Genomic DNA, 69,707 nt, shown 5'->3' on the forward strand with positions numbered 1-69,707 from the left:
ACATATGTAAATAGATTACCCATGGCAAGAAGAACTGTGACACAATCAGGAATTATATAGATGTTATATTCTTAGTGTTCTGGCTATTTGTATTTGGCAGCCTTGAAGAAGACATCTTTCCTATCTTGGTGCATCTAAATTTCTGAATGTAAGTCAATCTCCATCACATATTGTCATTATCAACTTAGAACACCTATCTAGACATAAAAACATCTTAACCCCTAAACAATTAAGCTTCGTTGTAAAACTAAACTACCTGGTCTTCAACCCCCTCAGAGACTCGAGAAGGAGTAAATTTGATTATCTGAGTACACTGGGAGTGCAGGTTAATAGCTTTCCAAATGAGAAGATGACAGAGACAGTTTCCTACCTGAATAGTCACCCAAAACTCTCCATAAGTTGCAGCAGCTTCTTCAGCCTTCTGGTACAATATATCTGATAGACATATTTGTGAGGCAGAAACTATTGAGGACTTGCTTACCCTGTTTTGGCAGAGTTTGGCCATCGACTCTGCCTCCATCCAAGCTTGCCTTTTTTTTTTTTTTTAAGCAGAATTCTGTCTGTGGTAGAAATGAGGACTTTTGCCCAGTGGCTACTTTGCCATATTTGAAGCCATCTCCATAAGAAGGTTCTTTGATGCTCATTATCTTCTTTGAGGTAGGCTGGGTGTTGCCAGGAGTTAACCTGTCTCATTGTCAATGAATCTTCCTCAATTGTCACTCACAAGATATTTTTAATTCACTGATATAGAATTTTGTATATAGATGCAAATTAAGTTCTAGATACACTGGCATAGAATCAAATGTAAGGTTATTCTTCACACACATTAGATATATTTCTACTCTAATATGAGGTATTGGACCCATACAGCTCAATTATAATACAAGGTTTACTTCCAATGCTTTGAAAGTGCTATCAAGCTGCTTAGGAGAAACAAGTTATACAAATTAAATGTTAGTAGATTAAATCATGGTCATCTCAATTGCTAATCTACTTTACCACAAGAATATACATCTTAGGTACAGCAGATAGAGATGACTCTATAGAAAGACAAGGTCTTCAAAAACCCCGGAGACATGCAGATTATGACTAAGATGTTTTTAAAGAAACCAAAACTTCCACTACAAGATTTTGCTCTGGGGGCCTAGGAATACAGCTCAGTGGTAGAGTGTTTGCTTAGCATATGCTAGGCCCTGCTATTAAACCAGACAACATGGGGGCTGGAGAGATGGCTCAGTGGTCAAGAGCAGTGACTGCTCTTCCAAAGGTCCTGAGTTCAATTCCCAGCAACCACATGGTGGCTCACAACCATCTATAATGAGATCCGGTTCCCACATCCCGCTTGCAGACCTACATACCGGCAGAATACTGTATAAATAATAAATAAATCTTAAAAAAAAAAACAAAAAAACCCCAGACAACATGATTTTAACCCCGCCCTGCCCCACCCATGTCCCTGCATCCACATGGTAGAAGGGAATTAATCCCTCACACTGTCCTCTGACCTCTGTAAGCATGCACATACTCATGCAAACAACACACTTTAAAAAGATACCTTCAGGTGTGGAGAGGTGGCTCAGAGGTTAAGAACAATTGCTCTTTGCAGAGGACCTGGGTTTGGGATTCCCAGAACACACATGCTGCCTCCCAACATCAGTAACCCCACTTTCAGGGGATCGGATGTTTACTTCCGACCGCTGCAGGGACAAGACAGTCATGTGCTGCACAGACATGCATGCGGGGAGGAAAATACCCATACAAACAAAATACATAAGTCATGTATATAGAGGCTTTTGTGACGGCTCAGTTGGTAAAGGGATCGCTCTGAAGCCTGAAGCCTTGAGTTCTACCCACATGGTGGAAGGGAAGAAGGAACTCCTGAAATTGTCCTCAGACCTCTATGTGTATCCCATGCACATGCCCTTCCCAATACGTAAATGAAAGAAAACGTAAAAGTATTAATACAGAGTCTTTGGCTGTCCTGGAACTCACTCTGTAGACCAGGCCGGCCTCGAACTCACAGAGATCTGCCTGACTCTACCACGTAAATGCTGGGATTAAAGGCACATGCCATTATGCTGGGCCAATACAGAGTCTTATAACCAGTCAACGTGGGAAGAATAAGAGATGGCAGAGTGTTCAGCACTAAATGGGTCACACACCGTCCTCCTGGGGCTCAGGGATCTTGGCAAAAGAGGGGGTGGGAAGATTGCAAGAAGCAGAGGTCGTGGATAAGTGCCATAAAGCTGTCTTTCTGGACACAGCAGAGGGTCATCCGACACACATGAACTCATGGTGGCTGGAATACACGCTCAAGAGAGCCAAATAAAAATCCCGGCAAGAAGTGATGGCCAGGAAGTCCCACTCTAGCTGCAAAGCTATTTGCCAATACCTAATTGATGGCTGTTGGGAGGTGGTGAGTCAGTTTTCTTTAGGGTTGTGGCATCTGAGAGGCTTCCCACTCTCCAGTAAATAGCCCTACATCCATGCAGGTACGGGGAGCATTTAGTGTTAACTCACTGGGTTAAAAAGAAATTGGGCCAGGCAAATCTCAGCACTCAGGAGGCAGAGGTAGGAGGATTGCTGTGAGTTCGAGGCCAGTGTGGTCTACAAAGTGAGTCCAGGGAAGCCAAGACTACACAGAGAAACCCTGTCTTGAAACAACAACAACACACACACACACACACACACAAAAAAAAAAAAAAAAACCGAAAAAAACAAAACAAACAAGACAAAAGAAATTGGGAGAATTTGAAATTAACATGAAATTGAGAGAGAACGGAGTACGGGGATAAGGAAGGGATTGGAGGCAATAGAATGAGAGATTTGACCAAAATACATTGTATGCATGTATGAAATTCCCAAACAGGTTAAAAAATTTTTTAACAAATTCTTGGTCAGCGTCTAATTCTCGTAAGTGGTTTCATGCCTTGCCCTCATTCCGTCCACCTTGAGAATGGAAGGAGAGAGGACAGTCACAGTGAAGGTGAAATCAGGATACAGGGGTCAAACCCTGTGTGGCATGTAACTGAGGAGCAGAGCTCCGGGAGAGTGTGGGCAAGGATCTGTGTCCTACACACCTGTCTCGAAGGCCCCATTACAGCAGAGTTTAGCTAATGGGAGTAATTAATTTAATTACCGGATGTCTCCCACATCCCAGGCAAATCCAGGCTCAGACGTCCATTATTTCCACATCTGGAGCACCCCCAGATTCCTGTGGGCTGCCGGGCCTTGGGGCTGGGACTAGAGCCCATCTACAGCAGCTGCCAAGCCATCTAAGCTGGTTTAGGCCCAGCCCAGGAATTAGAGGAGCCCAGGGTGCCAAAGGGAAAACAGCTGTTTGCTCTGAGCTGCTGCCACTCTGTCTCCAGCAGCCACCAGCAAGGACTAGGTGGCATGAGAGGAGTTTCTAGAGGGGAGAGGAGAGATGTAATATCCAGGCGCCTCCTCCTGGAGTTGGTAAGAAGTTTTGTCCTTGAAGATGTGGCCCATTGTGCAGATGTGTTGAGCTCAGCCCTTGATGGAGTGATAGGGGCCCGGGTTGGGTGAGGTGAGTGGGCCTGGATGGTGATGCTCCCTGGGCAAATAGCGCCCCATGACCACAGGCTAGAGCCATCACTACCAGACAGGTGGAGCCACAGGGATTAGAAGTTCAAGGCAGGCTTCAGTTACAAATAGAGTTCATCGCCATGCTGGTTTGTGTGAGGCCACACCCTTGAAAAAAGCTCCACTTCCTCTCCCTTAGAGCCATCAGCTGCAGTATAGACCCTCCTCCTTTCATCATGGAGTTCCTAACTGGCTTGATCTTGTGCAGGAAACCATGGCTGTGAGTGCATGGGTGTAGCGGACATGTCACATCCAGAGGACAACTCCCCTCCCATCCTCTAGCTTTTACATTTTTCTTGCCTCCCCCCTTCCAAGAGGTTCCCTGAGCCTTGGTGGGAGGGGTTTGTGCAGATGCCTCATTTAGAGTTGGACAGTCACAATCACTTATTCTCTGCCTTCTGGTGGGCTGAGTCTCTGCTTTAACTGCTGCCCACTGCAGAAAGAATCTTCTCTGGCCAACGCTGGGAGGAACTTTAATGTTGTCTCTTGCCAAGAAGATGCTTATTACGTGCTCTCTTCAGTGTTTTACAGAGTTTAAGTGGCAAGGCATCTAGTCTGCCACCTTACCCAGAACTCTTGAATTCTGTTTTTTGAGACAGAGTCTCACAGTAGCAGATCTGGCCTGATACTCACTGCATAGCCCAGACTGGCCTTTGGCACTCAATGCTCCCACCAATATATATAATATAAAAAATAAATGAAAAAGTAAAATGTGTGTTTTTGCATGCGAATCATTGGCATAAATTCTCTTTTTGTTTCGGGTTTTGTTTGTTTGTTTGTTACTTGTTTTGAGGCAGGATCTTCTGGGTAGTTCTGGGTAGCTTAGACTTATTTCATTACCCAGGCCACCGGTGAATTTGTGGGTGATTCTCTTGCTTCTCCTCAGTGAGTCCAAGGAATTGCAGATGTGAAATTATTTATTTAGGTTAGGTATGGTGGCACACACTTTCAGTCTCAACACTTGGAAGGCAGAGGCAGGAGGATCTCTATATGTTGGAGACCAGCTTAGTCTACATAGCAAGTTCTAAACCAGACAGGGTTATATAATTGGACCTTGTCTTAAATTTTTTTTATTTGTGTGTGTGTGTGTGTGTTTGTGTGTATGTGTGTGTGTGAGCGTGCATATGCTATAGCATACATGTGAGATCAGAGGATAACTTTGTGGAGTTCGTGCCACAAATTAAATCAGGCCATCAGCCTTGAGCAACAAGTACTTGTAGCTGTTGAGCCATCTTACTGACCTAGCATATATTCTTATTTATTTATTTATTTATTTATTTTTGCTACTTAAAGTGGAACTCTACAGGAATAAAGTATGATTATGATAGACTGCTTATATCTTTATAAAGTCGATAAGTGAATGAATTGTGCCAGATAATACCAATTTCCTTTTCTCACAGCTTTTATAACTTTACACGCCAACTAATAAAATGAGTGTGTAAAATTATCTCCACTCCCCATCGTATGCCAGTCAGAATGGCAATCATCAACAAAACAGAGGCAGGCAAGATTGTTCAGTGGGTAAACATGCTTGCTGCCAAGCCTGGTGCAGCCACTTTCAGAAATTTGAAAAATCTCTCTCTTAACAAACCGAAAGAGGAATTTCCATAGGATTCACCTCCTGGGCATGTATCAGAGGAAGCCTAAGTCGACATAGCAGAGAGACACTTTCTCATCCATGTTCACCGCAGCTGTATTCACAGCACCTAGGGATGGAGCTCATCTAGTTGTACATCAATAGATGAATAGACAATGAAAGTGTGTGTGTGTGTGTGTGTGTGTGTGTGTGTGTGTGTGTGTGTGTGTGTGAGATGTGATATAACCTGAAAGTAGAAGGGTTATTTGGGAAGAAGAAGGAGGATGGATAGAAGGCAGCAATGGTGGTGAATAAAGTCAAAGAATCTGACTGACTTGAGTGATTGACACGGCACATCCCATAATGCTTCCAATATGCTGAATGAAAATATATGCTAAGAAAAGTTCAAAACATACCCACAAGCTTTTTTTTTTAAACTTGACCATGTGGGCTTCTATATTATATATTCTTCAAAGTCTTTTGACAATATCCCCTTTTCCAGAAAGCCTTCCTTTCTTCTTTGTCTTCCCAGTTCGTCTGTTCCCTGAGACTCCGAGAAAGGCTCTTATCCTCAACCCTGAGAACCTGAGATCTTCTGACTTTGTCACCTTCATCAGTTCCAGACCCTGAGATTCTTGAGATGCAGCCTGGGCCCGATGCTGAGAGTGCTCTGGACAGGGGTGGCATGGAGTGGGAAACACTGTAGAATGTTACTTCCAGGACCAAGGGCCAGCCTCTGTCCGAGCTGTGGGCTTCCCTGACTGGGCTCCTCTGGACAAAGAACAAGTTCTAGGCCAAGATGGCTGGCCTCCTGAATGCTGCTCTCTGTCCTTCTTCTGAGTCATTGTGTTGGACGGTGGCATCACCGTGGGTGTATGTTACCTGTGCGGTTCATTGGCCAGAAGAAATGTGTGTGTGAGGTTCAAGGAGACCCCAGTTACAATAAAGGCTTCCCAGCTGCCTTGGTGGAGCCCTTCCTTTTTGTGTGCCTCATTTTCTTCATCTGTACAGTGGGTACAGTAGTGTGCTTATCTCTTGGATGTGGCAAAGGAACTGATGGAGTGTAAATCTATCAACTCATTTCCCATCATTTACCTGCTACTCACTGAGAAAACTTCACAGGACAATTATTAGTTAATTAATTAATTATCAATTATTGTTAATCAATCATTAATTAATTATGTTTTGAGACAGGAGCTCATAAAATCCAGGTTGACCTTTGGCTTAATATATCCTGAGACTGATCTTGCTTTTGCCTCCCAAGTGCTTTGATGATTGGGCATGAACCATCATAATCTGTCTATTTTATTTAAAGACCTTACATTTTGGCTGGTACCGTGGTTGGGGAGGGGAGGGGAGGGGAGGGGAGGAAGTAGGGAGGAGGGAAATAAAGGCTCTGCTGCCAAACCTCACAACCTGATTTCACCCTCCACACCCTAGATCCACATGATAGAGGCAGAGAATTGACTCCCGAACGTTGTCCTCTGCATACTCACACCAAATAAGTGAATAACATAGAAATGATATTTTATTTAGTGTGTGTGCATGTGGAAGCCTGCCATGTGTCTCAGAGATCAAAGTCCAGTTGTTACACTCAGAGGCACACACTCTTACCAACTGAGGGATTTTGCTGCCTTATTTTGTTTCCTTGAGACAGAGAGAGCTTCATGGAGCCCAGCCTGGACTTGAACTTTCGAAGGAACCTTCTGATCTACTTAACTGCTGGGATGGCAAGTGTGTGCCACCATGCTCAACAAAATTAGTCAGTGTGAAGCAAACAATTTGAAAATGTAAACTGAGCAATCAGTGACATTTAGCACACCAGTCAAGTTGGGCAAGCAACATGTCTCTGTCCAGAGCCAAAAGCAGTTTCTCCACCCCAGCAGAAACCCCAGCCATACTGCTCCCTGTCTCCATCGCCCCAGCCTCAGGCAGCCTCTGCTCTGTGCTCGGTGCTCTGCCTGTGCTGACAGGTCATACAGATGACACTGTACATGGTCCAGCTTCCTGGGTCTGGCTTCTTCCAGCATCATTGTGCTTTCAAGGTTCAGTCACGTTACGGGACGTGTTGGCGCGTTGTTCCTTTATACGGCAGAGTGATGCTCCTTTGCACAGCCACACTGCACGGCTAGATGGCTGTTTTTACCCATTACTGGGTGCTCACTTGAGTTCTTGCTCATTTGAACTGTGCATCGATGAACATTGCTATGTGCACAGGTTCTCACAACACCTGGGGGGGGGGGCGGTTTGGAAGGGGATGCAGGAGCAGTGTGTGTGTGTGTGTGTGTGTGTGTGTGTGTGTGTGTGTGTGTGTAAGAACGCTTGTGTGTGCACCTGTGTGTGGAGTCAGAGGACAACTACTTTTGGAGTTGGTCTTCTCCTTCTAGGAAGAGTTCTGGCGATCAAACTCAGATTCTAAGGGTTGGCAGAGGTGTCTCATTTTGCTGGTCCTTTTTTTTTTTTTTTTCTTTGCTTTGTTTTGTTTTGTTTTTAAATACAGGAACTCACTAGGTAGCCTAGACTGGCTTGAAACTCTCAATCCTCCTGCCTTACCCTCCTAAGTGCTTGTTTAACCAAATAAAAGTGTGCCACCAGGCCCTAGTTTTATTCTTTTTGTTTGTTTGTTTGTTTTTATTCCTCCTCCCCCACCTCTTTTTTTTTCTTTCTACTGTTTATTGAGCCCAAGTCTCATGGAGCCCAGGCTGGCTTTGAATTTGCCAAGTAGCCTAATGTGACTTCAGATACTGACCCCTCAGCTTCATTCTTCTCAAGTGCTAGAATTATATGCACGTGCTGCTGCTTGCCAAGTTTGTCTTTGTCTTTAAACTATTATTATTATTATTATTATTATTATTATTCTGGGTATATTTGTGTGTGCTCGTGTATGTATCTTGGTATATCTTTGGAGGTCAGAGGACAGCTTTTTGGAGTTGGTTCACTTTCCATTGTGGGTTCCAGGTATTGAATTCAAGTTGTCAAGCTTATGCAGCAAGTGCTTTTTTTTTTACCCACTCAACCACATTATTATTATTATTATTATTATTATTATTATTATTATTATTATTATTATTATTATTATTATTATTATTATTATTATTATTATTATCACTGTCTCTTGTAGTTCAGGCCAGCCTTGAACTCACTATGTGCCCGAGCATGACCTTGAACTCTTGATCACTCAACTGCTTCTTCCCAGTGTTGGGATTACAGGTGTGTACTAACGGGTTTAGCTTTCAGTTCTTTTGGGCATGCATGGAAGAGAGGCTCTGCTGGGATGTGTAGTCCCCATGGGTAACATACATTCTGAGGAACTAGTGAGGCCTACCATCTAGTTTTTACACAATTTGTATCCCTGCCGTCTCCCAAGCAAAGTGGGAGAGCACTAGGTAGAGACTGTTTTACAACTGTATTTTGCAGATTGAGGCTGAGAGAGGTGACCCCGACGCCAGCCTGAGACTGTGTGTCAGCCTCTTGCTGGGAAGGATCTTAGGGCCAGTCCCCAGAAAGTGTCCTGGTCCCTGGAGACAACAAAGCTGAGTTTCACTGCTAACCTGGGTAAACCACTTCGATTTCTGAGATTCTTTGCGATTCCTTCTGGGGTCTGGTACTCTCTAGTAGAGTTGGGCAAGCGCCATTTCTATCCAGAGCCAAAGCAGTTACTCTACCTCAACAGAAACCCCAGCCAGGGCAGGGGATTAAAGATGGAGGTGGAGGGTGTATTTGATCAGCAAAAAGTGGTGAGCAAAGTGATGAGCAAAAACTGAGACCCAGTGTGGTGAAGTAACATGATAAAAGCTACCTAGCAGGGGCTGGAGTGATGGCTCAGTGGTTAAGAGCACTGGCTGCTCTTTCGGAGGTCCTGAGTTCAATTCCCAGCACCCATATGGTGGCTCACAACCATCTATAGTGTGATCCAATGCCCTCTTCTGGCATATAGGTGTACATGCAAAAAGAGCACACATATACATAAAATAAATAAATAAATCTTTTTTTTTTTTTTAAGCTACTTAGCAACTGACAAAATCTGTATTCACCCTGCAAGTATTTTCAGATATCTAGAATCCTCTCAACCTTCTGGAAGCCAGGTCCTCTATCCAGCAAGGGGACTTGCTACTGTCCTGGTATAATATTTTTTGGGAGCTGACCTTTGACATCATACCCTGGCAGATTTGCCTAGAGTAGCTTTTGACTGTGAAGAGCAGAGGCTGTGTCCCTGGCAAGGGTGCTGGGCGGCTTGAGCCACAGCCTCCTCCCTCCCCCTCTCTGTCCATATCTGCCCAGCCACAGCCCAGCAACCTCAGGCACTCCAGATGGGGCAATAGCTCAGGTGCTTCTGTTCCTGCAAGTCCCAGCTCTGCTCTGGCTCCCTCCATTTCTCTCCTCTTTCTGTCATTCCATTTTATCTGTCTGTTCTGCACTGGGTCTGTATGCCGTGTTTGTGTGGAGCTCACAGGACAATTTACGAGAGTTGGTTCTCTCCTTCCTTTATGTGGGTCCCAGGGATCGAACTCAGATCCTCAGGCTGGGCAGCAAGTGCCCTTTCCTGCTACCCGCTTCCCTCCTGTTTCTTCCTGGCATCATGTAAGAACCTTGGCAATGCGGCTTCCACTGTCTCCTCCTCCAGGCTTTGCTCACTCCAGTCTTTTTGAGGATGCTGTTCTCTCACTGGCCTGGACTGGCTACATTAGCAATATTCCACATTAGATTTCTGGGTCTTCCTGGGGGACCTCATCCTATTTACATAGATCCTTATCTGACCTTTTAAAAATCAATCAATTAATTAATGAATAAGTAAGGTCTCGTGCAGGACAACTTTGAATTTAGTTTTTAATTTTAAAAGAGGTTTCGTGTGTGTGTGTGTTTGTGTGTGTTTGTGTGTGTGTGTGTGTGTGTGTGTGTGTGTGTGTGTGTGTGTGTGTGTTGTGTACTGGTGCTTTTGGAGACCAAAAGAGTCATGGGATCCTGTGGAACTGGAGTTACAGACTGTTGTGAGTCACCTGATGTGGGTGCTGGGAGCCGAACGTGGACCACCTGCCATCTCTCCAGCAGTCTATTATCCTTCGACTGACTGACCGTCTGTACTTATTATATTCTGTGTTGGGGGATTGAGCCCAGGGCCTCTCATGCACTCCAAGCAGATGTTCCTCCATCTGAGCAATACCCACAGTTCCCTCAGGTTAGTTTGTTACTAAATATGGATCTTCCTTCCTCCTAAATGAGTTTATTAAAGATGAGGGCTTTCCCCGGCTCAGCAGCACAGGGCAGTAAGACTTCTCAGATGGGCGATGGGGTGGGGATGCTGCCCCTCTCTAGCCACCATCATCCTGAAGCTTCTTTCTGCAGTTTCTGAGGACAAGGACTGCCATCCCAAGGCATTACTGCACCTCCCTGCTCTTTCCCCTAACATAGGCTTTCACTAAACCGTCGGATCCCACCCACAATAGCACTTCCTCCAGGAACACTTAGAGGTCCCTTCCAGATCTCACTGTGTAGTCCAGGCTGGCCTAGAATGCTCATCCGTTTGCCCCAGCTCACCAAGTCCCACATGCTCAGCTCTCACCTGGGTTTTTGCTGCTGCTGTGATTCTCACCCAGAAACATTTCCACCCTCTCCTCGCTCTGCCCTTTCTCTCTGTTCCTCTTTCTTAACCTTTTCTCTTTTAGTCTCCTCTCAAAAGCTTCAGCCTATATATTCTTAAGGTCAAAAGCTTATTTTTTAAAAAATATAAAAATTTTTTATCACTATGAGTTCTTTTCTGATCCTTGCATCCTATTTGTCAGCAAATCTCATTTGTTTCACCTTTGTGCAAATTCAGTGGTGGAGTGGTTGCCTGACACGTGCAAGGCCCTGGGTTCCACCTTCAACATTGGGGAAAAAAACCAAACCAAACCAAGAGAGCCGGGCAGTGGTGGCACCCAGCTGTAACCCCAAAACTCAGGAGGCAGAGGCAGGCAGATCTCTGAGTTTGAAGCCAGCCTGGTGTACAGAGTGAGTTCTAGGACAGCCAGAGCTGCACAGAGGAACCCTGTCTTGAAAACCAACCAACCAACCAACCAACCAACCAACCAACCAACCAACCAACCAACCAACCAACCAGCCAACCAACCACAACAATCCCCCAAACTAAACTTCCACTCACTCCTTTCCCAGCGCTTAAGCCAGCCCAGGGTTAAGCCTGTTCCTCTTTCAGCCTATTCATAATGTTGCAGCCAGAGGGCGCCTATCACAACCTTTGCATAGAGCTTTCTCCACTGAGAACCCTGTGTAGCGCTTGCATTCCCCAGAGTTAGCATCTCAGTCCTGGGCAGGTGAGATGGCTTAGGAGGTGTCTTAGTTAGGGTTACTATTTCTGTGATGAAACACCAAGACCAAAAGCAACTTTGGGAGGAAAGGATCCTTTTCACTCACAGCTGTAAAACAGTTCATCTTCAAAAGCAGTGAGGGCAGGATCCTGGAGGCAGTGGCTAATGCAGAGGCCATGGAGGAGTGCTACTTATTGGCTTCTCCTTATGGATTGCTCAGTCTGCTTTCTTATAGAACCCAGGCAACCACCCCAGGGATGGAACCACCCACAATGGGCTGGGCCTTCCTCTCCATCCATCACCAAATAAGAAAATATCCTACAGGCTTACCTATACCCTGAATCTTATAGAGGCATAAACTATCCTCTTTCTCTCTCCCCCCCCCCCTCTCCTTGATACCACTGAAATTAACTCTATAGACCAGGCTGGCCTGGAACTCACAGACTTCTTCCTGCCTCTGCCTCCTGAGTGCTGGGATTAAAGGTGTGTGACACCCAGCTTGGAGACATTTTTTCAATTGAGGGTCCCTTCTTTCAGATAATTATAGCTTGTGTCTTGTGTCAAGTTGACATAAAAGTAGCCAGCACCACTGACCCCTTGTCAACCTGACACACAAGCACATCACTTTTCAATTAAAACCTTTCCTTCTTCAAGGATGCCATGTTAATATTAATATCACACTGTAAAACATATCCCTTTAAAAGTCCCACATTCTTTACAAATCTAAGCACAAATTTAAAGAAATGCTCAGTTTCTTTAAAAGATCCAGTCTCTTTAAAAGTCCAAAATCTCTTTTAAAAGTTCAAAGCCTTTCAACTGTGGGCTCCCGTAAAAACCAAAATTAAGCTAAATATTTTCTTACTTCAAGATGGAAGAACCATGGCTCAGTCACAGTTTGAACAAAGTAAAACCAGACTCCAAGAGTGTTAAGTAACTCAGTGTCCAACTATCTGGGGTTCACTTAGGATTTTTGGGGCTCCTCCTAAGGGCTTGGGTCACCTCTCTGGCTCCAGCTTTTGCTGCACACACAGCTGGCTCCTAGGTTCCAGCTGGCTCCACTCCACTCCTGCTGCTATTCCTGGTGGTCACCCCGTGGCACTACCATCTCCAAAACTGCTGGGGTCCCTTGCTGCAACTGGGCTGCACTTTCACCAGTAGCTTCTCTTGGGTTCTTCTGGATTCTAGCCCTGCCACCCAGTGGCAAACCTTAGCTGCTTGCTCTCCATGACCCCTTCATGCCTTCAAAGCCGGTATCACATGGGTGACTCTTAGCCTACCAAGTTTGGCTGCCAGCGGATCATACAATGTTGGCCTCTGTGTTCTGACTCTGAGGAAACACTTCCCAGATTTCACTCCAATGATCCTGGTCTTACTTTAATCATAGCTGATTCTTCCGTTCCACATGCCAGCATCCATTGACCCAGCAAAGCAAAGGTTTTACTTTAGTGGTTCTGGTCTCTTGTTAGTCATAGCTCCACCTGACCAGATACCACAGAAGGTGGTGAGAGAGGCCTGGGAAAGTTTTTTTTTTTTCTCCCCTATGAAACTTCACTAGGTAGGCCTCTGTTGTCTGCATTTGGTTGGTTTTGATTTTTTTTTTTTTTTTTTTTTTTGAGATAGGGTTTCTCTGTGTAGCCCTGGCTGTTCTGGAGCGTGCACATTCTCTCTTGAGACCAGACTGGCCTTGAACACTCAGCGATCTGAACTCCTCTGCCTCCTGAGCACAGGGAACAAAGGTGTACAACCCCCCATCCCCCTGCCCCCCCCCCACCCCCCCCCCGGTCTCCCAGTCTTGCCCTCAACAGTCTTATCTTCCAAGCTTCTACAGAACAGGTCACTGAGTTCTCAACACTCAATGGCTTTTCTAGCCAAAAGTTTCAAAGTCTTCCACAGTCCTTCCCTGACCAAAACGGTCAGGGTTGTCACCGCAATACCCCGCTCTCCAGGTTCCTTCCATCTTGTCTTGGTTAAGGTTATGATCGCTGCAATAAAGTATCATGGCCAAAGGCAACACAGGGAGGAAAGGGTTTACTTCACTCACAGTTCCATATAACTCCATCTTCAAAAGCCGGGGCCGGAACTCAAGCAGGACAGAACCTGGAGGCAGGAGCTGATGTAGAGGCCATAGAGGGGTGCTGCTTACTAGTTTGCTCCTGATGGCTTGCTTGTTCAGCCTGCTTTCTTATAGAACCAGGACCACCAGCCCAGGGGTGGTACCAACTGTAATGGACTGAGACCTCTCCCATCAATCTCTAAATAAGAAAGTGCCCTCCAGGGAGATCTTGGGGAGGCATTTTCTCAATGTACAAAATAGATAAAATCTCAAAAAAAATGAATTAAATCAGATATGATGTTGCATACATCTAATGCCTGAACTCAGGAAGCTTAGGCAGGGAGATCAGTTCAGGGCCAGTATGGGATATAAAGTGAGATACTGTCTTTTTTTGGGAGTGGGGTGGGGGGAGGCAGGTGGGAGATTTGTTGTTGTTTTGTTTTTTGTTTTTTTGAGACAGGATTTCTCTGTGTAGCCTTGGCTGTCCTGAACTCACTTTGTAGACCAGGCTGTCCTCGAACTCACAGAGATCCGCCTGCCTCTGCCTCCCTGAAGAGCTGGGATCACAGGTGTGCACCACTACACCCGGCTGAGATATTGTCTTAAAAGAAAAGAATGAGAGCTGAAGAGTTGGTTCAGTGATTACAAGCATCTGTTGCTGTCACAGAGAACTCGGTTCAGCCCCCAGCACTCACATGGTGCTTGCAAGTCCAGTTCCAGGGACACCTGACACTGTTTTTTGACCTCCTTGGGCACTAGGCATTCACATAGTGCACAAGTATGCATGTAAGCATAGCATTCACACACATTTTTAAAAAAAAAGGCTGGAGAGATGGCTTAGCAGATAAAGGCACTTGGAGTTTGGTCCCTGGAACTCATGTAGAAGGAGAGAACCAAATTCCATAGGTTGTCCTGTGACTTCCATGCACACCTACTCCCTCCTCAACATATATGTATATACACACATAGAAATAAATAAATAGATGTAAGAATAGACAAAAAACCCAACCAAACAAGTGAAAGAGTTTGGAGCTAGCTGTAGTAGCACAGGCCTGTAATTCCAGGACATGAGAGGTGGAGGCAGAGTTCAAGATTGTTCTCAGAGACAGTAAATTTGAGGTCAGCCTGGAGTACATGAGGCACTGTCTCAAAAACAGAAAGACATATGATTAATTTTTATGACTGACTGGTGACTATTCCATCACATGGACGAGCTGCTTTCCTTTTTCCTTTGATAGGCAGATTAGTTGCTTCCTTCTTTTTATTAATCATGAAAGTGCTATTGTAAGTTCAAAAGGGAACACGTGTTTGTGTTTTCAATTCTTTGGGATCTGTATTTAGGAGTGTCTCTGAGTAGCATGATAATTCTGGGCTGAACTTCTGGAATTTCTGCTGCTCCACTTTCACATTCCTACCAGCAGTGTCAGAGAAGGGCAAACCCTTGCTCTCATTTTCATCTGATGTCAGCTTTGGGAGCCCTGGGGGGGGGGGAAACGTTTAAATTCCATTTTTAAAGTTACATTTATTTATTGAGAGAGGTGTATTGGAGGTCAGAGAATAGTTTGCAAGAATTGGTTCTAACTTTTAATCATGTGTGTCCTAGTTAGGGTCACGATGGCTGTGATCAAACAGTGTGAACAAAAGCAAGTCGGGGAGGGAAGGGCTTATTTGGCTTATGTTTTTACATCACTGTTTACCACTGAAGGAGGTCAGGACAGGAACTTGAACAGGCCAGGAATCTGGAGGCAGGAGTTGATGCAGAGGCCATGGGGGGTGCTTACTGGTTTTTTTTCAGCCCTCTTCCTCCTCCTCCTCCTCCTCCTCCTCCTCCTCCTCCTCCTTCTTCTTCTTCTTCTTCTTCTTCTTCTTCTTCTTCTTCTTCTTCTATCTTTTCTTCTTTCTTTCTTCGTTCTTTCTTTCTTCTTCTTCTTCTTCTTCTTCTTCTTCTTCTTCTTCTTCTTCTTCATAACCCAGGACTACCAGCCCAGGGGTGGTACCATTCACAATTGGCTGGGACCTTCCTCCATGAGTCACTATTATAGAAAACAACCTGCAGGCTTGCCTACAGCCTGATCTTGTAGGGGGATTTTCTTAATAGAGGATTCCTCTTCTCCAATGACTCAAGTTTTTGTCAAATTGACATAAAACTAGCCAGCACAATGTGGGCCCTGGGGATCGAACTCAGGCCATCAGCCTTGTCAGCAAGTGCTTTTACCCACTGAGTCTTCTTTCTGACCTAAAAAATACTTTTAAAAGATTTTTTTTGACATAGCCTTTTTATATAGCCTAACTGGCCCAGAATTCACAGAGATCAGTTTGTCTCCATCTCTTACTTTTTTTTAAGATTAAAAAAATTCTTTAATTATGTTTATTTATGTGGTGGAGTATGTGTATGCACATGAGTGCAGTGCCTATGGAGGCCATAAGAGGGAGCTGGAGTTACAGATGGCTGTGATTTGCTTAGCAGGAGGATAGTGAACTGATCCTGGGTCCTCCTTCAGAACAGCACTGCTCTTAATCATTAAGTTATCTCTCTAGATCCTGGAAAGGGTTTTTAAAAAAAATAATAGAGCAGCTGGGCATGGTGGCGCATGCCTTTAGTCCCAGCATTTGGGAGGCAGAGACAGCAAGATCTCTGTGAGTTTGAGGCTAGCCAGATCTACAAAACAAGTCCAAGACACCCAGGGTTTTGAAACCCTGTCTCAACAAAACAAAACAACAACAAAGTGATGCTACGTATTGTAGCACATGCTTTTTATTCCATGGAAGATAGAGACAGGTGAATCTCTGGAAGTCTGAGGACAGCCTGGTCTACATAGTAAGACCCTGCCTCAAAAATTATTTTTAAACTAATTCTTTGAATTTCATAGATGTGTATGGTATATTTTGAGCATATTTATCCCTTTATCTTATTCTCACCAACAATCTTCCTACTTTCTTGTCTTTCTATGATTTAATAAGGGTTTCTTGTATAAGCATGTGCTGGGGAGATGCTGTTTTCTGGAGCACTGAAAGACCCTGTTATGTTCTGCTTCTGTGGCCCACACAGTTGTCCCGAACCATCTCCTGAGTCTGGTCATTGCGTCTGCCTCATCCAATTCTCTGGTCTCTCTTCCATCCCGTCTCCTCTCTTTTGCCCACCCTGATTCTGTGAACTGGGAGGTGACAATGTGAACTCCTCCGTGTGGGCCTTGTGACTCTCCCATTGCGTCCGAGCACTAGGGAGCCACAGCAGGCTTTTGAGAGAAGAAGGAAAGTGAGGGGCTCAGCATAGGGAGCCTTTTGTGACCTGGTAACCTCATAGCTTTACACTTTCTGAAGGCCCAGGTCCTGTGATGGACCATTCATGTGATGTTACTGGTCACTACCCTTCCTTAATCTCCACCTCCAGGTCTGCCTCTGCCTGTCCTCACTGTAATTGTGCCGTCGCCCACACTTGTCTCCATCACCCGCTCTGTCCTCTTATTTCAACCAAGTGATCCATCCACCCACTGCCAGGTTGTCTACTTTCTTTCCAGTGCAAGTGACTCATACTTTCACATGCGTCCTGCGGCCTACATCAACCTCCCACGGCCTTTGTGGGCTGATGGTGACCCACACCATTTTCCTCAGCACTACTGACATTGTGACCCATTATTCTCTGTTGCTGGAGTGTGCTGTGTGTGGTAGGACATCAAACAGCACCTCTGATTTCCACCGATGACATGCCAGTGGCATCCTTTACCCCAATGGGATGACCCAAAGTATCAAGAGATACTTACTGTCCGTGCCTGCTCTGGCAACTGTTAATCTAGCACAAATGGTCCCAAAGCTCAAAGAGTCAATATTTGCTCCAGATGTAGGGGCTAAACATCCTGAAAACAGCACCTCATCTCATCATCATTTCATCTGTAGAAGGATGGGTGGTTCAGAGAAGCTGTGTGACTTTCCCAACCTTACACAGCCAGGAAGCTGTGCCTCTACACCCCAGACTCTTTCTTGCTGTTCATCTCTCTGTTTCTCCCAGTCCCATATCTAGCCTGTGACTGAAGTGGCAAAGGATCTTGAGCCTAACTCCATCAAATTGCCACCCCCCCCAACCCTTGCCAGGTCTCCACTACCCACCTTCAGCCACTAGATAGAGCCTTCCCAAGCCTTTGAGAATTTTGTTTTTTGAGACATGTTTTCTCTTGTGTAGCCTTGGCTGTCCTGGACTCCCTTTGTAGACCAGGCTGGTCTGGAATTCATAGAGATCTGCCTGTCTCTGCCTCCTGAGTGGTGGGATGACAGGCATGAGCCACCATGCTTGGCTTCCAACAAGGTCTTTGTTATCATCATCAGCAAAACTAAATTCACGAAGCTAAAAGATAAGCAGATTCTAAGACACTTTTAAAAACTATGGGGCTCTTCCCCTGCTCAGACAGCTCCATGACTCCTCATTGTCAGTCAGATCAACCCCTCCCCAGCCTCTGAAATTAACCCTCACAGCCCTCCCCAGGCCAGGAAAAGCTACCTGCCAGGCTATACCTTCTGAGCCCCCCCCCCCCCCCCGCTCTGATGGACCTGGTGAAATTCAACCTCTCCCCACGGGCCTAGCTCGAATGTCACAAGCTTCAGGGCATCTGGTCTGCACTCCCTTCTGAGGCTTCCATGAAGGAACGCTTCACTTAGTTTCATCTCGGGTTCTTCACTTCAAAGCCCTACCCTCCCAGGGCAGAGTGCCTAGTGAGAGGTTACTGAAGACCGAAATCTTTGGAGCAGAGGCCAAGTGGAGATTCCTAACTTGTCCCTTCCCTCTCTCTGCTCACTGATCCAAGTCAGTTGCCTGCCCAGCCCAGCCATAAGGTCTGTTTCACCTTCAAGGGTAGGTCTGACTGGACACTTCTGGAGCAGATGGGCTGGCCAAGGACAACATCCTGGTGCAAGATCGATGTGCCTGTGAGTGGGTGGATTGGGTTGAAATGGGAACTGAATGGTCTAATGCTTCTGAGTCCTCCCTGTATCTTTTTTTTTTTTTTGCGCATGTACTCATTTAAATATTCATCTATTTTTATATTTATTATTTTTATTTTAATTTGGGTACATGAGTGTTCTTGCCTGCATGTGTATATGAGCATCACATGCATGCCTGATGCTCTCAAGGTCAGAAGATGGTGTTGCATCACTTGGAGCTGGAGTTAGAGATGGTCGTGAGCTGTTATGTAGGTACCGGGAGCTGAGCTTGAGTCCTCAGCAAGAGCAACATGTGCTCTTAGCCTCCGAGTCATCTCTACATTTCCATATTATTTATGTAGGATGTGGGTCACAGTGGTCTGTGGTGAGCCTGTAGAGGGCAGAGGACAACTTGTGGGAGTTGGTTCTCTCCTTCTATCATGTGAGTCCTGGAAATTGAACTCAAGAAAGTCATGCTTGGTAGCAAATGACTTTAACCAGATGAGGCATCTGGCCAACCTCCTTTCTCCTTTTGAAGATTTTTTTTTATTCTTATTTAAAGATTTGCTTTTATCATTTTCTTACTATGAATATATGTATACACGTGAGTACAGAGCCTCTGGCCCCTCCAACCCCCTGGAACTGGAATGACAACAGGCAGCTGTGAACAGTGCTTTAAATCTCTGACCCATCTCTCCAGCACCCAATTTCTCCCTCTCCCTCCCCTCCCCTCCCCCTCCCCTCTCCCTGTCCTCTTCCCTCCCCTCCCCCTCCCTCTCCCTCTCCCTCTCTCCAGAGTTTCCTTAAGTAGCCCAGGCTGGCCTGGAATTTGTGATTCTTTTGCTTCCAAGTACTGGGAAAATGGATAGGGCGGGATTGGAGGATTGAGAGGTTGGGGACACTGGACGAACAGCTTCAGAATGCTACCTAGGAAGGCAGGTAGGGCAGGGTCCAGGAAGGGCAGGAAGTCCTCCACCTTGCCCTAGTGGAGTAGGAGAAACTCTCAAGAGTCCCCAAAGAACACTTCTGTGGCACAGTGAGAGTCTCAGAGGTATGCAAGGTTGGTGACCTGTTCTGCCTTGGGGTCTCAGGGGCTGGTGTGAGAGATGAGTGACCCGGAGTGGAAATGAGGCTCCAATAGCAGTTAAGACTTGGGAGTCTGAAGGTTCGGCTGTCTGAATTTTCATGTCTGCATCTCTGTCTGTAAAGCTCTTTCTTTCTGTGCCTGTCCCAGTAAGCAACACTGGGTCTTGGGGGCCAAGCTGGGGGCAGGGACATTGCAAGTATGGGTGTGGCCCTGCGTTGTGAGGCGGGGTTTAAGGCTCAGCCTGGAGCTTATAAAAGGTTGGGCTCAGCCAGGCAGGTTTAAAGGGCTGGAGCTGTCAGACTGCACTGTCAAAGCACCTGCAGATCTGGATTGAGCGAGGCAGGCTGAAACCTGGGTGAGTGTGTGGGTCCAGTGGCTGTGGCCTGAGTGGGGCGGGGCAAACATATGAGGGCACAGCCAATTCCAGGACCCCACTGACACAACCAATGATGAGGTTGAATGACCAGGACAGTAGGTATAGGGAGATGCCGGTGTATCCCCGAAGGTTGCTGGGGTTATGATCATTTTAATTTTCTGAATGAGCCCTGATGTCCTGGGAGTGACTTATTTTTGAGTGCTGGTGGTGGAGGTGGGACGCTTCTTGGATCAAAGATTCCTGCTCTGGGACGCCTCCCTATAGGGACTGCCTGAGTCTCCGAAATATTGTCTTGAAGGGGAGGCCCGAACTGGGGCTGTAGTTATGTGGTACAAGTTTTTTTTTTCAGCAAAGTTGAAGTTTTCTATCTTGCTGATGGTTCTTTGCTTGTGGTCCAGACTCCACTAGGAATGCTGTGTCCATCCATAGAAGTGTCAGCGTTTATTTCCAGGTTCCCTTCTTTGAAAAGAAAATCGTGGCTCAGCCCCTTTGCTTTTGGCTATGAGCTCTAGAAGTCAGATAAAGGTGGGATTTGTTCCATAAGTGTTGTCTGGTGTCTTAGGGTCCTGGCTCACAGCCGTTTAGAACCATTGATGGGCTGGTCAGCTTGGTCCTTGCAAGGGGCTGTGTGGCTTACTACCTGCAGGATCTCTGGCTTGAGTGACAGATAGAGAGGGACAGGCTGCCTTTGGCCTCTGCATGGGCAAGTAGGGGGTCCACTCAGAGCCCCTTTATTGGTTGATCTGCCTCCACAGTTCATTGTGTGTCCCTTGCCCCACAGTTAAGTCCCCTTTCCATGCATTCCCTCCTCTCCCAGTTTCTGTGCCTCGGAGCTGATTCCAGGAAGAGCTTGAAACGCCTAATGTCTCACACACACGTGAGGGTGGGTGGGGCTAAGGACTAGAGAAAGAGACCACATATCTGTGGACACTCAGTGGGCAAGCTGGGATTGGAACGAACAAACCTTGGCTGACCTCAAAATCCTGGGCCACTTTCTGATGGCCCCGGCATCTCTATAGAGGCCAGCTTGGGTTTCTGAGGGTAACATTAGCTGTGGGCTCATGTCTTGGCCGTGACCAGAGTTGGTAACCACAGAGTGGCTTGGATGACCTGGGAGACATTCAGAGAATGAGACTTCATCTCTCCTCCCTAACTAGCCTTGGACTTTGTTCTGTAAATCCCAGGTGTCCAGGTAGCAGGGATAAAGATGTTGACAGTAACAAGTGGTACTTTGCTTGAGAGTGAGTGAGCACTTCAAATATTCAGTGGTTTTTGTTGTTATTGTTGTTTTACTTTGTGTGTGTGTGTGTGTGTGTGTGTGTCGGCACAAGTGTGAAAGTTAGAGAACAACTTTTGGCAGTCTGTTCTCTCCTTCAAGCATGTGGGTGTCAGGGACTGAACCCAGGTTGTCAGGCTTGGCAGCGGGTACTTTTACCCACTGAGCCGTTGTGGTGGCTCATAAATATTCTATATGTCATCATATCTCTGTGAGGTGGAGAAATGTGGTTTCTGTCTGAAGCAACTGGGGCTCAGAGAGGTGTGGACACTTGCCTCAAGTCACACAGCTACAAGGGAGAAAGCTCTATAAAATCCTTTCTATGGCTCATGTCCAAGTGTGGCCATATTAGCAATGGTATGCAGAGGTCATCACATCCCAGGTTGCCACTACCTTAAGACTTCTTTTAAAGGCAGGACCTATTTTGGGACAAAGAATACATATGCTTCAAACTTTTTTTCCCCCCAAGACAGGGTTTCTCTGTGTGGCCTTGGCTGTCTTGGACTCGTTTTGTAGTTCAGGCTCGGCTTGAACTCACAGAGATCTGCCTGCCTCTGCCTCCTGAGTTGCTGGGATTAAAGGCGTGCGCCACCACGCCTGCCTCACAAGCTTCAAACTTTTATGGGACTCTTCTCTACTCAGTTTGACAGCTTGATTCTGTCCTCATTGATCTTGAGCTTTTCCTCAGATTTCCAGAAATTTGGGGGGCCCAGTGTGAAGAAACAAACCTAAACAGTTGTTTTCAACTCAGTCCTGGAGTCTGGTTCTTTGGTGAAGGAGAGGAGACCCTACGGGGCATCAAGGGTAGGCTGGGTGAGACAGGAAGCAGATTGCCTTGACTATTGGCCTGGAGAGGGAGGCTGGTTTGTGGGGTGATGTATCAACTTCAGGATGTTCCTATGTCAAGCCCTGGCCAATGCTTGGCACTCAGGAAGAGACATGTATGCAGTATCTGGCACTGGCTAGGGTCCATGTCCCAAGTTTTCTTGTGAGCCCATACACCTTGTATAACAAGTTTATGGCTGGCAGCTTGCCAGCCCAACCTGACAAACCAGTGCTCCCTGGGTGTGGGCTGGGCTGGGCTGTAAGGCTGGTTGCTGGTGCTACTGATGCCAGATAAGGCAGTGTCGGCAGAATGGGCAGAGCGTTGTGACAAGGCAGGCTGGGCATCTTGATGACACTGGAATGACAGTAGGGGCTGGTTCAGGGAAATAATGGCCCTACCAGCCTTCCTAGGGTGCAGGCTTAGACTTTGTTCCAACTTGTATTTTGTTGAGTGTCTCTTGTAAGCCCAGGCTGGTCTCAAACTGAGTATCTGAGGATGACCTTGAACTTCTGATCCACCTGCCTCTACTTCCCAGGTACTGGGATTACAGGCATACGCCACTACGGCTGGCTTTCTATGATGCTCTAAAATAAACCCAGGGCTTCTCACCTATTAGGCAAGCACCCCACCAACTGAGCTACTAAGCTGTGGGAGGAGAGTCATGCCTGTTATCCCAGCACTTTAGCAGCTGAGGCAGGATACTGAGTTCCAGGCCAGGCCAGCCTGGATTATAAAGTTTGGCCTAGGCTGAGCTATGAGACTCTATTTCTTCTTCTTCTTTCTTCTTCTTCTTCTTCTTCTTCTTCTTCTTCTTCTTCTTCTTCTTCTTCTTCTTCTTCTTCTTCTTCTTCTTCTTCTTCTTCTTCTTCTTCTTCTGTGTAGCCTTGGCTGTCCTGGAACTTGGTTTATAGACCAGGCTGGCCTTGCACTCAGAGATCTGGCTGCCTCTTTCTTCTGAGTGCTAGGATTAAAGGTGTGTACCCCCACTGCCCAGTGAGACACCATCTCAATACCAAACCACTGAACTCCCTCCAACAACTTCAAGAGATAAACCCAGTTGTTGTTAATATTGCTATATTTTCTTCTCTCTTCTCTCTTTTTCTTTCTTTCTTTCTTTCTTTCTTTCTTTCTTTCTTTCTTTCTTTGATACAAGGTCTCACTATGCAGCTTTGGCTGTCCTGGAACTCACTTTGTAGACCAAATTGGCCTTGAACTCACAGAGATCTACCTGCCTCTGCCTTCTGAGTGAACCCAGACCAAAATTCTTAAATTTTATTACATTCATTTATAGGTGTGTGTGTGTGTGTGTGTGTGTGTGTGTGGTGTTGGCAAGCACCTTTACACATGGAGCCTGAGCCTTCTTCCTGTATAGCCCAGACTGGCCTCAGACTCTTGGTCATCCTGCATCCTACCTCAGCCTCCCAAATGCTTTGGTTGCAGCCTGCACCACCACACCTGGCTACTGTGCTGCTGTGTCCTTCCCCCCACCCGCCTCCATTTTGTAATGATGTGTGCGAGTGTGTGTGGTTGTGCACATGAGTACAGGTACCTGTGGAGGCCAGAAAGGAGTGTTGGCTTCCCCTGTAGTGAAGTCATAGGCACTTGTGAGAAACCCAGCGTGGGTGCTGGGAACTGAACTCTGGTCCTCTAGAAGAGCAGTACGTGCTTTTAATCTGGGTCCCAGACATTGCCCTGAGGTCATCAGGCTTGTGTGGCAAACACTTCTACCCACTGAACTATCTTTTCGGCCCCACATGTGTATCTTTTATTGAGGCTTAGTTAATCACTATGAAATGAACTTTTTTGATGTTAAGGACTGAATCCACGGCCTTGCACACACTGTTAGGCCTTTGCACAATCTGTCATGTGTTTTGCACATGCTGTGCTCACACTCTACCACTTATCTGTATCCCTCCCTTGTGGAGAGAAAACCCTTTGTTATAGTGCACAGTTTACAGACATGCGATTCTAATACTTTGAAAAGTGGTGGGCAGCCACTATCTCTTCAGGGTTCCAAAAGGAGACCTCTTGCCCATTAGCAGCCATTTCCCATCCTCCGCCCGCCCCGTAGGTCTGGCATCTTTCACTTAGAATCATGTTTTCAGGCCTGTTCGTGTTCTAGTATTAGAAAAGCGTCATTCTTTTTCATGTCTGAATAGCATTCTATTGTATGATTATGTCATATTCGATCTATCTTTTCATCTCTGGTGTGCACTTAGAGTTTTCCTCTTTTTGACAGTTGTAAATCATACTGGTATGAAAATTCTTTGGGTACTTCCTTACAGTTTTTGGGTATATGCCTAAAAATGGAATTGCTTGGTTACCTGCTAATTTAAGGGTTAACTTTATGAGAACCAATGAAATTTTTCCTGTGGTAGTCATATTTCAAAACAACTTTTTTTTCCCTCTGAGACAGGGTTTCTCTGTGTAGCCTTGGCTGTCCTGGACTCACTTTGTAGACCAGGCTGGCCTTGAACTCACAGCGATCTGCCTGCCTCTGCCTCCTGAGTGCTGGGATTACATGTGTGCACCATCACACTTGGTGATTTTCTTAAATTTAAAGACAGGATAGCTCTGGCTCACCTGGAACTCACTATATAATCCTGGTGGGCCTCAAACTCACAGAGTGAGCCTCAAGTGCTGGGATTAAAGGCCACGGGAAGATTGAAAGATTCAAGCAACTTGACAGAATATTTTTTTTTTCCTACCATGTGGATGCCAGGGATTGACCGCAGGTTGTTCGGCTTGTCAGCAAGCACCTTTACCTGTGAGTCACCTTGCTGACCCTCAAAACTTTGTGTGTGTGTGTACGCTCATGTGTGCACATGTGTGCGAATGCACATGTGAGAATATATTTGTAAGTGTGCATGTGGAGGCCAGAGAAGGAACTCATTCTCCAATTTATTTCCTTGAAACAAGATCTCTCACTAAACCTGGAGCTCACTAATGTTGGGATAGACTGACCACCAACAAGCCTCACCTACCCTCCTGGGGTGCACCCTCCTAGGTTTATGCAGCCATGTCAGCTTTTTCGGTGGGGCTAGACATCTGAACTGAGCGCTCTCATATTTGCTTATAAAGTGCTTTTACCCACTGAGCTATTCCCCAGCCCTTTCTTTCTTTCTTTCTTTCTTTCTTTCTTTCTTTCTTTCTTTCTTTCTTTCTTAATGGGGTCTGAATCTGTAGCCCAGGCTGGGCTGGAGCTCATGATTGTCCTAGAATTACAGATAAATTTCTTATTGTATTTATTAGGCCAGGCATGGTAGCCCTTGCCTTTAATCCCAGCACTTGGGAAGCAGAGGCAGGCAGATCTCTGTGAGTTCAAGGCCAGCCTGGTCTACAGAGTAAGCTCTAGGCCAGGAGGTGCTACATATTTTGACTCTATCTAAAAACAAGCCAACAAGCTGAAAGCAAAGCATTTACTTATATGGCTGTGGTAACACACATGCCTTGGTGTATATGTGAAGTCCAAAGGACAACCTGCAGGAGTTGGTTCTCTACTTCTACATGTGGGGTTGGGAGGGTGAACTTGGATTGCCAGACTCGGTTTTTCTTTTCTTTCTTTTATTATTATTATTATTATTATTATTATTATTATTATTATTATTATTATTATTATTATTATTATATTTATTTTTGGTTTTTCAAGACAGGGTTTCTCTGTGTAGCCTTGACTGTCCTGGACTCTCTTTGTAGACCAGGCTGGCCTTGAACTCACAGCGATCCGCCTGCCTCTGCCTCCCAAGTGCTGGGATTAAAGGTGTGAGCCACCACTGCCCGGCTGGGTTGCCAGACTTGGAAGCAAGCATTTTTATCTGCTGAACCAGGCTCCCCAATGTGTTGTTTATCAAGGCCTTTCCTGGACATCCAATGTCCCCTTTTTGGACTGTCCATAACAATGGTCATCATTCACACTTTTTCAGATGAGGAGCCACTTCACACAAGAGGCTCACTTGGAGAACACAGCGCCTCCTCCTCCCAGGGGTAGAATTGGGAGTGTGACTTCAGGTGGGCTGGAGCCCACACTTGGCACGGCATGAGGTGAGGCAGGCACAGGGCTGCAGAATCCTTCTTATCCTTGTGCAGTGCCCCCTTGTGTACCCAGCCCCGAAAGCCAAAGCCAGGAGTCCTCTAGCCAAGATCCCTTCACATGGCAATCCGGGTTTCCAGTGCCAAGACCTCAGCTTGATGTGGCTTTTGCTGTGCCTGCGCTGAGTTGTCAGCTGGCTTCCTCCTAAGGCTCCTAGCCAGAGGAAATGGATGAGTGTAAAAGCTACAGCCTACGGCTGGTGCTCACTCATTCTGAGAATGATGGGAGGGCGGAGGCTGACTGGGGTGAAAGGAAATAGGCAATGTTGATGGGGCTGGGCTTGGCAGTGAGAAGGAGCTGATGTGGGCAGAGCAGGGGAAAGGCATGTGAGTGAAGGGAACAGCCTATCCAAAAGCTTAGAGGTGAGAACCCAGCTTGGCCTGAGGCTGGAGTGGGCAGGAGTTGTCAGATACCGTGAATAAGGAGGAGGGGGTGGAAGACAGTATTAAGAAAAACAGGGGCCAGGTCATACAGGGTGTCATGGTCCAGGCAAGGTGTCTGAATGTCACTCATGGGAGGATTTTGAGCAGGGGGTGTTTATGATTTGATTTAAAATTTATATTTTAAAAAACACTTGTATTTTTTTTTTTTTGGTGTGTGTGTGTGTGTGTGTGTGTGTGTGCGTGTGTGTGTGTGTGTGTGTGTGTAATGGAGCAGGTGTAGAGATCAGAGGACAACTTTTGGGTGTTGATTGTCTTCCACCATGTGGGTCCCAGGAATAGAACCCAAGGTAATCAGGTTTAGCCCCAAGCCCTTTTATCTGCTGAGCCATCTTGCCGGCTCCTGCATTTATTTCTAGAAGATGCTTTTTAGCTTCTGTGTGTAGCACGGAGCACTGTGGGAGCAAGGGCACACCAGTGGGCGAGCGCCACTGTGGTGGGCAGCTGTGCAGTGGGAAGATGAACATGAAGAAGAGCCGTTCCACGTTACAAGCGTAGATACCACGTATCACACGCCTTTGAGGTGAGGATTGTGAAACCTGTGTTTCTGTTGATCATTGATGCAACTGGAACCGATCAAGACTAGTCACTGAATACATTTGTTGAGTTGACCTACTTGGAAAAAACATAATTTTTTTTGTGGGGGAGGGGCTTTGTAACCTAAAACACCCCCCCCCCCCGCCGTTTCCTTCTGCTTAAAACTATATAAAAGCATTCTATTGTAGTGGTGTTTATTGTGGAAATCATGTTGCTATATATGATATTTTTCTAGCATTTTAAAATATTCATTTTTGTTTGTTTCTTTGTGTGTTTGGTTTTGGTTTTTTGAGACAGGGTTTCTCTGTGTAGCCTTGGCTGTCCTGGACTCTGTAGACCAGGCTGACCTTGAACTCACAGTGATCTGCCTGCCTCTGCCTCCCTCAATGCTGGGATTAAAAGTGTGTGCCACCACCGCATGGCTAAATATTCATTTTTAAAGACACACACGCGCACACACACACACACACACACACACACACACACACACACACACACACACACACATGCAAGCACACACGAATGCGGTGCCTTTAGAAACCAGGGGTGTGGGCTGGAGAGATGGTTAAGAGCACCGGCTATTCTTCCAGAGGTCCTGAGTTCAATTCCCAGCAACCACATGGTGACTCACAACCATCTATGATGAGATCTGGTGTCCCCTTCTGGCTCTGGTGTGCAGGCCAAACACTGTATACATAATAAATAAATACATCTTTAAAAAATAAAATAAAAGAAGCCAGGAGTGTGGGGATCCTCTGGAGCAGGAGTTATATGGGGTTGTGAGCTGGTTATTGTGGGTGCTGGGAACTGAACTCAGGTCCTCTGTAAGAGCAAATGTTTTTTAACTGCAGAGCCATCTCCCCAGCCCCAAGAGATTTATTATTATTTTTAAAATAAAATCATGTTTAGTTTGAATGTAAAAAGGAGGTAATGTGAAATCTGAGAGTTGGGGTTCTCCCAAACACATTAGGAAAAACCTCATTGCTGGGTACCAAGGCATGGGAATCCGCTCTGATATGAGATTGCTAAAGACCTGGAAATGGTGTGGGGTTGGGAGTGGTGTGGGGTTCCCCAGACACGTGCACAGGAAGAAGGGGAGAGTATACAGCTAAGAAGTCCCAACATCTATGACTAGCAAGACAAAGAAGACTGTACCCCGGGTGAGGAAGAGAGTGTTGCACGTGGGAACGCCTAAGAGGCTCTGGAGCCAGGCTGAAGGTGCTGCAGATCCATGGAGGGTGCTAGAGCAAGCATTTAGGAGGATGCTGATATAGGGCTGGAGAGATGGGTTTAGCTGGTCGGCATGCAGATCTGAGCTCAGTTCTCAGCATCCACATGAAAAGCTGGGTACCAAAGTCTGAGTCTTCCCCTCTGGGGAAGCAGAGACAGGAGGATCCATGACACTGGCTGGCCAGCTAGCTAATCGAACCGGTGAGCTGCAGGTTCAGCGAAAGACAGTGGTGGTGGTGGCGGCGGGAGGAAGAGGGAGAACAACTGAGAACGAAGTCTGACGCGCTTTACACAAACACACACAGGAGCTGAAAGAAAGAAAAGAGAAAGCTATCAGTGGTGGTGTATGCTTGTGATGCCTACACTTCAGAGAAGCAGAAGCTGTAGTTGAAGGCCAGCTTGGGCTACACAAAGTAAACAAACAAGCCGATAAATGAACACTCGAGAAATGGATCTTGGGAGACGGCTCAGTGGGTAAAGGCGCCTGCTGCCAAGCCTGACCACTTGAGTTCACTGCCTAGGACTGACCAGGGAAAAGCAGCTGCTGAAGGCTGGCTTCTGTCTCTACACGCGCATGGTGGTGGTGTACTTGCCTCCTCAGCAAATACAGAAATAAATACGTGTAACTTAAAAATAAGACAAAGACAGAAGAAGAAGAAAGGAGGGGAAGGGAAGAAGGAAAGAAGGAGGGAAGGCCCTCCAACGCAGATTCCGGGGATTAGAAAGTACCACATTGGAGTGATGGTTCAACAGGTCAAGCTACCTGCCATATATGTTTGGTAGCCAGAGTTTGATCCCTTGATCCTGTATGGTGCATGCAGAGGACTGAGTTTTGCAAACTGTCCTCTGGCCTCAGCATGGTGCCATGACACACAAATAAATAAATATGTGTAAAATTTACCGAAAGAGCCGGGTGATGGTGGCGCATGCCTTTAATCCCAGCACTCGAGAGGCAGAGGCAGGTGGATTCCTGTGAGTTCGAGGCCAGCCTGCTCTACCATGTGAGTTTAAGACAGCCAAGGCTATACAGAGAAAGCCTGTCTCGAAAAAACAAAAACAACAAAAAACAAAACAAAACAAAAACCAACTTACCAAAAGAATGTTCCTAAATGCCATGCTCCCTGCTCTCTTGGCAGCCTCACTTGGCAACCTTGTGCTTGGCAGCATCACTGTCATTAGTGGTCTGTCTCCTCCCTCAAGAGCCAGGGCCACGTCTCTCATGTTCACCACTTTAATCCTGACGCCTAGAACTGAGTCACACATGTTGCAGGGCTTCTGAAAACTAACCAGCTTTCCGAAGAAAAACATGTGGGGTACTTAGTGAGGGTGTGGCGGGCGGAGGCACTTTGGAAAAGGTTTCAATGGATGGGATCAATTACTCTCTGACTTTCTCATCAGCTCTTTTTAAGTTGTTAGACAAATAAAGAGTTATGGATATGTCTTAGGGTGTGTGCCCCTGGGAGCGGGCCAGGTGAAATGCTACTCAGTTTTTCTTTTCTTTAAGGTTAATTTTAAGCATATAAATATTTTGCCTGCATATTTGCCTGTGCATCACATGTATGCTGGGGATCCAAGGAGGTCAGAAGAGGGAGGGCATTGCATCTCCTGAAACTGGAGTTGTGGACAGTTAGGAGCCACCATATATGTGCTGAGAGGTGAACCCAGGTCCTCTGTTAGAGCAGTCGGCACTCTGTTAAGACTCTGAGCCATTTCTCCAGCCGCTCCGCCTTTAAAGATTTATTTTACTTAAAAATAATTCTTATTTCAAGACAGGGTTTCTGTGTGTAGCCATGGCTGTCCTGGACTCACTTTGTAGACCAGGCTGGCCTTGAACTCCCAGTGATTCTCTTACCTCTGCCTCCTGAGTGCTGGGATTACAGTCATGTACCACCATGCCCGGCTAAATATTTATTTTTATCACTTAAAAATTTATGTGTGTGTGTGCATGTCTGTGTCTGTATCTGTGTCTGCATGTGCTTGTTAATACAGGTGCCCACAGAGGCAGAGGCACTGCAGTTACAGATGGTTGTGAGCTGTCTGGCATTGGAAGTCAAACCCAGGTTTTCTGGAAAAGCAGTATGGCCCTCATAGTTATTTTTTTTTTTTATTAATTTATTCTTGTTACATCTCAATGTTTATCCCATCCCTTGTATCCTCCCATTCCTCCCCCCCCCCATTTTCCCATTATTCCCCTCCCCTATGACTGTTCCTGAGGGGGATTACGTCCCCCTATATATTCTCATAGGGTATCAAGTCTCTTCTTGGCTACTTGCTGTCCTTCCTCTGAGTGCTACCAGGTCTCCCCCTCCAGGGGACATGGTCAAATGTGAGGCACCAGAACACGTGAGAAAGTCGTATCACACTCTCCACTCAACTGTGGAGAATATTCTGACCATTGGCTAGATCTGGGAAGGGGTTTAAAGTTTACCTCCTGTATTGTCCTTGGCTGGTGCCTTAGTTTGAGCGGGACCCCTGGGCCCAAATCTGCCTATCATATTGTTCTACTTGTAGATTTCTAGGACCCTCTGGATCCTTTTATTTTGCTGTTCTCCCATGCGTCTCTCATTTAGAGTCCCAATAGGATGCCTTCCCCTCTGTCCCAGTTTCCTGGTAAGTGAAGGCTTTTGTGGGACATGCCCCTTGGGCTAGTATGCAGATATAAGTGAGTATATACCATTTGATTCTTTCTGCTTCTGGGTTAACTCACTCATTATGATCATTTCTAGCTCAATCCATTTATCCACAAATTTCGGGAATTCCTTGTTTTTAATAGCTGAGTAGTATTCCATAGTGTATATGTACCACAGTTTCTTTATCCACTCTTCTACTGAGGGACACTTAGGCTGTTTCCATGTTCTGGCTATTATGAATAAGGCTGCTATGAACATGGTTGAGCAAATTTTCTTGTTGTGTGCTGGAGCATCTTCTGGGTATATTCCAAGGAGTGGAATAGCTGGGTCTTGAGGAAGCCCTATTCCCATTTTTCTGAGATAGCACCAGATAGATTTCCAAAGCGGCTGTACTAGTTTGCATTCCCACCAGCAATGAAGGAGTCCTCATAGTTATTTTTGTTAGCTATTTATTTATTTATTTTGTTGTGACCTTTTGGGGATTGAATGATTCTTTCACAGGGGTCCCCTAAGACCATAGGAAAGCACAGATTTTGATATTATGATTCATTACAGTTATGAAGTAGCAATGAAAGTAATTTTATAGTTGTGGTCAGCACAATACGAGGGACTGTATTAAAGGGTAGCAGTGTGAGGAAGGCTGAGAAGCACTGCCTTAGCATACGATGTAGCTGAGGATTGCCTTGGAACCCTGATCTTCCTGCCTAAAGTGCTATGCCCACAGGAAACGACCCCTCCGCCCGACCCTGTAGTGCAGTTCTGGAGAGGAAGCCCAGGGCCTCGTGAGCTCTAGGCAAGCGCTCTAACAACTGAGCCGCAGTCTCAACCCCCTCTTTTTTTTTTTTCCCGTTTATTTTTTATACAGAATCTCACTCTGTGACTCAGGCTCAGAGTGCCCTTAAGCTTAGAATGATTCACCTGTCTCAGCTTCCAGACTGTTGGCATGACAAGTGCGTGAGCCATAGTGCCTGGCTAGCATGACCCTTCTTGAGCCTGGGACTTGAAACGCAGAGCAGCTGTGTTTCAGTTCCGGAAGCTGCTTACTTCTCCATTCTGCCCATGCCCCAGGGCCTGTCAAAGTGTGTGTGTGTGTGTGTGTGTGTGTGTGTGTGTGTGTGTGTGTGTGTGTGTGTGTGTGTTTGTGTGTGCGCGCGCGCACACGCGGGTATGCCTGAGTGTGGTAAGTGCATGTGGAGGCCAAAAAAGGACTTTGGCTGTCCTGCTCTCTACTTTCTTCTTGGGGGGCGGGGTCTTTCACTGAGCCTGGAGTTTGTCATTCCGTCCACTTCTAGCCCCGTGTTTGTCTCTGTCCCCCAACACTGGGATTATAGGTTCACATGGTCCCAGCTGGGTTTTTTTTTTTTTTTTTTTTACATTCTATTTCTTTTCGATTTCATGCCATTTAGTTTGTGTATGTGCATTTACCCATGGCTCCTGTGTGACATGCCAGAGGACTACTTGTTGCCGTGGTTCTCTTCTTCCACAGTGGGGATCAGGCTTTCAAGGGCATCTGACCCATCACCTGGCATGTCCAACAACGAACAGCTTCAAATTGTCGCAGGATGCAATTCACACAGGTTTTCCCTTCGGAACTGGTTTGGGGCAGAGCTGAGAAGCACAGAGACCGCTCGCCCATTTGCCATCTCCACGCTGTGAAAATGCTGCTCCCGTTACACACTCAGAGCGCGCGGCTCTCCCTTGTCCTTAGACCCCTCCACTCTGCTTCCCGTCTCCACACCTCAAATGACTCTAGAACCTTCTATAGACAGAACGGCACCACGGGTCTGCTTTCCTGTGCGTTTGTGCCTTGCTTGTTTTACAAGATAGAGTCTCACTATACAGCTCAGCTCAGATTGACCTTGAATCCACGATCCTCCTGCCTCAGCCTCCTAGATGCTGCGGTTATATTCATGAGCTATGATATCTAGCTGTTGACCTCTTTGCAGTGGGCTTCTTTCGCTGAGTGTCGGGTCCTCGGGATTCATCCTTATCAAGCACGTGCCTGACTTCTCCTTCCTGGTCCTCCTAGCATCTCTTACTCATCCACTCCCCTGTCTACGAACTGTACGGTGCTTTGTGCTTTTTGGCTGTTGTGAATATCGCTGCTGTGGACAAGCTGCGCAAAGAACTCTTTGTGATGTTTTTCATCTGGATATACACCCAGAGGTGGACTTGCTGGATTGTGTTGTTCTAGGTGTGTGTATGGTATTTGTGCGCATGCCACGGCAGAGGTCAGAGGACAACTTATGGCACTTGATTCTCTCCTTCCTCCATGTGAGTCCCAGGAATCAAATTCAAGTCATTAGACTTGATCTTGAGTGTCTTTACCCATGGGGTCATCTCTTTGACTGTGTGTGTGTGTGTGTGTGTGTGTGTGTGTGTGTGTGCGCACATGTGCGCACACATGCACATGTGTGTTTAATAAAAAGATAAGGTCTCATGTCGCTCAGGCTAGTAGCTGAGTATGGACTGGAACTCCTGATTCTCCTGCCTCAACTTGCTGAGTGCTGAAAAGAGCAGGCACCACCACCACACGTGGCCTTCTGTTTAGTTCTCAAAGGAACAGTTGGCGGGCTTTCCAAAGTGGTTGAACGGCTTACATTCTCCCCCGTGGTGCACACAGGTTCCAGTTTCTCCACTTCTTCACTGAAATTTTATTTTATTCAACCTTATTTTTGCAGTGCTAGGAATTAAGTTGAGGGCTCTGGGCATGGTGAGCCAGTGGCCTTGCCACTGACCCTCCACCCCGTGCCCCCCCACACCCTCTTGTTGGGGTGTTCTAAGCAGACGCTCTACAGCTTAATACATGGTCCCGAGACTCATTTCTTCCTTGAATTGGAACTGAGCTGAGATTCAACCTCCTGGTCTGGGTGGGACTCCCTGAGATGATGGTCCGACAGGCCTGTGGCGTTTGGTGCTATCTATGGAGAGCACTGTCTCCCTTCTCACTCTCCAACTGCTTTACTTCCTGCAGGTGCTGACCCAAAGTCAACGATCTGAGTGCCAGTAACTTCTCTGAGGACAATTTCAGCAAATTCCAGGAAAGAAGAAAGTCAAGACAATTGAAAGCAGGTACTCAAAAGAGCACATGTACAAGCCTGCTCAAGAGTAGCACTTTTTTTCCATTCCTAGAGATGGAAACAGACCAAATATCCGTCAACAGATGAGTGGGTGAACCAAAGTGTGGCTTGTCCAGGTAATGGGACATTACTCAGCAGTACAAAGATCACAGAGACGATCCTTGCAAGTGTGGCTGACATGGAGCAGGTAGAGGGGGTTAAGCCAAGCAAAACTGGGGCCATTTATATGAAAGAGAAGAAACCCATAGATACGTGAGGGAGACCAGGCACTGAGAGCACTGGGTGGGCTGGCCTGCCATGTCATCCCGGCACTTAGGAGGTAGTGCTCTGCAAGAGGATCAGACCCAGCCTTAGCTACTCAGTGAGTCTCAGGCTACAGGAGGCCATGTCTGTCTCAAAAAAAATTTTAAAGGAAAAGTGAGAAGAAGGAAGGGAAGGAGGAAGACCAGTAGATGCCAGAATTGGTATGGAAGGAAGAATGGGGAAGTGACTGCTAATGAACACTGGATCTTGTTCTGATAGAAGTGATCTAGAGAGAGACAATGACCGTACAACATGGCGAAAGTGCTAAATGCCAGTGAAAACTTTACTTCCTTACTAATTTCATAATTTTTTGTGTGAATTATCTTTGTGACAGGATCTCCTCTGAGGCTGTTCTGGCTCAGCACATACTCTGTAGCTCAGGGCGGCCTCAGCCTGAGTCTCTCAGGTGTTGAGATTTCAGGCACATGCTCCCACAGTTGGCTTCCAGACTCCTTGTTTTCTTTTTATTTTGAGAGAGAGATTTATTAAGTTTTTGGCCTGGCATGAAACTTGCTGTGTGATCTGAGCAAATCTTGGATGTATTTTTTTTTTTTACTTTTATGTGTATGTGCATGTGTGGATATATGTGTGTACGCACGTGAACATAGGTGCCTGAGGAAGCCAGAAGAGGGTGTCAGATTCTCTGGAGCTCGAGTTACATCCAGGTGGTTGAGGGATGCCTGAGGTGGTGTGTGCTGGGAGCAAAACTTGGGTCCTTTGGAAGAGCATGAAGGGTTATCCACTGAGCCAGCTATCCAGTCCCTCAGACCTTGGATTAAAAAAAAAAAATCCTCTTGCTTCAGTGTCCTGGGTATCAGGGACTGTTGGCTTGTGCCTCCATGCCCAACTTCCCTCTCAGACTCTGAAGTATCACTATTATCTAGATATCACCGTCACTTCAAACTAAATGTATTTCACATACGAGAGAGAATTCATGTTGTCTTCTTGCCGGTTTCTCTTGTCAGAGAAAATTTAGCCTCAGCTTCCCGAGGACTGGGAATATAAACGTGAGCTGCCATGCTTGGCCTGCCACTTATTTATTTTTCTGTGTTTGACTACTTTCCCTTGCGTTGTGCCACAAACCTGCAGTCCGTTACTTTTAGCCTTCGAAGGCACCTGTGCAAGAGTGCACATGGCCACACACAGACACATGCACACAGTCAAACATTTACATTTCCAAAAATTAAGAACAATGATGCTGTATATTTTATGAATGTTCACTTTAATTGAAAAGAAGTTAAGAGGGAAAATAAGAAAGGGAAGGGAGAAAGCCAATTGGGAAAGTTCTTGCTTTGGCCTGCTGGAGTTAATCCTGTTGGGAACTCCACCACACAGAATATGCTAGAATACACGTCTCAGTGCTATTACACACACACACACACACACACACACACACACACACACACACACACACACACACACACACACCAGACAGGAGGGAGGGAGAAAGGGAGTTCTGGAGTGTGATTTGCCAAGACCCTTGGGCCATTGGTTGAGTGCTACTTTGTGTGTGTGCTGCTTCCCAGGTCTCTGACCATCTGTGTTCAGGCAGAGAAGGCCCTGTGATAGGAGGATTAAGAGGGATCTCTGGGGCAAGGAACATGGAGGGAGGTGGGAGCACCTGCTGGGTACAGCATCTCCAGCACTACAAAATAAATAATAAACAAACACATACATAAATACACAAACACATAAGCAAACAAATAGAAGAGAAAATAAGGGGGCAAAGTAGGAGTGGAGAGATGGCTCAGCAGTCAAAAGTATTTGCTTCTGTTCCAGAGGACTTGAGTTTGAGGCCCCCAGCATCCGTTACAAGTGGGCTCACAACACCTTGCAACCGCTAAGTACTCTTCTGCCTCTACAGGCACCACACTCAAAAGCATAACCCCTTCCCCCCACATATACACATAGTTAAACATTAAGACTTTTTTTTAAGTTAACTTTCTTTCTTTCAAGATTTATTTACTTATTATTTACACAGTATTCTCGCTTATGTACACCTGCATGCCAGAAGAGAGCATTGGATCACATTATAGATGGTTGTGGGCCACCATGTGGTTGCTGGGAATTGAACTCAGGATTTTTGGAGCAATAAACAGTGCTCTCTCTCTCTCTCTCCAGCTCCTTTCTTTTCTTTTCTTTTCTTTTGAGAAAAGGGTTCTCTGTGCAGCCTTGACTGTCCTGGAACTCATGATTTAGACCAGGATAGTCTTGAACTCTGAGATCTGCCTGCCTCTGCCTCTCGAGTGCTAGGGTTAAAGATATGTGCCACCATTGCTGGATGCTGGTCTTGTTTTTGTTTGTTTGTTTGTTTGTTTTTTAAAGAAAGGTGTTTGTGGTGACAAAGTGAAGTTTGTGGTTGAGCCCGGAGAGATTCTGAGGAGCTTCCTGTGTGTGGAGCAAGCTGGAGCCTGCTCCCTTGCCGCCTGTGCTGATTGGTGTGTCTCTTAGGATGCTGCCCATCACACACTACCTGTTGCACCTGCTGGGGCTGGAGAAGACGGCCTTCCGAGTGTATGCTGTGTCAGCTCTGCTGCTCTCCCTCCTTTTCTTCCTCTTCCGCCTGCTGCTGAAGTTATTCAAATTATTCTGGGACTTCCGAGTCACCTGTCGCAGGCTGAGCTGTTTCCCGGAGCCTCCTGGCCGCCACTGGCTGCTGGGCCATATGACCTTGGTGAGTGTGCAGGAACAGAGCTGGGAAGGCCGAGTTAGAAGCAATTTTCCCAGGGTCACACCATTGGGAGGAGGCAGGGCTAACTATAATGCTAAGTCAGCTGGCTAGCTTTCATAGTCCTGGAAGCTGTGGTGCAGGCCGCTGGGGGCTGAGTGGTGAAATCAGTGTCGTACTCAGAGCTGACTGTTACAGTAGAGACCCACCAGGCACTACGAGGACCCACTTGTGCAGTCGTGGCATGCATTACAGTTGTGAGCGTGACCAATTGCTTTTAGCAGAAAATTATCCATGCCTAGAACAACAACATGGGGCTGGAGAGACCGCTCAGTGGTGATTAAGAGCAGTGAACGCTTTTCCAGAGGACAGGAATTCAATTCACAGCACCCACATGGTGGCTCACAATTGTCTGTAGCTCTAAGATTCGACACTTTCACACAGACATACATGTAGGCAAAACACCAGTGCACATGAAATAAGAATAAATTATTACTATTTTAAAATACATTTTATTAATTTATTCATATTACATCTAAATTGTTATCCTATCCCTAAGAATAAATTATTAAAAAATAAAATAGAAAGACTAAAAAATAACGACGAGTTCTTTCTATAGTTCTATAGCTACCAACGAAGCAGGGAAATACTGATACCCACAACATTTGGGTCCCAGGACCCAGAGTGGGGTCAGGGAGGGGGCTACCGAAGATTTTGTTTCTTTAACCTTACCTGTTGGGGTTGGCCTTCACTTGTTCTTTTGTTTGTTTTGAACTGTCCTTGAACTTGCTATGTAGACCAGGCTGGTCTTGAACCTGCCTGCCTCTGTTTCTCAAATGCTGGGATTAAAGATGTACACTATCCTACCTGGCTACTCTCATTATTAGATCACTATGACACTGCACTGGGATCCAAACTCTCTCCTTGTATTTGATTTTCTAAAAAACAAAGTCTTGTCATGTAGGTCAGGCTAACCCAAACTCATGACACTCTTGCCTTAGCCCTTGAGTGCTGGGATTACAGACATACGTCAGCATGCCTGACTTATCCATTTTTGTCTTCAGTTTTTACTTTGAGTCTGTCTCACTCTGCAGCTCAGCCTGGCCTGGAATTCCTATGTAGCCCAGGCTAGCCTCAAGCTCACAGTGAATCCTCTTGCCTTAGCCTCATGAATATTGAAATTTCAGTTGTGAGCAGCCATGTCTGAGACAGCAAGAGTCTCTTTAAAAAGATGGGGAGCTAAGCACGAATGGAGAGCGCCAGCTTGGGGTCACACCTACGACCCACTCAAGACATAAAGCCTGGTTTGTGTGATGACAAACCTCTGGTCCAAGTTACTCAGGGAGCTGAGTAAGAATGGTCATCTGAACACAGGAGCTCATGTTGGAAGACCTTGTCTTCTGCACCTAGGCTGGCTTTGAGGTTGCCACCTCCTAACTCTTCGGAGAAATTCTGGGTTCTCATCATGACCCTCCCCTCCCCACACACCGCCATCCCTCTCCATCACCAGTGGTTTTCAGCTCGTGAGTCACAACCCTTTGGTGGTCGAATGACTCTTTCACAGGGGTCACACAAGACCATTGAAAAACACAGACGTTTACACCGTGATTCATAAAAATAGCAAAATGACACTCATGAGGTAGCAACGAAAATAATTTTACGGTTGGGGTCACCACCACCACCACATGAAGAACTGTGTTAAAGGGTCGCAGCTCCGGAAGATTGAGAACCACTGATCTAGGAGAAGGGTAGGGTTCGAAGCCTTTTGGACGGGGGACCCCAACCTCTTGACATGTCCCTGCACCCCCCTGCAGTCTCCAGAACTGACTTCCTGTTTCTCACCTCCAGCTTTCTTCTCTCTCTGGTCCTTTGGGAAATTGCCTCTTCTTTCCAAATATCTTTATCTTCTAGGTGAATTTTCATGTTGCTCTCCCAGAGGATGTCTGCAGGAGGCCATCTCTGTTGAGACAGGGTCTCACTCTGCAGCCTGAGCTACTACAGTATTATTACCTTCCTGAGAGCTGGGGTTACAGGTGTTCACTACCATGCCCAGCTTGTGTGTGCGCTGTCTCTCTGTCTGTCTCTGTCTCTGTCTGTCTGTCTGTCTGTCTGTCTCTGTCTCTCTCTCTGTCTCTCTGTCTCTCTGTCTCTGTGTCTCTCTCTGTCTCTGTGTCTGTGTCTCTGTCTCCCTCCTCCCTCCCTCCCTCCCTTCCTCCCTCCCTCTCTGTCTCTCTGTCTGTCTCTGTCTGTCTGTCTGTCTGTCTGTCTGTCTGTCTCTGTCTCTCTCTGTCTCTCTGTCTCTGTGTCTCTCTCTGTCTCTGTGTCTGTGTCTCTGTCTCCCTCCTCCCCCCCCTCCCCCCCCCCCCCCTCCCTCCCCCCCCCCGTCTCTGTCTCTCTGTCTGTCTCTGTCTGTCTGTCTGTCTGTCTGTCTCTGTCTCTCTGTCTCTCTGTCTCTGTGTCTCTCTCTGTCTCTGTGTCTGTGTCTCTGTCTCCCTCCTCCCTCCCTCCCTCCCTCCCTCCCTCTCTGTCTCTCTCTCTGTCTCTGTCTGTCTGTCTGTCTGTCTCTGTCTCTCTCTCTGTCTCTCTGTCTCTGTGTCTCTCTCTGTCTCTGTGTCTGTGTCTCTGTCTCCCTCCTCCCTCCCTCCCTCCCTCTCTGTCTCTCTGTCTGTCTCTGTCTGTCTGTCTGTCTGTCTGTCTCTGTCTCTCTCTCTGTCTCTCTGTCTCTGTGTCTCTCTCTGTCTCTGTGTCTGTGTCTCTGTCTCCCTCCTCCCTCCCTCCCTCCCTCCCTCTCTGTCTCTCTGTCTGTCTCTGTCTGTCTGTCTGTCTCTGTCTCTCTCTCTGTCTCTCTGTCTCCGTGTCTCTCTCTGTCTCTGTGTCTGTGTCTCTGTCTCCCTCCTCCCTCCCTCCCTCCCTCCCTCCCTCCCTCTCTGTCTCTCTGTCTCTCTCTCTCTGCCTCACAAAACTCATACAACACCATCTGATCTCAAACCTTTTATGCAGCTAAAGAGGATGTGGAATTTCTGGTCCTCCTGCCTCTACCTGCCCAGTGCAGGTAGAGCAGACATTTGCCACTATGCATGGTTTAACAGTATTTTTTGATTAATGTCAGCTTTTATCGTTACCATTCTCTTTCCCCTTCTGCTATTCTGGCTTTGGAATCCAGGTTCTCACACATACTAGGAAAGAGTTGTACTCCTCAGGTTTGTTTCCAAACCCTCACTGGGGATTCTACTCAGAGGCTCTATCCCTGAGCCATGCCCCCAGCCCTATTTTTCTTTCTTTCTTTCTTTCTTCCTTCCATATTTCCTTCCTTCTTTCCATATTTCCTTCCTTTCTCTCTTTTTAGTGGAGGGAGACCACATCTTCACTATTCTGGAGGAGAGAGGCAGTAAAGGGAGAGAGGGAAGAAGGGAGAGAAGGAAGGAGGGAAGGAAGGAGGGAAGGAGGGAGGGAGGAAGGGAGGGAGGAAGGGAGGGAGGACTGGAGTAGGCTGAGCTGTCATGTCTTCATTGCCCCTTTCTATCTGTCGCAGTATCTTCCCACTGAGAAGGGCCTTCAAAATGAGAAGAAAGTGCTGGACACCTTGCATCACATCATCCTGGCGTGGGCCGGGCCTTTCCTGCCTCTCTTGGTGCTTGTACATCCTGATTACATCAAGCCTGTGTTGGGCGCCTCAGGTAGGCAGCTTGGACCTCAGAGTAATGAGTCAGCTTTAAACTCCCAGAGCTCCCTCCCCTCAGCCCCACCCGGGGTTAGAGCTATATGGGTGCTCCAAAGGAAGTGCTCCTCGAGTAGGGATTTGAGGGATGGATAAAAGTTCACTAAAGCAGGCCAGGCAATGGAGGCTGTGAGAACAACAGGGGCAGGGCGTGGTGGCACACTCCTTTGATCCCAGCACTCGAGAGGCAGCAGCGGGAGGGTCTCCGTGAGTTCAAGGCCAGCCTGGTCTACAAAGTGAGTCCGGGACAGCCAAGGCTACGCAGAGAAATCCTGCCTTAAACAAACAAACAAAACAAAACAAAACAAAAAACAAAACCTGTGGCATGCCTACCTTGACCAAGCATTTCAGTGGCCCAGAGAGCAGCTGCTGACAGGGAGGCAGATGTCGGTACCCTTGCCCTCTGTCCCCACATACCCGGAGTGGGCTTGGTGAGTTCTCACTCATTCTCACCACCTAGCTCCAAGGGCTTCCTCTTCCAGGAAGCCTTCCCTAGTCACTCAGGGATCTCTGACTTCTAGATGTACCATTCTCAGTCTTAATCCTGCAGGGTGGGTGAGGCTGGCCTGCTCTAGGCCCTTGAGTGACCTGGTGTGGAGCTAGTCATCTTCACAGTCAACAGAGGACCGTTCAGTACTTGGAGACGGAGTCTCTCTCTATAGCTCAGTCTGGTTCACACCAACGATCCTCTCACGTGTGTGCTACCACCATGCTCTCTTGTGCCTTAAAAAGTTTATTATTAAAAAAAAGTTTATTATTACATTTTAGTGTGCATGTGTACATATATCCATAAAATTGTTCTCTCCTTCCAAGCTGAGTCCTGAGGGTGGAGGTGAGTCTCTCCAGCTCGGCAGCGAGCACCTCTACCCTGAGAGCCACCTCACTGTTTTGTTTTTTCCTTTCTTTCTTTTATTGCCTGTTCTCTTCTCTTTCTCCCTCCCTTCCTCCCCGATACTTCTCCTCCTCTCCTCCTCAAGTTTCTGGACCGGTTTTAATTCTCCAAATAGAGCCTCAACTGGTGCTCAGGCACTTGGCAAACAGGTCTGGTTCTCACCCCTCTCTTTCCTCCGCTTTCAGGCCTAGAGCCCTGGCTGCCCCCACTGGAGGAGCAGGATGGAGAGCTTAGAGGGACTGAATGGAGCTGAGTCAGCCTAGAGGGGGTGTGGGGCCTCAGTAGCTTCCAACCCTTCTGCCCCTCCTGTGGGCCTGCCCATCTGCCACTGCCACTGTTGCCCGGGGTGCCCCCACACCCTGCTGTGTTCTTTCTTTATTGAGGAAGAACTGACCCACCAAGTGGACTTTTAGGTGAACCATCAGTGATGCTTGGGTGTGTTCACAAGGTTGCCCAACATTGTACTCTCTCTAGTCTCAAAGCTTTTTCATCATCCCACAGACAGCGTGTGCTATAAGGCACTTTTTGCCTCTGGTTCCTCCCTGCTGTATTTCTTGGCTCCCGGAACCTGCTTTCTGTCTCGGTGGACTTGGTGCTTTTAGATTTTTTGGTGTGTGGTTTCTCTCAGCCTCTGATTTTCCTGGTTTGCCACACAACTGTCCACATCAGTGCTTTTTATGATTCATTGTATAGGTGGATCGATCACACGTTGTTTATTCACTTACCCGCTGGCTGCTGTCAGCACTCAGATACAGGGATGCTTTCTCACGTTCCTTCCCTTCCTGCCTTTTGTCCCTTCATCCCTTCCATTTTTAAAAGTACTTTAAAATTTTTTTTAAAAATTTTTTATTATTTATTTATTTTTATTTTTTATTTGTGTGTGTGGCTGTCAGAGGACAACTTGTGGGAATCAGTCCTCCTTCTACCATGTAGGTCTCAGGGATCAAAGTCACACTGTTTGTGTTTCGGCTGTGTGGCAGGCACTTTTAGCCACTGAACCATCTTACTGGCCTTTCTCTTACCTTTCTACCCCTGATAATTAGGCATAGAGTCCAGGGCCTTGAGCATGGTAACCAAAACACTCTGCTACTGAGCCCAGTCCTAGAGCTGACTTTTAAAAATGTTTTGTCATTTGTGTGTGTGTGTGTGTGTGTGTGTGTGTGTGTGTGTGTGTGTATGAGTGTGAGGCTTGGAAGCAAGCACACTTATCTGCTGACTTATCTTTCGGGCCCAGGGTCTCTTGTGTCTCTTGTTCATTGCTGTTGGCAATGGACAATGTTAGCACCTCCCATCTTACTGTAGGTACCCTGGCTGGCCTTTAAAGGTTCCAGGAGACCTGAGTCCAGGGCCCCACACTTGTGGGCCAAGTGTCTTACCCACTGAACCACACTCCCCAGCCCTGTGTTTTCCACAGTGGCTGTGCATTCATTGTTCATTACCAGGCTTCCCGATCAGTCATCTCACCAATAAGTGACCATTGTAATCAGAGTAACAAGTCAGCCAACAGTCGGTTCTTCAGTCACTAAGACATATGCAGACTTAAGGAGCATCCGCCATGTGCCAGGATGGAGGGAAAGTGATGTGGCTTGGCAGGAAAGGTGTTGCTGCCATGTTGGAGGAGCCTTTCTGAAGCCCCTTTCCTTTGAAGTAGCTTTACTGGCCTGGTAGAGGCAGTTTTCCCTTCTAGCATGACCACCACGGAGGGAAAAGCGATAAATTGGGGAGGGGACAGATGATGGGGAAGCAGAGGCTCACCGGGGAGAAAGCTTCCTGAAAAAAGGGTAAATAAAGGCAGGCTTTGAAGGATGTGTAGGAGTTAGTCGAGTGTAGAGTTCAAGACAGAGAGGCCTGTCAATCCAGAGGTATCGATGTGGGAAGGCACCAATGGAACCCAGGTGCGCCAGGTTGGGTGGATTGGAGGGCATGTGCAGGGGGAAGCAGGAAATGAGGCTGAGAGTTAAGTAGAAGCTGGACTGGAAAGAAGCTGGCCTTGCACTGTATCCTGGGGTGCTAGAGACAATGGTGGGTATACGAGCCAGGCAGCAGTAGGCTAGATCTGGGTGTCAGTAAGACTCCTGAGTAGTTCAGCCTGGATTTCAAACCCAAGAAAGGAGAGAGGTGACTATCCTGCCATCTTGCTTTTGGTGCCACTTCCATTAGGAAGCCTCCTCTGCCTTTCAGTAGTTCTTCCTCTGTGGCTTTCTTAGCACCGGGCATACCTTCTGCCTTTTGGTTTTATGTGGACCTCTCCCTTCCTTTCCCACCCTACCCTGGAGGACCTATAGGCAGGGAGTGGAGCTGAGCCATCCTTGGATCACTAACTTCGCCTTGCATGGGTTGGGCACAGAAAGGCAACAGAAAGGCGTGCTGATGAAGGATGACTGTGCACACAGTTTGCCAATGCAGGGGAGTGTGCGTTGGTGGCTGAGTCACATTGGGTGTATGTATCTCCTTCTTGGGTGCCTCTCTACTCAAATATTGCTATGATGTACAAGGAGGGTGTATTTATCTATCCATCCATCCGCCCATCCATCCATTCATCCATTTGTTGATCTACCTACCCGACTGTTCACCCATCTATGCATCCATGCATCTGTACATCCATTCACCTATCTATCTGCCTATCCGTCTTTACATTCATACACCAATCTATTTATACATCCAATTATCCATCCACCCAGTGATCCATTCACCCACTTATCCACCCACCTACCAACCCATTCATCTTCCTATATATCCATCCGTCCATCCATCATCCATCCATCCAACCACTCCATCATCCATCCATCCATCCATCATCCATCCATCCAACCACTCCATCATCCATCCATCCATCCATTCATCCACTCCATCATCCATCCATTCATCCACTCCATCCATCCATCCATCCATCCACTCCATCATCCATCCACTCCATCATCCATCCATCCATCCACTCCATCATCCATCCATCCATCCACTCCATCATCCATCCATCCATCCACTCCATCATCCATCCATCCATCTACCTAATGTTCACCTACCACATGCCCATCTTCCTCTTCCCATTCCATCCACTCACACATCCATCTGTCTACCTATCCGTCCATCCAACTATCCATGTCTCCTTTCCTTCCTTCCTTCGCTTTATTCTTTTTAAATTAACAACAAGAGTGCATGTGTATATGCATGTGCCCACCTGTGCGTGTGCACACATGTGCATGTGTGCACACGCACACTTGTAGTCCAAGGAGTATGTCCTTACTGAACCTGAGGCTTGATGTTTTTTCGGCTAGGCTGGTGGCCTGTGAGCCTCAGATATTGTTTTCACCCTCCAGCACAGGTGTCACAGGTGCATGCAGCCATATCTGACTTTTTTTTTAATATAATTACAATATTTATTTATTTATTTTGTATATTCTGTATTATTTTGTGTGCTTGAGTAGGTGTGAACCACAGCAGATGGGCAGAGGTGAGGAAACAATTTGCAAGAGTCGGTTTCTCCTTCAACCATGAGTTTCTGGGGATCTAACTAAGGTCTTTAGGCTTGGTGACCTTTACCCACTGAAGCACATCACTGGCACCTGACTCTTGTCCTGGGTTCTGGGTACTGGCATTCAGTCCTTATGTTTGTACAAGTGCTTTTAACCTTCACAACCATTTTCCCAGCTCCTGTTTTTTTCTTTCATCTATCCACCCTTTGATTCATTCATACACTGAATGAAAAAGTATTTTTTTGAACCGGAGTCCTAGGTATCCCAGGCTGACTTTGAACTCACTGTATAGCCTAAGATGATCTTGAACTTTTCAACTTTCTGTGTCCTCCTGGGATTGCAGGCAGGTGCCACCAAGCCCAGCTCATTGCATCATCTTTGATTTCTCTGGGTTTCCTCTGCTAGCAGTCTTTGCAACATCATCAACAAAGAGCTGGGATCCACACTTGATATTCTGAACCTCATAGTGCCAAATAACACCACCCTCTTTGAAGCTCTTGGGGACATGGTGTCCCCACAGTGACATGGGGTTCATTCCCAGATTTCATCACAAAGCCTTTGATTTGCCACTCCACAAAACTAAACAGCACTAAAATACCAAAGCCACCAGTCACAGGAAACTCACCCTGACATCCAGTTGGTGCAGGACACCCTGGTGTCTCCTCCCTTGAAAAACTTCTGGGAGTCTGGCCCCCTAAAGCTGCCATGCCACTTTCCCGGGAGCTCCTTGGCCATCATGGTAGCCAAATCCAGCCAGAAAACTTAGTGGATGTGACTTAAAAAAGGAGAATGGGAGCCTTCCTGATTTTCTAACCTGTGTCCAGCTTTTGTGTGTGTGTGTGTGTGTGTGTACACGCATGTGTGCATGTGGAGGCCTGGAGACAAGCTCAGCTGTCATTCCTCAGGTTCTGTCTGCCTTATTATTATTATTATTATTGTTTTCTTTTGAGACAGGGTTTCTCTGTGTAGCCTTGGCTGTCTTGGACTCACTTTGTAGACCAGGCTGGCCTCGAACTCACAGCGATCCACCTGCCTCTGCCTCCCGAGTGCTGGGATTAAGGGCGTGTACCACCATACCCGGCCTGTCCACTTTATTTTTTGAGACAGGATTTCCAACTGGCCTGGAGCTTGACAAGTAGAACAAAACTGACTGGCCCGTGAGCCCCAGACATTTACTTCTCTTAATCCTAACATAACTGGGATAATAAGTGCATTGAAAAAAAAATACATTTTAAATTTTGTATGTGAGGAGTGGAGTGGAAGAGGTCAGAGAAGAAGCCACAGGAGTTGGTTCTTTCCACCTTGTGGAACCCAAGATAGGGACTTGGGTGTTCAGTCTTTACCTGCTGAGTCACAACCTCATTGGTTTTGCTGTTATTGTTTAAATATGGGTTCTGTGGACCTTGTGTTTACAAGGTAAGTGCTTTACCAACCGGCTTTTGGTTTAATCAGAAAGAATTTCACTATGTATTTATAACAAGCTGACGTCAAACTTCTGCCTCAGCATCTGGACTTTGGGGAACACAGGCATGCACTCCAACAACCAGGGGCACCTGACCTTGTATAGGGTCAGAGGGGCTCTGTGCTATTGGTCCTGTGTGACAGAGTGGCTGGGGCCTGGAGGGTGGAGCTGTCTGTTTGGAGCAAATGAACCAGGACTGATCACTGCTGGCTTTGAAAATAAGCCCTGTCATGGTGCTGGTGGGTGACAGTGGGTGGCTTGGCAGAGACTCTGTCAATGTGGACAGATTAGATCCCTTTGGGGCCAGCACAGGCAGACAGACATACAAGGAAGGTGAGGCTGGCTGTAGGCTTACAGCTGTGATTTTGTTGGATTTTTTCTCAAGAAAACACAGCAGCTCAGACTGGTCTGGAACTCACTATGCATATAACTGAGGCTGTCCTGAAATTTACAGTGGCCGACTCCAAAGCTCTTTTATAAGAGCAGTGGAGAGCCGGAGAAGGGGTTTGAGCAGGAGAGACTCAAGTTTAGATCCGCGTGTTATAAATCTCTGAAGAGATAGATGTGAAGGTGGGGTGAGGTGGGAGGCAGGAGCCCAGAGAAGAGGTCGGAGACAGTCATAAGCAGAGGTCAAGGGTCAGAACTCTGCCTATAGTCAGCATTGCCTCTTTTTCTCTCCTCAGCTGCCATTGCGCCCAAGGATGAATTTTTCTACAGTTTCCTGAAGCCTTGGTTAGGTGAGTGCCGAAGGGGAGGACGAAGCTGGAGGTTCTGGTGTGGGAAATAATGATCTTCACTTCATAAAAAGGGTGCCAACGACTCCGAGGAGTGAGGCCAAACCAGTTCATTCTACAACTTGGCAAAGTTGGGTGTTAGCCTAGAGAAGCGATGAAATGGCTGCCCCCACCCCCACCCCCTAAGTTTGATCCCCAAATTGGCATTTCTATTTCTAACATTTCTCATTGGGTGAGTTCTTCAGGGAGGCACTACCCTTCTGGTATCTAGCATTGTCCTCTCCCCAGATTCCTAAGCCCTGTCTGATGTACATCTTGGGATTGAAGATTCCCTCTGTTTATGATAGTTGGGCCTAGACTTCCTATAACTTTTCAATTTCAGGGTGACCTGAGATCGCATAAAGCAGGCACCAGCTAGCAGCTGGGGAAGTTGGGGCCCGTGCCTCCTCTTTCTGTGTGATTCTCTAACGGGCTCTAAACACACAGGGGAATGAGGGAAGGGCTTGGGCTTCCTTGGAGGGCTTCAGCGGGGAAGAGGCCTTCAGCCTTCTTTTTCTGGCTTCAGGGGATGGACTTTTGATCAGCAAAGGAAACAAGTGGAGTCGGCACCGGCGCCTGCTCACGCCCGCTTTCCACTTCGACATCCTGAAACCTTACATGAAGATCTTCAACCAGTGCTCGAACACCATGCACGTGAGTCCTGAGACTGGCTGGTGGGAAGAGGCTGGCCTTATCCGGGGAGGCCTCAACGTATAGCATGGGGCAGTGTCCCTTGCTATGTGTGACCTGGGATTGTCAGTGAGGATCCTGCCTGGTTCCTGTCTGACCAGCCCGTGGTTGTGTTCTTCATGCCTGGGTGAGCTGTGTCTGTCTCCCTTCCAGGCTAAATGGCGGCGGCATCTGGCAGGGGCCTCGGTGGCCTCCTTTGACATGTTCGAGCACATCAGCCTCATGACCCTGGACAGCCTTCAGAAATGCGTGTTCAGTTACAACAGTGACTGCCAGGAGTGAGTGTGGCCCTCAGGGTGGGTGGGAGCGGGAGGGGAGAAGCCAGGACCATCGCACCCTCGGCCTTGGTTTTTCTTCCCGGGTGGCCCCCAAGGTGTCGCCTCTTCTCTCAGTTTCGGTTCTCTTATAAAAGGGATTATGTGAGATTTTGGCTGAGTGTGGTTGTCCATGCCTGGATCCATAACCCCAGCATTTGAGAGCTTGACACGATAGGATCCCGAGTTTCAGTTAAACCTTGACAACTTAGTGAAAGCATGTTTCAAAAACCCCAGACAGCGTGGTGCACATGCCTTTGATCTCAGCACTGTGGAGTCAGAGGCGAGCAGATTGCTCTGAGTCAAGGCCAGCCTGCGTGAGTGAGTTCTAGGATAGCCTCGGCCACCTCAGAAGAACCTGGTTCAAAAGCAAGCAAGTGAAACAAACAATCAAACAAACAACGAACAAATAAAAATCACAACAAAACAAATGCATACATAATCAAGTAAGTAAAAGGATGTTAACTGGTGTCTTGGCACTAGTTACACGCTCAGGAAACACTACTCTCCCCACTTCTCCACAGAGAGGTCCGGCCTAGAAATGTTTACCTCATTCTTTCATTTCACAGTTCTCCTTCCTTTTCTCTCTTCTCCCGCTTCTCTCCTTCCCAACCCCTTTCTTCCCTCTAGTTCCTTCCTCCCCTTCCTCCTCTTCTTCTTCTTCTCTTCTTTTTTTTCTGGTTTTTCAAGACAGGGTCTCTCTGTGTAGCCTTGACTGTCCTAGACTCGCTTTGTAGAGCAGGCTGGCCTCAAACTCACAGCGATCCACCTGCCTCTGCCTCCCGAGTGCTGGGATTAAAGGTGTGCGCCACCACTGCCTGGCTCCTCTTCTTTTTCTTCATCTCCTTCCTGTGTTCTTATTTTTCTTATTTTTCTTTATCCTTTTCCTCTCACCTCTCCTTCCTTCTCCCCACTTCATTTTCTTCCTTAAAATATACACAAAAAGCTTACTTTATCTTTAAATATTATGCCCGTGTGTCCGTGCATAGGTATGTGCGTATTGAGTGCAGGTGCCCTTAGAGCCTAGAGGTGTCAGATACCCTGGAGCTGGAGTTACAGGCAGCTGTGAGCTGTCCAATAGGGATGCTGGGAATTGAACGTGAATACCCAGGGAGAACAACTCATGCTCTTAACTGGTGGCTTGTGCCTCCATCCTACCCACCTGGTTTCTGACACATGCTTTCTCACTGTCCTCAGGGTGGCATTTTGATCCTCCTGATTCTGCCTCCTGAGTGTTGGGATTACAGGAGGGTGCCACAGCCCTCAGTTTTTCGTCAGGCAAAGATGAAAATACCTGACTCTGAGAAATTCCATAAGGATAAAATGATGTAGCTCTTTCCCTGGCATGTAAAAAACATTCAGTGAATATTTGTTTTGTTTGTTTGCTTGTTTTTTGTTTTTTGAGACAGGGTTTCTCTGTGTAGCCTTGGCTGTCCTGGACTCACTTTGTAGACCAGGCTGGCCTCGAACTCACAGTGATCCTCCTGCCTCTGCCTCCTAAGTGCTGGGATCAAAGCCGTACGCCACCATGCCCAGCGAATATTTGTTGAATGAACTAATGAAATAACAATGATTCAGGTTCACTCATTCTTCAGTATTTGGTTTGGGGCTATTTGTATTTGTGTTCCTCAGCATCTGGTGTATGGGTCTGAAGTGGTGTGCCTCCCGTGTAGAAAGCCCTCCACTCCATCTCTTGTCTTGTGAAACAAAATAAAATAAGGCTTGAAGAGGGGTGAAGAGACGATCCAGTGCTTACAAGAACTCGATACTCTTGCCTAGGAACAGAATTTGGTTCTAAGCACTCAGGATGGGCAGTTGAAACACACACCTCTACCTCCAGTTCTAGGGGATCTGGCGCCCTCTTCTGGCCTCCCAGGGTACCTGCATGCATGTGGTGAGCACGCATAAACGCATACCCCCAGCACATAGACAACAGGATTAATAATGAAAACACGACTGGAGAGGAGGCTCAATGATTAAGAGCACTTGTAGCTATTTCAGAGGACGCAGGTTTGAGTCCTAGCACCTATCTGGCGGTTCGCCATCATCTGTAACTCTAGCTCCAGGAGATCCAACATCTTCTGACTTTTGAAGGCACCAGGGATGGATGTGGTGCTCAGAAGTGCAAGCAAAACATTCATACACCCCCATATACATGCCTTTAATCCCAGCACAAGGGAGGTAGAGGCATGTGGGTCTCTGTGAGTTCAAGGCCAGCCTAGTGTACAAAGTGAGTCAAGGACAGCCGGGGCTACACAGAGAAACCCTGTCTCAAAAAAAAAACAAAAAAACAAAAAAACCCAAAAAAACAATGATGATGATGATGATGATGATGATGATGATGATGATGATGATGATGATACCAGAACCCTTTAAATGAAACAAGCCATGTGTGGTGGAATTATGTCTGCAATCCAAGTACTTGGTGGGTGGGTAAAGGGAGAAAAATTAGAGGTTCAAGGGAATTCTTTGCTACATAGTGAGTTTGAGTCCATCCTGGGCAACATGAAACCTTGTATTAAAAAAAGAAAGGAAGAAAGAAAGAGAAAATGCTGATGATGTAGCCCAGTTGGTACAGTGCTTGCCTAGCATATACAAAGCCTTCCATTCCATCTCCAGCAAAACACACACACACACACACACACACACACACACACACACGGTGGAGGGAGGGAGGGGAGAGAAAGAGAGAGAGAGACAGAGACAGAGAGACAGAGACAGAGAGACAGAGAGAAAGACAGAGAGAGAGAGACAGAGAGAGACAGAGACAGAGACAGAGAGACAGCGGAAAGAGAGAGCCCTCAGCCCTCAGTTTAGACACCCACATGGCAGCTCACTATCATCTGTAACCTTAGCCCCAGTGGACAGACTTTCTTCTGGTTTCTTCAGGCACTGCACACAGCTGGTGCACAGACGTACATGCTGGCAAACACAGAACATAAAAATAATTTAAAATGTAACAAAATACGGTTAATACAAGGCCTCTGTCGTTTTTGCCCCGGAGACTGGGCCCCATGTGAGTCTCTGGGCAGCGCGGGTGGCTCACTGCCTTTCCTCTTTGCAGGAGAATGAGCGATTACATCTCTTCCATCATCGAACTGAGCGCTCTGGTGGTGCGTCGCCAGTACCGCCTGCATCACTACTTGGATTTCATCTACTACCTCACAGCCGACGGGCGGCGCTTCCGCCAGGCCTGCGACACGGTGCACAACTTCACCACCGAAGTCATCCAGGAGCGGCGGCGGGCGCTGCGCAAGCTGGGCGCCGAGGAATGGCTGAAGGCCAAGCAGGGCAAGACCTTGGACTTCATAGACGTGCTGCTCCTGGCCAAGGTGAGGCTTGGTGGAAGAGGGCTTCTGCCCCCTAAAGGCCGGCATGGGAATTGCAACCACTGCTGGGGAAAAAAAAAAAAAAGGTCTCAAACTCGTAGGAATTACAGCAAGGAGTCAGGGGTAGGCACATAATGTGGGTGGGTTCTTTCAGATGTCACAATAGAATATTTCAGTCTTTTAATTTAAATGAGATCCATTATAGTCTGGAGCATGGTCTGTCTTGTAGAATATTCCTGTAAGCTTAAGAAAGCAGGCTGGCCAGTTGTGGTGGCACACGCTGGTAGGATTTGCTGAAGGAGGCAGAGGCAGGAGGATCATGAGTTTGAGGCCAGCCTGGACTACACATTAATTGGAATAGTGATTGAGATGTAGTCTGAATAAATTATTTTTAAAAAATAAAAAATAAAAAGAAATAGGCTGTCAGTACTGCTCAGACAACTGACGTCAGAACAGTAAGGTCTGTACTGGACACATGCATAGCTTCTTTCTTTTAAAACAAAATTTTTTGGTTTGTAGAGACAGAGACTCTCTGTGTATCCTTGGCTGTCCTGGATTTGCTTTGTAGACCAGGCTGGCCTCGAACTCACAGAGCTCGGCCCGCCTCTGCCTCTCTAAGAGCTGGGGTTACATGTGGGTGCCACCGCGCCTGGCTAAAACAAAACCTGTAAATCACAGCGATTGGCTAAGAATGTGCATGTCTTTAATCGCACTCCCCAGGAAGCAAAGGCAGGAAGAGTGCTATGAGTGAGAGGCCAGAGGAGTCTACCACGCAAGATCCAGGACAGCCAGGGCTTCATTCTGAGACCCTGTCTCAAAAAACAGTTACACTGATTTGTGTGTGTGTGTGTGTGTGTGTGTGTGTGTGTGTGTGTTTCTATCTGTGTATGGGGTGCACATGAATGCTAGAGAGCTCTTGTGGAGGTCAGAGGACAACTTGTGGGAGTTGGTTTCCTCCTTAACCGTGTGGGTCTGCTCCCAGGGACCACACTCAGGCCCATCAGGTGTCGACCCTTGCTGAGCCATCTTGCCAGATGAACCTATTCATCCCCACCCACTTCCTGTCCAATTCTCAGCTTGGCCTCCAACTTACACTCTACACTCCTCCTTCTCGGCCTCCCGGATGGCGAGATTACAGGTGTATGCCACCGTGCGCAGCTGTTCTGTTTCCACTGGTGGCTTAAAGTATGCAAGAAGACGTTTTTGTAGGGTCTGTGCAAATACTCTTATTTTTTAAATTGTGTCTCTATTTACGGGTATGCGCATACAAGTGCAAATGCCCTTGGAAGTCAGAAGAGGGCAGTAGATACCCCAGAGTTACAGGGAGTTGGAAGCCTCCTGACACAGGTGCTAGGAAATGAACTCGGACTCACTAGGAGAGGAGCCAGGGCTTGTAACCACTGAGCAGAGAAGTCCAGCCAAAATACTCTTATTTTTATTGTAATTGGAGTTCTGAGAATTGAACCGGGGACATAAGGAATACTAGGCAAGTGCCCTAGTGTTCAGCTACAGATGATTCTTCTCTGGGTTTGTGTGTATGCTGTGTACGTGTGTGAAGGTTTGTGTCAAAGTAGGCACGTTTGGATTTGGCAGCCAGAGCAGGAAGTCTGGTGTTTTCCTCTTTGCTTTCTGACTTAGCGGCTTAAGGTAGGTTGCCTCATGGGACTGGCATCTTGCCATTTCATCTAGTTTGGCTGTGCAGCCAGCAATAGAGAGCTGCTTGTCTCTGTCCGCAATGCACGCAAAGCCATTGCTCTCCTCCTCCTCCTTCTCCTCCTCCTCCTTCTCCTCTTCCTCCTCCTTCTTCTTTTCTTTCTTTCTTTCTCCCTTTTTGATGTGGATGTTGGAGCTCTACACTCAGGTCTTCGTGTTTGCACAGCAAGTGCTCCTTCCCGCTGAGCCCTCCCTCCAACCCCTTGTTTTTCACATTTATTTTACATTTACACACGTGGGTTTGTATATGTCTGAGTACAAGTGCCCTTAGAGTCCTGAAGAAGGTCAAGCTTTTTGAAGCCGGAGTTACAGGCAGCTGTGAGCTACTGGATGTGGGTGCCAAGAACCAAACCCAGGTCTTGTACAAGGACATCAAGCACTCTTAACTGTCTTTCCAGTCTCCCTTGTTTGTTGTTGTTGTTGTCTTTGAATGTTTTTTGTTTTTGTTTTTGTTTTTTTTGTGGCAGTGTCTCGTCTAGCTAATTCTAACCTCAAAACTCCTTGTGGAGCTGGGGATGGCTTTGAGTTTCTGATCCTCCTGCCTCCATCTCCCTAGTGTTGGCATCACAGGGGTGTGACGCCACGCCCAGCTTCTTGTGTGAGGTTGTCCCATATATTCCTGTATTCCAGCCATGGTGCTGACACTTAAAGGGTATTTGATTGAGATCACGGTACTTGTCTCCTGTATCTGGGGGCTGATGAGACTTGATGACAGAGTTGTTGGATATCCAGCAGGATAAACGGCCGGCAGGAGCTGCTCACTAAATGCAGGTGGGCAGTGGGCGAATACGAGGCTGGTCCTTGTGTGGCTTTAAGCCATCTCTAGGTAACTCAGGTACCTGGGTATGGTGACACATACTCCCGGAACTCGGGAGGTTGAAACAGGATTGTGAGTTTGAGGCTACTCTGGGCTTCATAACCTGTGGGAAAAAATGGAAAAGATGGAAATGACGAAGGAGAAGAGGAGAAAGGCTGGCTAGGTGACTAGGTGGCTAAGGAAATGTCTCCACGTGTTTGACCCCACCCCAGAACTCACGTGATGGAAAGAGAGAATCAACTCCTGAAAATTGTTCTCTGACCTCTACAGACAGTATCTACCAGGCAGAGGCTCAAGTGGTAGGTTTGCCTAGGATATGCACAGTCTTGGCTCCATATGCAGCAACACACACAGACACACACACACACAGACACACACAGACACACAGACACACACACACACACACACACACAGACACACACACACAGACACACACACACACACACACACAGACACACACACACACAGACACACACACACAGACACACACACACACAGACACACACACACAGACACACACACACAGACACACACACACAGACACACACACACACAGACACACACACACACAGACACACACACACAGACACACACACACACACACACACACACACACACACACCTCTAATCACTTAGTGACATCATATCTGTCTTGGTTTATGTAAAATACACTCTGTGATGTTCACACAATGGTGAAATTGCCTAGTACTTTCCCTCCCCCTCCTCTTTTACATTTATTTATTTGTTTCTTTACTTAATGAGTCAGTGAAGTGTATGAGCATGCATGTGGAGCTCAGAGGGCAGATTGTAGGAGTTGATTCTCTCCTACCATGTGGGTTCTGGGAATTGAAGTCAGGGTACCAGCATGAGCAGGAGACACCCTTTCTACTTTCCTATTGATCCACCTTTTTGTTCCCCTAATTCTTTTTTTTTTTTTTTTTCTTTTTTTTGGACTGTAACAGAATAATCAAGTGATGCTTGCACATCCTTTGACATTCCTTCCTCCTTTCTCCCTTTTGTTTTTCTAATATAATAGTATGTTGTATCTTTTACTGTGCTGGGAATATTTATAGCCAGTTTAGTTTCAGAGAAGGGTAGGTGGCAAGCCAGCTACTGTGGTGCACACCTGTAACTCCAGCTCTTGGGAGACTGAGGTAGGAGGACCTCAAGTTTGCAAACAGTCTGGGCTGCATATGGAGTCCCTATGAGAGTGGGGGTGGAAGGGACAAGGTGAGAATATGGCTAAGCAGGTGAAAATGCTTGCTGCAAAGCCTGACAAACTGAGTCCAATCCCTGGCACCTACGTGTTTGAAGGAGGGAAATGACCCTGGCAAGTTGCCCTCTGATTTGCACATGTGCACCATAGTGTATGCATGTGTACACAGTGCTCACGTGTGTGTACTAAATCTATACACTAAATAAATGTGTGCATATGATAAGTAAATAAGTGTAAAAAGTAAAAGCAGAAAGAGAAGAAGAAAGAAAAGAAAAAGACAAATGGGAAAATAGGTAGATCTGACTTTGGGGAATCCTGAGGATGTAGGGAGTGGGGTAAAGTAGGCTCAGCATCCTTCACTGTCCACTTCAGGATGAAGATGGAAAAGAGTTATCTGATGAGGACATCCGGGCTGAGGCAGATACTTTCATGTTTGAAGGTAAGCATGCCAAGTGAGGCTGAGGGCGGGTGGGAAGAGGTACCACTGGCCTCCTGCTGCGGGGTATGTCGTGGGAACACTATAATCTGCCTGAAGGTGGTAGCCTTCCAACACCTCTCTGCCCACAGGTCATGACACAACATCCAGTGGGCTGTCATGGGCACTGTTCAACCTGGCGAAGTATCCAGAGTACCAGGAGAAGTGCCGAGAGGAGATCCAAGAAGTCATGAAAGGCCGAGAGCTGGAAGAACTGGACTGGTCAGTTTGGAGGGTCAGGACTGGTCAGTTTGGAGGGTCAGGACTGGTCAGTTTGGAGGGTCAGGACTGGTCAGTTTGGAGGGTCCGGAGGATTGAAGGGAGAAAACTGAGGCCAGCATCTTGGGCGTGAATCTCTGCTCTAGCACTTTCTGATTATGCGGTTTTAGACAAGCCCCTTAAGCGGTCAGAATTCCAATTCATGCCATGGGGATGACTGGGATGCCCACCCCGACTTCAGCAACTCTCAGAACAGCTTCATCAGCGATTCTTGGGGTCTACCACATAACAAACACCCCTCAAGTTCAGTGGCTTGTGGCAAACACTTAATTGCAGCGTTTACTCGCGCACACGATTTTTGTGGCTACTGGGCTCAGTTGAGTGAAGTAGGGCTGCTTCCAACCTTTTGGCTCGGTTCAGGTCAGTAGCCTCCTAGGATTCGGGGCGGGGGGGGTGGTGGTTTACTCTGTCAAGCAGTGCCACTTCCTGGTGATGAAGCGTTGAAGTATATGAGCCCATAGGGTCCATTCTTATTCAAGCCACCAATTAGCCAATTAAGGTAGCCCAGTTACTAACGGAAAACTGAGAAAGGAAATCTATTCAATGTGGCCAGATCGGGAAGGGGTTGGGGGGCATGATAAAGAGTAACAGTGACCCTTTCCCAATTCCATCTTTGGGATTCTGGCATGAGGTTAAGGTTTAAGTAGAGGCCAGCTTTAGGCGTGTCTGAGCAGTCCCTGTCAAGTGTGGTCCCACAGGAGATTGGCCCATCGTATTCTCTGTAAAGTGGTCTAACGAGCTGTAAGTCTCTTTCTGGGAGAGAAGCTTCTCTTTTCGGTGGCCTGGCCTTTACATTTTTCCCTCTCTCCCTGCATTAGATCTCTGCAGGGGTGGGGGTGAGGGGGTCCCAGTTTCCTGGACTCCATTGCTTCAGTCGTCCCATAGTAAGAATGAGGGGTGCAGAGTGAGGGGTGCAGTGTTCCTTATGACTATCTTCCTTCTTTCCTAGCCAGTCACACACGGGGGAACCTGCCGGGGACATCCGCAAACCGCAGAAGCTGTGGGGCCATTCTGGGTCTTCCTGTGCATGTGTGCGTGCGTGCGTGCACACACGTGTTCAGGGAGTCACAGTTGCTCTCTTTTCAGGGACGACATGACTCAGCTGCCCTTCACCACCATGTGCATCAAGGAGAGCCTTCGCCAGTTCCCGCCGGTGACCCTCATTTCCCGTCGCTGCACTGAGAACATCAAACTGCCAGATGGGCGCATCATTCCCAAAGGTGCCCATTCTTTCTCCCTTTGCCGCTGTGGCATGGATCACAGGGATCTGGCCCTGCCTGCTGTGGGGACAAGGTCCCTATGATGGGGAGGATCCCTATGATTGATGGAGACCATGCCTGTTCATGTGTTGCCTTTGGAGCGACGAGGGAAATGTCTTAGTTTCATTTCCTGTCAATGTGATAATATAACCCAACAAAAGCAAACTTTAGGGGTAAGGTTGTTAATTTGGTTCATGATTCCTGGTTACAGTGTAGCATGGCAGAGGAGTCAGGGAGACCGGGAGTTGAAGCAGTTAGTCAGATTGCAGCCGCAGACAAGAGCAAAGAGCAATGGATGAGCACACGCACGCCAGTGTTCAGTGTCTCTTTTTATCCTGTCCAGGTCCTAGGCCATGAAACAGTGCCACCCACCTTCAGTGTGTCTTCCACCTTAAGTAATCCAGTTTAGGAAAACCTTTTTACGGGGCCTGGAGAGATGGCTCAGCACTTCAAGGGCACTGGCTCTCAGCCCCCAGTGGTGGCTCACAACTTATCTGTAACTCCAGTTCCAGAGGGGATCCAACGCCCTGTTCTTAACTCTGCAGGCGCTAGACACACATGAGGTGCACATACATACATGCATACAAAATACTCATATACACGATAAATAAATAAACCTACCAATAAAAGCACTTGGTATTCCCCCAGAGGACCTCACTTCAGTTCTAAGCACCTGGGGTTAGGCAGATCACAACCACCTATAACTCCAGAACCAGGGAATGTGACACTCATTTCCATGGGCACCAACACATGTATGTCATGTGGGGGTGGTGGTGAACACACACACACACACACACACACACACACACAAAAAAAAATAAAATTTAAAAAAGAAAAAAATTCCATGAAAATTTCTTACTGGCACACTTACAGCCCATAGTGCTGACATAGGCAACCCCTCATTGAGACCTCTTTTCAGGTGATTCTAGATTGTGTCAGGTTGACAAAAACTAATCATCTGAGGGAAACCTGGGTATGTGTAGAGGAGGTTAGAAGTGTTTGTGTCTGGATGGAAAGGAAGGAGTGGGCGAGGCAGGGCTGGATCTGGGTAGGTACAGAGGTGGAGGGCCAGCTCCTTTACAAAAATATTACTATGATGGTGATGGTGGTGGTGGTGGTGTGTGTGTGTGTGTGTGTGTGTGTGTGTGTGTGTGTGTTTCCAGAGACTCCCTTGGGCCCCACTGATTCCAAATGTTTCTCCCCAGGAATTATCTGCTTGGTCAGCATCTATGGGACCCACCACAACCCCACAGTGTGGCCTGACTCTAAAGTAAGTTCCTGCTTTCGTTGTCCTTTGGCCATGGCTCTTTCTCAGGGCTGCTTGGAGGGACCGACCCACTGAGTCACCCAGTCCTTGTTGATGCGTTTACTTCTCAACCAGATAGTCATTGAGCACCTGCTGCGAGGCACGCTCTGCGCTCAGCAGTGACAACCTAGAGTGATACTGCCTTTGCTTTCATGGGCCTTGAAGCGAAACTCCTGGCAGCAAGCCAATAGATAAGATAATTTGGGGCATTGCTAAATGTTCCAAGGAAGTAAAAACAGATGGGGTGGGGGTGGGGCACTAAACTCAGGGGATCAGGAGAGGTCTTGAAGATAAGATAGTGAGGAACAGGGAGAAGCCTGTTCCGGGCTGAGGAGACATCAAGTACAAAAGCCCTGATATAGGGGGAAAAAAAAAGAGCCTGAGTGCTTGACAACAGGAGACGTCATGGCCAGGCTGTAGTGTGTGTGACAGAACAGGGGGACACAGGGGGTCCTCAAAGGTTGAGCTGCAGGCCAGGCTGGATGTCTGGGCCAGTCCTCGACTCACCCCGGCAATTCGTGTCTAGGTGTACAATCCTTACCGCTTTGACCCGGACAACCCACAGCAGCGCTCCCCGCTGGCCTATGTGCCTTTCTCAGCAGGCCCCAGGTAAGGCCTTTCCTACAAATGGGAGGGGCGGGGCCAGTGTCAAGTCAGGAGTGTGTCCCATAGAAACAGAGACCAGGCCCCACCCACGAGTAATATTTGGCAACTCAAATACCCTCTGCACTCTTGACTGAACCAAGAGGTTTGGAATCAGACTGCAACTCTGTCCTTGAGAACAAAGGACCTGTCCTGTACGTCAGACCCCAGGTTGTGGGCTCACACACTTCCAACAGCTGTGGGATGCTGCCGTCAATCCTGTTCCACAGAGGAGGGAATGAAGCTCTGACAAGGACCACCGTTCATTAGGATGCAATGATACTAGCAGGCTGTGCTGGGATTAGAACGTTGATTCCCGGGTTGCACGTCCTAAGAATTCTTGCATCTCATTTGAACCCTTCCTGCAGGAACTGCATCGGGCAGAGCTTCGCCATGGCAGAGATGCGAGTGGTTGTAGCGCTGACACTCCTGCGCTTCCGCCTGAGTGTGGACCGAACCCGCAAAGTGCGGCGGAAGCCAGAGCTCATCCTGCGCACGGAGAACGGCATTTGGCTCAACGTGGAGCCGCTACCTCCACGGGCCTAAGGGCGCCCGGGCTCCGCGGATCCCCGGGTTCGGGTTCCGCTCACCCAGGCCTAAGCCACGCCTATAACGGCCTGGATCCGCCCCCAAGATATTGAGGGCGACGACCAAGCTCCTCCAAATACGGGAGGAGGAAGCTTTGTGGAGAGCATCTTGTTGATGCTGACTTCGTCCCGCAGGACAAGGCCCCACCCCTCGGGGTCTGATTCCACCCCTTGAGGTCAAAGTTCCGCCTTGAATTACCCTCACCTGCCTTTCTGCGTGAGGGAAATCACGCTAGGCCCCGCCCATTCGGGCTAGGGCCACGCCTTCAAGATGAGGCCGATTACCCTGTTCCAGAGGATTCCGGTCCCTAGGTCCGGCCCGCGGTAACTTCCTTAGACTCACCGCTGGGACTTGATCCTTAGCTTCTAAACTGAGGATTTAAAAGCTGGAGCCTGAGGTTGCAGCCCTGAATCTTCAACGTTACCTTTCTGAGACCCACAGCTACATGGAAGGACTGTTGAAGCCGAATCTCAGGATTTAGGCCGTTTGCTTTGTTGTTGTTTTGTAAACCTGGACCCTTGCAAGCCCCTTACTCCTTAGTCACTGCCCCTTTGCTCAGCTTTCTCAATTTTAAGAGAGTAAAAGCAAGACGATGCAGACATCTTCCCCCTCACCCCATCCCAGATCTGGTGGGGAGGTGGGCAGTTGGGAAGCCACCGGGGCAAAGTGTTCTGGAACTAAACTCAGATTTTTTTTGGGAGGACAGTTTATGCACTGTTTATCTGGTCAATAGATTAAATATTGATTGAGTGTCTGCTGGTGTGGGGCCAGGAGCACAGATCAGCCTAGTTCTGATCCTCAGTGGGGGGAGGAGCCGATGTTGAACAATGGTACCCGCTGAGGTACATGAGGTACATAGGCTTCAAACATGAGACCCCTGGTAAAGCAGAAGTTGAGCGGATGGTGAGGAGGGAAGAGTGTCCCAGGCAGAGAGGAGCAATGCCAACAAAAGCGTGGGTTGGGAGAGAGCAAGAGTTCTGGAAACTCACAGCAGTGTCAGCAGCTGTTAAGTGAGAGCATCACAAGTCATCCAAACTGCGGGGGCGGGGGGGGGCCAGTGCTCGGATTAAATGAGACCCCGTGGGGAGACGACGGAGCCAAGCGGCAAGAGTCGTTCCGTCTCGAGTTCAAGGCCAGCGTGGGCCAGGTGGAAACCCAGTCTCAAAAGGACTGAGGATGTGCTCCGGGTAGAATACTTGCCCACTTCCGCCACGCCTGGGAGAAGCACACAGGAAGCGTTAGGCCTCGTCGGAATCTTATTACACGGACTGTGTTTGCATCTGGGTGATGGGAGCAGAATGGGGGAAGGGTAGGGACATAGAGCAGACAGCACGAGGGCGCCATAGGAGGCGTGGCCGGGGAAAGACAGGATTAGCCCAGGCGTCCTGCGGGTCAGGGTCCTGGGAAAGATGGACATGAGGTCCAGGCAGGAAGGCTCTGGGTCAGGGGTTAGCTAGTTAGCTAGCTGTGGAGACTGAAAGGAGGGAGGAAGTAAAGGAAGTGCCCAGGCCTGGCTGAGGGAGCCAGGCTGTGCAGGAACTGCTGACAGGCAGAATATTAAAGATGGGGCGATGACGATTTTGACAAATCCATCTCTAATATGACTCTGCATATGTGACATCTGGAGGGCAAGATGATGACAATAGATATATAAAGGAGTCAGCAAATCCACTAGCCACACTGGAGGACACTGTACAGATGTTATCTTCTCTCATGAGGGGGGAAAAAATATGGGGAAGCTATGGAGGAGTCTACACAGAGGTGGAACACACTTTGCCAGCTGCTGTGGTTAACAGAGACTTCACGAGGCAAAAGTATTCAGGTGGGGAGGCTGTATTGGCTCTGATGGTGGCTGAAGCAAGATGAGGGTATAGAGGTGATGAGGATGAGGATGAGAGCATTCCAGTCAGGAACTACCAGCCCACCAAGGAAGTTCTGGCAAGTGGAAGGGCTGTAGGTTTGGGCTCAGTCTGTTGCCGCAGGCTGACATGAGGTGCAGAGCAAAGGAGATGGTATTGGTGAGATCCGGATGTCAGTTTTTAAAATATGAAGCAGCTGTTGGAAGGGTAGTGTGCGGGGTGGGAATCAAACCTGGGACCTAATGTGTGTTAGGCAAACACTCAGACACTGAGCTATCTCCCACCCCCCCCCACCCCCCGTTAATAGTTCTTGAAGTTAAACGTGGGTGGATTCCAGGCTGGGGTACACATTCTGGAAGTCTAGTATTTAGATAGCATCTAAAGATTTAGGGGGCTGGGCTTGGTGGCACATATCTTCTTTAATCAAAGCACTGTGGAGTCAGAGTCAGAAGGATCTCTGTGAGTTCAAGACCAGCTTAGTCTGCATAGGGAGCTCCAGGACATCCAGGACTACATAGAGACAATCTATCTTTAAAAAAAGGACTAAGAAGGTAGGGTGGTTGGGGTGGGGGTGGGGTGGGGCTGTAACTCAGTGGAGGAGCACTGCACTTGACCCACTGCATATTTGAGCTCTTGAGTTTGATCCCTGCATTGCAAGAAACAACAAACCAACCCCCCAACCAAGATTGTTAGTGCCCCGGTGTGTGCACGTGTCTGTGTGTACTTACATTTGTGAGTGCACTGGAAGGCACACACAAGCCAGGTGCATGAAGAAGGGTTTAAAGATAAGCCTTGGAGCTCTCCACAGTTAATGCACTGAGGCTCAGATGAGGCCTAATGCTTCCCGTGTGTTCTTCCAGGGCTTGGTACAAGTAGGCAAGTACTCTACTGGGAGCATATCCCCAGTCCTTTGAGACTGGGTCTCCACCTTGTCCACGCTGGCCTTGAACTCAAGACCAAATGACTCCTGCCTCTTGGTTCCGTTGTCTTCCCACGTGTTCTCATTTAATCTAAGCACTGCCGCACAGTTTAGATGACTTTTGGTTATCTTGGGGTCTCAGCGCAGATCCTAAGATCTTTACCACAGCATTCTTCAGGCAGGGTGGATGGCCAAACCTCTGTCTAGCGTCCAGGGTCAGCAGGGGCCTGGAGGATGGGCTGAACTGAGTTTGAGGACGGTGGCAGCGGCAGCGCCGCCTCTTGTCCTAGGGCGACCCCTGATGGCCTGTTGTGGGATCGTCGGCCGATGCCCACTGTCGGCGGTACTTGAATGATAAACTTGTGTTAAAACAGTGTTTGTTGTTGGTCCCACATTCTCGCCACGATGGGGGGGTGGGGGTGGGGGCTCCACACGTTCATCATTCTCCAAGCCCTTCTCTGTTCTCTCCTATCGAACCTGGTGCTATTCCAGCAACATGACGAAACAAAGCAACCACAAAATTTTGGTCTAGGGAGCCAATATTTGTGAGATCTAATCCTGGTAGGGCCCTTTCCTAGAGATGGCGATGGGCACTGGGTGGCTCCTCTTTATTCCTCGATTTTCCCCAGTACCATGAGTTTACAGGCTCGCAATTTATGAACCCTGTGAAGGTGACTAAATAGGAGGGGAAGGATGGGGACACAGTTGAGGTCACATCTTTAAACTTGTCCTCAGTTCCTTTCTTCAGACAGGCTGGCCTGGAACTGTCTATATAGCCACTAAGGGTGACCCTGAACTGGATTTCTTGCCTCTCTCATGTGTTGAGATTACAGGAGTACACCACTAGGCCTGTGCACACACAGTTTGCTCTGTTCCTCTCATATGTGTGTGAAAGGCTCCCTCTGCTGGTCAGAGACATCAGTCTGTAAGCTCGTCCTCCTAGAATTCCCATGTTTCTTGCCAACACCTGCCAATTTGCCAGGGCTTGTGTGCACCAGTGACCCTGAATGTGTCTAGGTGAGGGCCGACACACATCTCATTGTCTGTGCATTTGTACATGTGCATGCGTGCATATGTGTGCTGTGTGTGTGCAAGCGTTGGTGCTAAAGCCGGAGAAACACCATTGATTGTGTCTGCAATTATCTGCGCCAGCTGTACTCACGGTCAGCGTCACAGCTCCCTGCCCAGTACACCCAGGCCTGACCCAGCCTGTAGTGCAGGCTTCACACTCCAGAGACATACTGCCCTTGGAAGCATCCCTGGGCCGTCACTTTGGATGTGATGAGTCTCTGTCCAGAACTGAACACTGGCTTGCTTCAAGCTGCCTTTACCTCCTGTCTCCCTTTCCCATCCCAGATTTACACCTTGGCCCTCCCAATAAATATCTTTTATGAGGTTTGCTGCCTGGTGCGACTCTCTTTGGAAGGAATCCAGAAAAAAAAGAGGAGGAGGGGGGAGGCCGACTCCTGAGCTCCTGAGCTCAGCCGGAGATACCCTCCCCTGGGACCCTCAAGGCTGAGCTGCTACACTGTAGCACTCCAGCTCAGCCAAGGACACCCTTCAGGGCTGCAACACTTCTGCTGAGGAGGCTTCTTCCGGGAGCTGTGTGGTGCCTGGCCTCCCGAGTCCCTGGATACCTTCCTCAGAGCTATAACACTTCCATTGGGGGATACCTTCTCCCCTCAGAGCTGTGTGGTTCCCGGGTCTTGAGTCAAAGAAGTTAACTTCCTGGCCACCTATTTTGTCCTCTTTCCTCATCACCTGTTTCACCTTTTAACATCCAAGAGCCTCCAAACACTACCCCCATATTGAGTTCTCTCTCTCTCTCTCTCTCTCTCTCTCTCTCTCTCTCTCTCTCTCACTCACACACACACACACACACACACACACACACACACACACACAGCTGGGAAGCATTGACAGAGGACACTACACTTACCTTTCAACCATGCCCACCTCCCAACATTTCAAATCTACCCCTGCCAATCTCCGAGTATGCCCCATCTCATTCTTGGATTGAAACCCTAGAGGAATTGAGGGGAACACTGCCTCACGCCACCTACACTTGGTACACAGATGGGAGCTCCTTCTTATGTGAGGAAATACAAAAAAAGCAGGGTGTGTGTTGTTATCTGATACCATGGCGGTTGAAGCACAGGCCCTTTCAGCCCAAACTATGGATCAACAGGCCAAGTTAATAGCCCTTACTCACTCATGCCTTCCTTCTAGCAAAAGGAGAATCCATGAACCTTTATACAGATTCCAAATATACCTTCCACATCCTCTCCTCACATGCAGATGTTCGGGAGAAACGTGGACTACTAACAACAAAAAGAAGGCCCATACTAATTCAGACCAAATTCTGGCCCCGCCAAAAGCCTCTCACTATTGTAGAACACGCATTGCAGAACAATTCCGTTATCTCTAAAGGAAATAGCCAAGCTGACCAGGCAGCTGGAGCCGCAGCTCTCGGAAGCCTGAGTTCCTCCCACAAGCCACAAGTCATACTTGCTCTACAACGCACCTCCTCACTACCATCTCTGGACACTTGACAGATTCCTGTCTGCACCAGATCTTTCACCCTAACAGCCAGGCTTTGTCTCACTTTATTAAACCCTATTTGAAACCTACCCCTGAGGATCTATCTTTCTTAAAAAACATCACCACTTCTTGTAAAATTTGCCAAACTTTTAATCCTACCTCACAGCATCAGAATTTCCCTTTGCCACTCACCAGGGCCCGGATCTCTCCCTGGATCAGACCGGCAGCTTGATTTCACCCACACGCCTACAGTGAGGCATTTCAAATACCTCTTGGTCCTGGTAGATACATAAAGATCAATGACAGTCTCTCATCTCCTCTTCAGAGAAATGATCTCCCATTTTGGAGTTCCCACCTCCCTTCAATCAGATAATGGCCCTGAGTTTACCTCTCAAATCTCCCAAACCTTAGTCAAAGTCCTTAATATCCCATGGCATTTCCACATCCCTTACTACCCCAGTCCTTAGGCAAGCTTGAATGAACTGATTGCCCTCTCTCTCTCTTAAAAAAAATTATTTATTATTATGTATATAGCGCTCTGCAGGCCAGAAGAAGGCATCAGATCACATTATAGATGGTTTGAGCCACCATGTGGTTGCTGGGGATTCAACTCATGACCTTTGGGAGAATAGTCAGTACTCTTAACCTCTGAGCCATCTCTCCAGCCCCACCATTTGCTTTCTTAAGAACATTCTTCTCAAACTCTCCCAAGAACTTGATGCCAATTAGATAAAACTTCTGCCTTTGGCTCTCCTGAGACTGAGAGCCATCTCAAAGAAGCCTCTTTCTATCATGCCTTTCCAGGCCACATGTGGACAGCTGGTCCTGCCTCCTGGCCTCATGTCTGGACCATGACCTCTCCCTGAGCACCTCCTTACTCCTTCATTACGCCATATTTGCATCCTCCTACACTCATAGCTACCTGCCTCAGCCTCATCCTGACACCCTGTCCTTGTCAATCAACATTGGGGACTTGGCCCTCCTCTCTCCTTCTGGTCACAACCCCTCTCCTCTTTCTTCTAAATGGGCAGGCCCCCTTTAGAGTCATCCGTACTACCCCAACAGCAACCAACTTGATGTCTTCCCTCATCTTTCTCATCTCAAAGCCCTTTATTCGATTACTAGGCAACTTTTTTTTTTTTTTTTTTTTTTTTTTTTTTACATCTCAACCCCAAGAGGACCTTGCTTTCTTAAGTTTCGGAAGACAGCAAGGTGGAACAGCTTGCCTCCAATCTCAGAAGAATGAGGTCCTGTACATCTATTGAGACCCAAGACCAATCCCACTGGTTATGCCCTACCGCTTCTCGTACGTGCTCTTGCTCGCTCCCGTCGTTAGTGAACACAGTGCTTGGGGATTTGAGGTTCAGGAAGCCTATACTCAATGGTTCAACTAGACTATTCATGCGATAGGATCTGGAGAGTGCTCACCAGCAGATTGCCAAAGGGAGATGTTAATCCCTGTAAATCTCAGCCAGTTTCTAAACACCTGCCCCTATGCTTGTTTTTATTTTTTCTATGATCACACTAGGGATTACTGTCAATGTTGGACAGAGACTTATGGATGCTGTCCTTAGTGGTCCTGCCAGAGACACGATGCATATTCGGGAAAGCATACTACCTTTTTGGGCAGAATGATGAATTTTGTATCCTAATTGAGGACCCGTGGCACCCCAAGTGGGAGACAGGAGTCATTGGTTAACTTACTATAGCATTCATCACAGCTGTCTCCAGACATGACCAAAATACAGAGGCTACACACCCAACTCTTTTTTTTTTTTAAGATTTATTTATTTATTATTATGTATACAGTGCTCTCTCTGCATGTACACATGCAGGCCAGAAGAGGGCACCAGATCTCATTATAGATGATTGTGAACCACCATGTGGTTGCTGGGAATTGAACTAGGATGAACAGTCAGTGCTCTTAACCTCTGAGCCATCTCTCAAGCCCCCTATACCCAACTCTTTTGAGTCCTGTATATAGACACAGTAAAGGAAATTGCTCAACATTCTTCAAAGGTCCTAACTGCTGACCCAGGTCTGTTTCTGGCCTTGGGGTATCTATGCACCGTTGTGAATTGGGCTGGGAGAAATGAAGCTTAGCCAGGTGGGTGGGCTACAAAGGGTCTGAGGAAACAGCCTTATCTGGAGAAGGTTTTCAGTGAAACTGCTCTCCTTATTGGGGAAGCATAAGGGTTATATAAACCTTAGGGAGTAGGTAGAGGTATTGGGGGTGAGTGCACATCGTTGGCTGGAGCCAACATGCTGGGAATGCTTCATTTACATGAAGAGGAATTCCAGGTGAGATAGGAGGTTTAACCTGAAACCTGGGTGATTACCTCAAGGGTGGCAGAGGGGGAGGTCAGACAGGCTTTTTGTGCTGGGACATTCAGGCCCTGAGCAAGGAGGGAACAGTGTAAGAGGAGCTTCTATTCATCTGTTTCAGTTGTTGTCTGGGAGGCTTGCTGGCTCTGTCTGCTAACCAAGGCCTGGTCCTGGAAGCTTCTAGCCTCCATACAATCTAACCTAGGCCTAGAGCATTTTCAATCTCTGAGACTTACTGCTGAATAAGCTCACCCTTATTTGTTCTTATTGAGCTTTGGGCTGGCTGGTTCAACTCAGCTGTTCTGACTCAAACTCCTCTCTGAGCTGGCTTATTCAGTCTGGCTTCTTTCTTGGGCCCTGAATGCTCTGCTTGGCCTCAAAATAACTCCAGCATTCTGGCTCCTTCTCATTCTCTGGATTATTTTGTCTTCGCCTAAGTCCTGGTAAAACTGCCTCTTCTCTCTCTCTCTCTCTCTCTCTCTCTCTCTCTCTCTCTCTCTCTCTCTCTCTCTCTCTCTCATCTCTGTGTTGCTTTCTTAAATAGCTTCCCTTTCCTCTCTGATCTCATGAGAGTTGGGCGTATCCTTCTCCAATTTGTCACTTTTTCCTGCCACTCAATTAGACATCACTTTCAAACACGGGTGCTTTCTTCTGCAAACTCACTTTGCCTCCATCGTTTGGGATTAAAGGCATGTCCCAACATGGCTGTTCCCAAGCTTTTCTTTACTTGAAACTTGCTCTATCCCAGGCTGGTCTTGAACTCAGATCTCTTTGCTTCTGGCTCCTGGATTAAAGGCATGTTTGTATTCCGTTAGGATCACACCGACCTAGAAAGTCTTTGGATGTGAACCCATGCTAGAAGACCCATGTCCTGAATTAAATTTTCTCTGCAGAACAGTCCTACTCCTGCAGGTCTCAGGATGAGATTTTTTTTCTCTCCAGGTTTGCATACAACTCAACCTCACTCTTGCTCTGGTCTGCCTCTCCCAGTCACATGGCTTTCCAGCCCCACCCCTTACATCTCTTGCATCACCCCTCTTAGCCAATACTGACCCCACCCCTCTATCACTTGCATCTCTTCTTTCAGACCCTAACCTCCACATGCCAGCTATTGAATAACGCTCTGTCTGACTGCTTTGAAGAGTGTTAATTGTGTGTCCCTTCCGGGTCAAACTCAAACCACCATCTATGGCCTCACCAACTGGCAGTTTAAGGAGTACAGTCCTTCCTGGTGGGGAAGTTCTGGTGTCAATAGCATAAGGCAGCTTTACACATTGTACCTGAAGTCAGGAAGCAGAGAGAGGGACAAATGCTTTTTTTTTTTTTTTTTCACTTTGCTTCTTCTTTTAATGTTTGGAATCAACATACGTAATCATGTATAACAGTGGGTCTCATTGTTATACTTCATACACATGTAATGTATTTTGACATGATCACTCTTCGTTACCTGCCATTGTATTTATTTATTTATTTATGTATTTATTTATTCCCCTGCCTAGCTAATCTTCTTTCATGCCTTTAAAGTTTATCCATTTACCTACTTACCTATTTCATGTGTGCAGAGGTTAGATCCAGCTTGTGGAAGCCAGTCCTTTCCTTCCACCACAGAGGCCCCAGGCAGTAAACTCAGCTCCAGGTGTGGCAGAAGGTACCTTCACCTGTTAAGCTCCTTTGCTAGCCTGTCGTATCTTTGGTATGTGTTCCGATGGGTTCTATTAGGGTTGATTGCAGAAGTGTGGGTGAGAGGTTATTTATGAGAGCGTGTGCACATTATCCTAGGCTACACCTCTAAAGAAATTGTCTCCCATCTCCCAGCAACCATTTACTGCCTACAGACCATCAGGAAAGGGTGAAGCCTTGTGCGTCTCTCCCACTCCACGGCAGGATGTTGGCAGGCCCGATTTTGTGCTGGTCTTAGGTCGGTAATCATAGCTGCTGTGAGTTCAAGAGTGCAGCCGCTTGGAGGATAGCATTTCACAGCACTCCAGCCACTTATCTGCCTCTTATAGCCCCCTGGTCCTTCTTTTGTGATATTCCTGGGACCTTGCAGGAGGTGATACAAATACCATTTATGACTGAGTATTCAACAATCATGTATTGTAATCACTTTGACCAGCTTCTCTGGC

The 69,707-nt window shown here is 47.4% G+C and overlaps 1 protein-coding gene across 1 annotated transcript; it reads left to right on the forward strand.

Annotated features, from left to right (window-relative positions):
• Positions 1-33,982: 33,982 nt before the first annotated feature.
• On the forward strand, positions 33,983-60,491 carry LOC127211041 (ultra-long-chain fatty acid omega-hydroxylase). Its single transcript, XM_051170868.1, has 13 exons — positions 33,983-34,012; positions 36,775-36,997; positions 40,524-40,668; positions 47,220-47,273; positions 47,836-47,963; positions 48,153-48,277; positions 51,378-51,645; positions 55,761-55,827; positions 55,956-56,085; positions 57,229-57,362; positions 58,607-58,671; positions 59,234-59,316; positions 59,718-60,491. The coding sequence occupies exons 2-13, from the start codon at positions 36,776-36,778 to the stop codon at positions 59,893-59,895; spliced, it is 1,599 nt and encodes a 532-aa protein (XP_051026825.1). The 5' UTR covers positions 33,983-34,012; position 36,775; the 3' UTR covers positions 59,896-60,491.
• The last annotated feature ends 9,216 nt before the right edge of the window (positions 60,492-69,707 follow it).

The sequence above is a fragment of the Acomys russatus genome, chromosome 28, assembly GCF_903995435.1.
Source record: "Acomys russatus chromosome 28, mAcoRus1.1, whole genome shotgun sequence".
NCBI lineage: Eukaryota > Metazoa > Chordata > Mammalia > Rodentia > Muridae > Acomys > Acomys russatus.

Bases quoted from the DNA above. Each gene is read 5' to 3' on its own strand.
- LOC127211041 (XM_051170868.1), top strand. From the start codon at position 36,776: ATGCTGCCCATCACACACTACCTGTTGCACCTGCTGGGGCTGGAGAAG. The intron at 51,646-55,760 runs GTGAGGCTTGGT...TGTCCACTTCAG, and splicing joins ACGTGCTGCTCCTGGCCAAG to GATGAAGATGGAAAAGAGTT. The intron at 59,317-59,717 runs GTAAGGCCTTTC...CCCTTCCTGCAG, and splicing joins CCTTTCTCAGCAGGCCCCAG to GAACTGCATCGGGCAGAGCT.